Source organism: Lepus europaeus, chromosome 18, assembly GCF_033115175.1.
Source record: "Lepus europaeus isolate LE1 chromosome 18, mLepTim1.pri, whole genome shotgun sequence".
In the NCBI taxonomy this organism is placed as follows: domain Eukaryota; kingdom Metazoa; phylum Chordata; class Mammalia; order Lagomorpha; family Leporidae; genus Lepus; species Lepus europaeus.
The window spans coordinates 58,417,767-58,488,701 of record NC_084844.1 but is presented as its reverse complement, the minus strand read 5'-3'; the positions used below and the strand labels follow the sequence as shown (position 1 = coordinate 58,488,701).

General features: G+C 48.7%; 1 protein-coding gene across 1 annotated transcript; it reads left to right on the top strand.

Annotated features, from left to right (window-relative positions):
* The first annotated feature begins 15,724 nt into the window (after positions 1-15,724).
* Positions 15,725-47,552, top strand: PMP22 (peripheral myelin protein 22). The gene is made up of 5 exons (XM_062215988.1): positions 15,725-15,863; positions 17,535-17,647; positions 18,677-18,776; positions 38,666-38,806; positions 46,283-47,552. The coding sequence occupies exons 2-5, from the start codon at positions 17,570-17,572 to the stop codon at positions 46,444-46,446; spliced, it is 483 nt and encodes a 160-aa protein (XP_062071972.1). The 5' UTR covers positions 15,725-15,863; positions 17,535-17,569; the 3' UTR covers positions 46,447-47,552.
* Positions 47,553-70,935: the final 23,383 nt, after the last annotated feature.

The window sequence follows — 70,935 nt, the reverse complement described above, 5'->3', positions numbered from 1 at the left end:
TTCACAGGAACAGGTTAGCTATTACAGGAGTTCAGCTCCCCTTTCTCTCTTCCCCGCATGCCTGCTTGCCCTCCCCCTTTCCACCATGGGTTGAAACAGCCTGAGTCCCTTACCAGAAACTGAACAGATGCCAGCACCATGCCCTTGGATTTTCCTGCCTCCAGAATGGCAAGCCAAAATAATCACCTGTCTGAGGCATCCTATGATAGGAACAGAAAGAGGACTAAGATACCAACCCTCACCGGACTTTTGAGTGAACAAGAAATAACCTTTTGTTGCATTAAGCCCATGAGATTTGGGATTGTAGTTGCTGTTCTGGCAGCGTAATATATCCTGACTGATACATTGCTTAATTGTGAGTCCTGACTCAGCTCCAAGTGATCACTGCCACGTAATCAGGTAGGCTTGGCATTGCCAAATCTCCCACTTTCTCAGGAGAAGCCAGAAATAAGGATTTTTACATGATTTCAGGCTTAAAATGCTGGCAACAAATTCAGCTTTAAAACACCTTGGCCCTATGCTATGTAGACCGGACATGTCAGTGAGTAGAGTTCAGTTTCCATTCTCTTAGATCCCTCTAGTCTATTTAAGTATTTTGAAAACTGTCAATGTCATATCATGTTTGTGATTTTAGGCATGTGTAATGGTGTCATGGAAACACATGTCTCAGAAAACTCTAGTTAGTGTATGGCCAGGCATGGCCAGTGACAGGTGAGCTACAGGGGAAGGCTTTTCCCTCTGTTTTTGTCTTCTTCCCCTACAGTCCTCCTCATTCCTTTTCTTTCTCACCACCTTTGAGAACAGATGCAAGGGGCTGGTGTTGTATAGTAGGTTAAGCTGCCACCTGCAATGCTGGCATCCCACACAGGCACCTATTCGAGTCCCAGCTGCTTCACTTCTGGTCCAGCTCTTTGCTGTGGCCTGGGAAAGCAGTAGAAGATGGCCCAAGTGCAAGGGCCCCGGCACCCACATGGGAGACCCGGAAGAAGCTCCTGGCTCCTGGCTTCAGATCAGCCCAGCTCTGGCTGTTGTGGCCATCTGGGGAGTGAACCTGTGGATGGAAGACCTCTCTCTCTCTGCCTCTCCTTCTCTCTCTGTGTAACTCTCACTTTCAAATAAATAAATCTTTTTTTAAAAAAAAAAAGCAGGCAATAAACAGGCTTAAATATTTTTCTCCTTTTTTTGTTAACTTTAAAAATGTATTTATTCAAGACATACACATACAGAGAGATAGAGAGATCTTCCATCTGCTGGTTCACTTCCCAAATGGCTACAAGGGTCGGATTTGTGCCGATCTGAAGCCGGGAGCCAGGAGCCTCCTCCAGGTCTCCCATACGAGTGCAGGGGCCCAAGGACTTGGGCCATCTTCCACTGCTTTCCGAGGCCACAACAGAGAGCTGGATCAGAAGTGGAGCAGCTGGTATTCAAACCTGAGTTCATATGGGATGCCGGTGCTGCAGACCAAGGCTTTAACCCACTGTGCCAAGGGATGAGGGCACCTTAAACCAGCATCTTAACTGCCAGAAGCAATAGCCACCCCTGCTTTGTCTTTTTTTTTTTTAACAGTGGGACATCTCACTTCCTTTAGCATTCCTTTGTGTGTCCACTGAGAAATCCTGCAGGGCCTTCTCCCCACCAAATATTTGGTAAGTTCCACGGAACCTTCAGCGGGCGCCGCTGTACTGTTGATCCCACCCTGAGCAGACCTCACCCAGCGGCTGTCGGCTGGCTTCCAGGGTGGAGCTGGCGCCCACCCAGCACCGCCATCAAGGCTGAGGCTCCCTGATGGCGGCGAACAGCGCTGCCTCCTCCAGCTACTTTTCTTAGCCAATGAGCTGCTAAATACCAGGAGTGCTTATTTTTATTATTCAGCGCCCTTCCTAAGTAAGGGTTTTGTGCTTCATAAAAGCTTTCCTGTTATTTGATTTTCCATCGGCCTTGCACTGGCCGATGGAAGCAATACCATTTGGTGCAGTGTTCAAAGAAAAATGTTCACAGTCAAGTTCATGCCACAGATGAGAGTTTCTGGTTCTGGGCCTGGGGGCTGCATGTGTACAGGGCCAGCCTCACTTCTCCCTAGAGCAAAGCTACTAGAAGTATGGTCCACACATGGAATCGTGGAAATCGGTGCCAGTTCACAGTTACTGTGAGAAACTTGTATAGACATGTGACGTTGCCAGAGCATCCAAGTGCATGATCAGTGGATACACCAGTCTCCTGTATCCTGAAGCTTGGTAATTCAGGAGTTAGAAATAAAGAACAAGGAGCCAGCATCTATCCTAGCGGTGTCTATGTCCCATATCAGAGTGCCGGATTTGATTCCTGGCTCCAGCTCCTGATTCCAGCTTCCTGCTATTGCGTGTGTCCTCAGGGAGGAAGCAGTGATGGCTCACGTATTTGGGTCCCTACCACTTACAGGAGAGACCTGGATTGGGTTCCCAGCTCCTGGCTTCAGCCTGGCTCAGCCCAGGTGTTGCAGGCATTTGGGAAACAAACCAGTGGATGGGTACTCTGCCTGTTGTCTCTCCCTTTCTCTCTCTCTCTCTCTAAATATATATATACAGAATTAAAATTAAAAAAAAATAAAGAAGGAGGGCCCAGCATTGTGGCATAGTGGGTAAATCCACTGCCTGCAGCGCTGGCATCCCACATGGGTGCCTGTTTGAGTCCCAGCTGCTCCACTTCCAATCCAGCTTTCTGCTATGGCCTGGGAAAGCAGTAGAGGATGGCCCAAGTGCTTGGGCCCCAGCACCCTCTTGAGAGACCTGGAAGAAGCTCCTGGCTTGGGATCAGTATAGCTCTGGCCATTGTGGCCATCTGGAAATGAACCAGTGCATGGAAGACTCTCTCTCTTTTTGCCTCTCTATAACTCTGCCTTTCTAATAAAATAAATAAATCTTTAAGAAAGAAAGAAAGATGGAAATACATATGGTGCCTCACCACAGCTGCAAAGCAGCTTAGAGCCCCCAAAAATCCACAGAACTCTTCCCAGAACCACAAGCCCCTCAGAGAATGCCCGAGGGTCTCCAGAGCCAAGTGATGGCCACCCAAGGGCAGGAACATTCCCAATCTCTCTGGTCTCACTACTTGCCCCCTGCAGAGATGCAGCTGAAACCAGAGAGGTCAACAACCAGGCCCCAGAGGACCAGCAGCAAGTGGTTCTGCCCCTGTTGGCATAGAGCCCTGTTCCTAAAGAGAACACATGCAGAATCTAACCCCAACTCTAGGACTGTGAATGTATCGGTCAGCTTTTGCTGTGTAACAAACCGCCCAGAAGCTGAATATCTTAAAAGAGCAAATTGTTGTTCTTTCACAATTCTAATGTGTAGATGGGCTCCACTACCATTGGCATAAACTTCTGAGCCAAGCCAGGCTCAGTTCTTCTCCCCTGGGGAGGCTCACATATCTAGGGCTTTATCTCGGATGGCCTGGGTAGCCAGGATCTCTCTCTGTATTGCCTGTCAATATTTGGTAACTTGCCCAGGCTTTTCAGCTGATAATAGAGGGGTCCCCGGGGCACAAGAAGGAAGCAGCAATGTGTGCTAGGGGTCACACTGTTAATGTCCCACAAGGCCAGGTCTAGATAAAAAAGAGTGGAGTCACAGAGGCCACCTTTTGCTAGAGGGGACAGGGGGTATTACAAGGAAGCAGGCACCAAGGGCTGGGAATGGCTACTTTGTGTTCTGATAAGGGCTGAAGGGGTTAAGCTACATTGTTGCTCCTGGTCCATTGTCCCCCTCCATAAATATCTATTGAATGAATATTCTTTTAAAAGGCCTCCAGTGTTCTTTCCCTCTGCGTAATTGAGGTTAAGACGTTCAAAATACACTTATTCCAGAATCTGGTCTTGACCGGGGATGCCAAAAATACTTAGTCACCCTCTGTTTGCGCTCTCTCATCATGGAAGAAGTCGGCAAGGGCCAGTGACCTTGGTAAGAGGAACTGCATGGCTTTTGTTTCCTTTGGGGAAGAAACCACTTGTGTAGATTGGGAACCGATACCTCAGTGTGTGGTTGTGTGGCTGAGACCAGCCAGTTTGGGATCTACCCAGGTCTTCACGCACGGTACCATGTGTCAGTGGTAAGAGTTGATGATCGGGGGCAGCGCTGTGGTGTAGTGGTTTAATCTTCTGCCTGCAGTACTGGCATCCTATATGGGCACCGGTTCAAGTCCCAGCTGCTCCACTTCCAATCCAGCTCTCTGCTATGGCCTGGGAAATCAGTAGAAGATGGCTCAAGTGCTTGGGCCCCTGCATCTGTGTGGAAGACACGGAAGAAGCTCCTGGCTCCTGGTTTCGGATCGGCTCAGCTCTGGCCGTTGAGGCCATTTGGAGAGTGAACCAGCAGATGGAAGACCTTTCTCTCTATCTCTCCCTCTCTGTGTCTGTAACTCTATCACTCAAATAAATAAAGCATTAAAAAAAATTGGTGATCAGATGCTGAACTGTTTGGCGAAGGTTGGCTTCCTCCATCCCTTCAGTGTGGTGCTCTTGTGGAAGCCTGCCAGGCTCATGCACAGGTTTATGGTCCAGAGCCAGGGCTCTGTAGCTGGGTAGCCCAGCCATTCAACCTCCTCCCAGGTCTTCTGATGGTGTGAAGCTTCCTTCTCAGAAGGCTTTCAATTGGTAGTCCATCAACTACCTCTACCTGGAATGCTCTGCAAGAAGCCCTCAGCTGGGTTAGTTGAGGCAGCTGGGGTAACCTGTACATTGCTAGCACCAGGATGTTTTGGCTTCATTGAAGGTGTTCCTGCCACTCTCTGCATGCATGAATCCTGGGCTTATGGCTGGGTTTTTATGCCCCAGCTCCAGGGTTCCCTTGTATCCCCACCTTTCTCTGGTCCATTTGTTGGAGTTTGTGCAAGGGACTTTGGGGGTTGATGGAGGAAGAAGATACAACAACGAGGCTAGGACAACACAACATGCTTTGTTGGCAATGCTTGGACAGGGTTACACGAGGTAGGGGGAGGGAGCTCTCACAATATGAGATTTTCCAGATGCTGCAGTGCAGGAGCCACTATCTGGAGAGGGAGGAGGGCTTCAGAGAGGAGGCTTAACACGTCTGGGTGATGTCAGTGTCACTCAGCAGCACAGCGGGAGTCTCTGGGTCAAGAACTCTAAAGGGCCGGAGCAGCTTGGGGTCTTATCACCTCCCCAAGGCTGTGTCTCATCTCTGCCCTGCAGATGTGGGTTGGGCAAAGCATGCCATTTCGAAATGGCTAAAAAATCTCCTTGTTTGAGCTACTTTTAAAATAACAAGGTCTGGGGGCCAGCGCTATGGTACAGGAGCTCACACTTCTACCTGTGACGCCGGCATCCCCCATGAGTGCCAGTTCGAGTCCCGGTTGCTTCATGTCTGACCCAGCTCCCTGATAATGTGCCTGGGAGAGCAGTGGAAGGTGGCCTGAGTGCTTGGGCCTCTGCCACTCATGTGGGTGACCTGGATGGAGTTCACTGCCCTTGGCTTCAACCTAGCCAGCACTGGCTGTTGCAGCCATTTGGGAAATGAACCAGTGAATAGAAAATCTCGGTCTCTCTTTCCCTCTCTCTCACTATCACTCTGTCTTTCAAATAATAAATAAATATCAATAAGTAAATAAGAAATCATGGACAAATCTGAATTTGACACAAGCGGGCTTTGCACTAAGCAGGTCCCAGCCTACAGTGAAGAACCCCACAATCGAGGGGCCAATGCACAGAGGTCATCTTCATTTATGTAAAACCGTAACTTCTGGGAAGTTTTTCCAAAGATCACGCCAAGGCCAGCCTCTGAGCTGAAACATTCTTTTCCTCCCCAAAAGGAGAATAAACAGGCAACGAGGGAGTGCCTGAGACCCCATGGGGAACGATACGGCTCTGTCTTGGAGCCCATCCACCCCGTTCCTCAACCAGGATCGCAACAGCAAATCTCTCTGGCATTGCTCCTCGATGTTGGCTTCTATGCATGGTTTCTGCTCCCATCTGAAGATAGTTAGCTGGCCCACTGTCCTTAGCCCACCTCTGCCTTCACACTTCCCGAGATGACTGTAGCCCCTTTGCTTCTGCTCATAAAGACCAGAATATGAGGGCTGAAGAGAGTCATGGAGCCCTGTGTTGAGATCCACAGAACCTAGGCTTGGAGATTTCCTGGAAACAAAAGTCTCATGGTGAGAGACACTTAGAAACTGCTGAGTCATCTTCCTGGGGATGGATGGATGAGCCATGACTAGGTAGGATGAAGCCTAAGCACATGTTATGTAAACTGATCCCCCGGGGGGGAAGATCCATGCAAGTGCCTTGTGGGAAACCCCAAAAGGTCTCGAGGTGCTCATGAGATGACAGGATTTTGGTTCTAATGCTTTTGTTATTTCATTAGGGTTGCCCCCTGTGCAGCTGGAGCATGTGGTGTAGAGAGTTTGATTCTAAAAAAGAAGGCACTGTGGTAGGTGATAGGTACAGGAAACCAAGTAGGCTTTCCCCATTGGTCAGATTGACCATAAGTTTCATTTTTACTCATCTACACCATGCATGTCTTGACCATGTTTTTGCTATGGGTTCTGGAGATTCTCATGGTCAAAGTCATGTACGCGAGCCTATGAACTGTGGGCACATCCAGGGTCCCTCAGAGAACAGTCCAGATCCCTTTCGTTTTGCTTTTCAGTCACTTTGATGTCTCTAAACAATTGCAAAATAAGGTTTCAGACTCATGCTCTATCTACAAGTAAATGCTTACATTTTCCCATCAATGTTTAAGGCACACCACATAATCCAGTGCTGTCATCCTACCCCTGTGCCTGGATGTGAGGCTCTGTTGGAAAGTAGTGAGGAAGGAGTGGGGAGCAGGGGCAGATCTGTGGTCCACCTGGCGCCTCCCTGGGATAGACCCCGGGTGCATTTCTTGTACTTCAGTAGAGAGTCACAGTTCATTGTGATACAGCCTGAGGCTGATGCGTGCCATCAGTCATCCCAGGTAGCCCTGCTATGTGTTCAGTGCCCTGCAAAGTGATTTTTCTGTTAGAACTTGGAAACATGGTAGTGTGGAAGTAGCCTGTGCATTGCATTCTCCCAGCTTTTCAGTCTTTTGGGTTCAGCTTGTGTTCTTTCCACAGTGGAACTCTGCGATTACATGTTCCATGGGACTGACTGGTTAGGAACACAGGGTCTTGATCTCAGATGGTCACATTTTGGCGCCACCACTTAACAGCTGCGTGGATGCCTTAGGCATCACCACACTTGTCCTCTTGTGGGACTGCTGCAGGTGTGAAATGGGATCGGCACAACTCCGGCTGTTGTGGCTATCTGGGGAGTAAACCAGTGGATGGAAGATCTCTCTCTCTCTCTCTCTCTCTCTCTCTCTCTCTCTCTCTGCCTCTGCCTCTCTGTAACTCTATCTTTCAAATAAATAAATAAATCTTTAAAAAATACTTAATATAACATTTCATCTTTGGACAGTCCCAGAATTTACCTAACAACTCCCTTATGGTTTGTGTTTTGGGATGTTTACCCTTCCCTTCATTATAAAAAGTGTCACAATACATACCAAGAAAGCTCAATTTCTGAGGCTGGCATTGTGGCTCAGTAGGTTAATCTGCCACTTAGAATGCCGGCATCTCATATTGGAGTGCTGGTTCAAGTCCCAGCTGTTCTGTTTCCCAACCAGCTCCCTGCTAATGCACCTAGGAAGGCAGCTGGAGATGGCCCCAGTGCGTGGTTCCCTGCCACCCACATGGGAAATCCGGATGAAGCTCCAGGCTCCTGGCTTTGGCCAGAGCCAGCCTTGGCTGTTGTGATCATTTGAGGAGTGAACTAGCAGGTGGAAGACTCTCTCCATCTCTCTCTCCCTCTCTTTCTCTTTCTCTCCCTCTCTTCCTCTCTCCTTCTCTCCCTCTCTCTCTGTAACTCAGTCTTTCAAATAAATAAATCTTTTTAAAAGAAGGCTCAATTTTTCCATATCCATGGATATTTTAAGAGACAGTTCTAGAACTTTAACTTCTGGCCCTGCGTTTTGAGGTGACTGCCACTTGAGTGAGGCCCAGGCTGAAGCCCTCTGGATCCAATATTTCCTCGTCTTTAACAATGAAGAGGAAGCATTCTTGAGTCTTTGCCCAGTTTTCCATCGAACCTCTCAGGAGGATCTGACCTTCGTCTGCGACCTTCCCTGGGTTAGCTGCGGTTTCACACTTGCCGAGTGGTTCAGGGACTGGGAGATGAAGGAAGCATCTGCCCTCAAGTTCATCTGAAGTGCAGCTGCCACAGTTCAAGTGCAGAGGTGCACACAGAGCGACGCATGAGCCCTTGCAGGGGACGCCCTGCCCATGGGTTGTCTGCCTGAATCAAGCATTTCCTGACCTAAAGTAGCTTTTTCTCTCCGCCTCCTTCAATGAGGATGACCTCATACCACCAAGCCCAGGCTGCATTGCCTTGCCTGGCCTGCAGGGGTCTTAAAAATCCCCTCACTCCTCTCCATTCCATGGATTCCTGGGAAGCAGACTGGGCTGCCCATCTTGTGAGCCTGTTCCCTCTTAGGAGTCAGAATCTTGGAACACGTTCAGACCTTGCAATGCCAAGTGCAAATCCGCGCTCCTGCTAGAACTCTCCATCCTGCCCCTGCTGGCTGCCCCTCCACTTGCATCTGTGGAATCTAGCTTCCCCAAGCAGCAGCGTGTGGGGGGAACAAAGCCACTTTTGTGTTTTGCGTTGTCCCACTGCCACCACAGAACTCCTCCATCCCCCACAGGTGAAAGATGCACGTTATGCCAAGATCAAGTTGTACATGGTAGATTGGCGACTGGCCCTGTGCCAACCTGAGCTGTGTGTATCTCTTAGGCTGCTTTCTGCCCACATCGGTGTTGTTCATGAAGAACGTCTTCTAAAGACTGACACGCAGGCCCCTGCTCTGCGGCATGGAGGGGTAAACTGCTGCTTGCAACGCCAACATTGCATATAAGCACCGGTTCGAGTCCAGGCTGCTCCACTTCCAATCCAGCTTCCTGCTAATACACCTACAAAAGCAGCAGAAGACGGCGCATGTCCTTGTGCCTGGCAGATGGAAGACCTCTCTTTCTCCTTTTCTCTTTCTGTCTCACTTTCTCCCTTTCTGTAACTCTGCCATTCAAATAAATAAATAAATCTTTCTTTTAAAAAAAAAGACTGAGACATGACATAATTTCAAAGTTGTCTATTTATAGAGAAGTCTGGCATGGAAGTCAAACTGGCTCCTTCTGTTTCCTCCTTTCTGCTCCTCTTCCTCTTCCTTTCTCTCCCCATCTCCATCCCCCCCCCACTTCCTTCCCACCCCTTCCCTCCTCTTCCCTGTCTCCCTCCCTTCCCCTCTGCCTTCTTCCCCGCCTCGGCTTGCTCTTTCAACAGCAGCTCTCACCCAAGATCAGAACAGTCTAGACGTGTCCAGAGAAAGCAGTCACCTCATTTTTGAAGCTCCTTTCTACACAGCTGTATCCAGGCCTGGCCAAGAACTCCCACCCAGGCTGCCGGCTCCAGCAACACCGGAAAAGGCTCCGTCTGTAGCATAAACATGGTGTAGATATTGACCGCGTGCCTGGTGTTACAGATGCTCCAAGGACAACTTCATCACCTGGACCAATGCCAAGTTCAGACTCGCCTCTGCTTTTCTCTCTGGGGAGCCCACAGAGAGTGAAAAAGCGCCAGTGTGGAGATTAGCGGAAGTGCTTTCATGTCCCAGCCCTGGGATTCACGAGCTGGTCCCTGTGGGAAATGTGATCAATCAAGCAAGCAAGCCTCAATTCCTTCACGTGGAAAACCGCCATGCTGACTCCCTGTTGCACAAAGCACCAGAGGCAGCCGCATTTCCCTAGCTACAGAGTGCAGAAAGGGCTTCCTCCCTCTCTAGAATCTGCTCAGATTCCACTCTGCATAGACAACAGTTATGATCTTTGAAATCAACCCCACAGGTGGGATTCTGCCCCAGTGCCCAGATGTGTGGGACACAGACCTCCCTGCAGGAGCACGTGGCTTCCTCAGCAGTGTCCTTGAGAGTGGCACTAACGAGACGGCTGCTACTGGTGGATGCTTCAGAACAGTTTCCTGGGGCCAGTGGGTTAAACTGCCACCTGCGATGTCGGCATCCCTCATGGATGCTGGTTCGAGTCCCGGCTGCTCCACTTCTGATCCAATTCTCTGCTGGTGCACCTGGGAAAGCAGCGGAAGATGACCCATATGCCTGAGCCTCTGCACCCAAGTGGGAGACCCAGATGGAGTTTCTAGCTCCTGGTTTCAGCCTGGCCCAGTCCTGGCCATTGTGGCCATCTGAGGGAGTAAGCCAGTAGATGGAAGGTTCTTTCTTCTTTCTCTCTCTCTCTTTCTCTAACTCTGTCTTTCGAATAAATAAATCTTTAAACAGCACTTTCCTGTCTTTTTAATGGAAAAAAGAAATGTGAATGCCCAAATATGTATAATGCATTGAGTTATCTCATGAACAAAGGAATATTAAATCATAGTGTCTGTGGAGGCACAATGAAAATGATATGGCCTTGCAAGAGATGGACCAGGCACAGTGACAAGCAGGGTAGGCTACAGAAGACCAAAGGACTGTGAATGTGGGAACATGGGCATCTTTTTTTTTTTTTTAAAGATTTTATTTATGTATTTGAGAGGTAGAGTTACAGACAGAGAGAGGGAGAAACAGAGAGAAAGGTCTTCCTTCCGCTGGTTCACTCCTCAGTTGGCTGCAATGGCTGGAGCTGCACCGATCCAAAGCCAGGAGCCAGGAGCTTCTTCCTGGTCTCCCACATAGGTGCAGGGGCCCAAGGACTTGGGCCATCATCTACTGCTTTCCCAGGCCACAGCAGAGAGCTAGATTGGAAGAGGAACAGCTGGGACCAGAACCGGTGCCCATATGGGATGCTGGTGCCGCAGGTGGAGGATTAACCTACTGCGCCACGGTGCTGGCCCCAAGGGACATGGGCATCGTAACTGACATCTTAGCCACTGAGCTAGATGGTTGCCATTATCATTATTGTTGTTGTCGTTATTGTTATTAATTTTAATCAGTGACTGGAGGATGATCTATTGCCGGTGAGCTGATGAAGCATAGTAAAGCAGAAAAGTTCAGGCATTTTATAAAAAGCCTTCTTACTTATTTATCTGAAAAGCAGAGTGACAGAGAGGGAAGGAGAAGGAGAGAAATCTCCTACCCGCAGATTCCATCCCCAAATAGATGCAACAGCCAGGGTTAGGCCAGTTCAAAACCAAGAGCCGGGAACTCCATCCAGGTCTCCCACGTGGGCAGGGGCCCAAGCACCTGGGCCATCATCCGCTGAATTTCCAGGTGCATTAGCAGGGAGCTGGATCAGAAACAGAGTAGCCTGGATTCGAAGCACCATTCCTCTATGGGATGCAGGCATCCCAAGGGGCAGCTTCCCCTGCCCCAAAGCTCATGTATTGCAGTTAACCAGTTGGATGTGACTTCACTGTGTTCCCCAGTGACGGTCTCAATCCTGACTTCCCTGCCTGTAAGGGGGGGGGGGGTGTCATTAATTATCAACCTCGGAGCCGTTGCAGAGAGGAGGGGCTGTTCAGAGAGCCTGAAGGGCTGTGGGTAAGCAGCAAAGGGCCTGCAAACGGCTGTGCCTTCCTCTCCACCATCTTCCAGCGGCTTCTCCTGTGCATCCTGCCTCCCAGCTTGAGAGGTCTCCCAGAGAGCTGTGCTGACTTGAACGGGATGATCTCATAAGGTCAACGCTTAGTCATGGGAGCAGGCGTTTGGCTTAGCAGCTAGGATGCCTGCGTTCGTTATCAGAGCACCTGGGGTTGAGTTCTGGCTCTGCTCCCAACTCCAGCTTACATGCACTCTGGGAGAGCTAAGCGGTTAGGTCCCTGCCACCCATGTAGGAGGCCTGGCTGCAGGTCCTGGCTTCTGGTTTATGGCCTGGGCAAGCACAGGCTGTTATAGGCATTTGGGGAATGAACCAGCAGTTGGAAGATCCTTTCTCTCTCTCTCTCTCTCTCTCTCTCTCTCTCTCTCTTATTCTCACTCAAATAAAAATAAATAAAAAGCAAACTCAAAACCAAAGCCCGCTATGTTAATTTCACTTGCATTATCTTCCTTCTGCTATCCACCTTTTGCACGCATCATCATTCACAGAAGAATCTGGGCTTTCAAAAGGCCTCCCGCTGCCAAGCCCACCACCGCCCACTGACTGTGGTGCAGCCGTGGCCTCAGCCCCAGCCGCAGCTCACCAAGAGAGGCAGGCTGGGGCGGGCCCTGTGGCGTGTTAGATTAAGCCTCCTCCTGTAGCACTGGCATCCCATATGGGCACCAGTTCGAGTCCCGGCTGCTCCTCTTCCAATCCAGCTCTCTGCTGTGGCCTGGGAAAGCCCTGGAAGTATGTGGGTCCCTGCACCCGCATGGGAGACCCTGAGGAAGCTCCTGGCTCCTGGCTTAGGATCAGCCCAGCTCCGGCCATTGTGACCATCTGTGAGGTGAACCAGAGGATGGAAGACCTTTCTCTCTGTCTCTCCCCCTCTCTGTAACCCTACCTCTCAAACAAATAAATAGAGTCTTTAGAGAGAGAGAGAGAGGTCTTGAGGAGACTGCAAAAGGGGAGCTGCCTAGCTGTCTCACCACTTTCCAAATAAGTAAAAAAAAAAAAAAAAGACATTTAATAATGAGTTGATTAAGGGCACATAAAAATAGAGCCGGAAGAATGTACTTCCCTAAGTTTCATTCCGACCTGCTGCCAGGGTGGCTCACCAGGGTGGCGTCCAGGCAGACAGAGTGGGTAGCCGAGCAAAGGGAGCCTGATTTGCTGGCTTGGACACATCTGGTGCCCTCGCGTGAGGCTCTGAGAAGCAAACTGCTCTGGAGCCCCTTGCAAGAACGGTGCTGATGTGAAATGGACTTTAACTGAGCACATATTATACTAAGCAACCCAGACCATTTGCACAGCACACAGGCTTTCCCAAAAGCTCATGGAAAAGGCACATTGTGAAGAAACTATACCGGGATCTCAAAATTTTTTTTTTTTGCACCAAAATAAACATGTCTTAAAGAACTCTTGAATCTTTCCTGGCTGCAAAATTCCCCAGGACAGAGGGGATCTCTGGCTCCTATCTCCCAGGTTTCAGGCACGCCCAGAGCTCTGTTGCCTGTGGATTCCAGGTTTTCGATCCCGGCTGGTCGGCCAGCCTTCTTGGGCTCACTCTCCTCCAGGAGGTCCCACCAAACCGGACACTGTCTCTTTAAATAGCAGAGGCCGGGCACCTCTCAGGCCACCACGACATATGCCAGCATTGGACCAGCTTCTGAATAAACTGCAAAGTCTCCCGTTCGCTCTGCCTTTGGCCACAGGAAGCACCACCGGAAAGCATCCCCGGGAGCCCCGTCTCTGGCTGTCCCGTGGAGCCAGCCTTGCCTTGGCACCACTTGCACTTGAATACGAAGCAATCCGCGTGGAGGAAGGGGTTACGCTGTCTGGGCCGGTGAGTTCCAGTGGCCAGCTGTGCCTCTGGGTGGGTGGTGTGAGCTTTGTTTGGTGGCTAGCGGCATGATTCTCTGCCCTACCCCCCTACCGCCCCCTCCCCCAACTACAGACAGAAAAGGTTGCAGCACAGACTGTGCGTTTGAGTTGGAAGTGGCTGGAGAGTCGGAGGAATGTTTTAGGACTTTGGTTAAAGAGTTGGACGTGTGTTCTGGCTGGGGAGGCAGGAAGCCCAGCCAAGAGCGTCTAGAAACCTCAGTACACCCAGACGGGCAGGGGGAGAGAGGTCTGAGCTGTGTGCACTGCTGGCAGGTGACCCTGGGTAAGCAGGTCGGGGAGAAGAAGCTCTCACCTGTGGCTGGCCAGGCCCTGGGTGTGGCCGCACCTGATGGGCATGGCACTGAGTGGGAGTCAGGCAGGAAATAGGGAGGCGGCGAGGGGACGGGTGGGTTCACCTGCCTGGCAGCAGGTGGTTTGGTGGTTACGGATGAAAATCCCTGGTTCAGAAGACGGGACACCCTGAGCTCTGCATGACAATGGGCGCATGTTCCTAGATGTGTGTTATACTTCATGTCCAAGTTTATTTAAAAAAAAAAAAAGGAAGACAAAGCAAAGCCGGAATTACATATGCTAATATTTGACAAGTGCTAAGAACACGTAGTGACCACATAGATGTTGGTTAAGCAAAGGCTGAATGGTGCAAGACAAAGCAATGGCTTTTAGGGTAAATCTGACCTATTTAACGACCCATGGAGGGAGACAATACTTGCATTTCTTCAGTCATTCCACTGGCCTGTGCACTTTTGCATGACTGTGTATACACATGCAGAACCGTGGGCTACAGCTAGAAACCATCTTCACGCAGGGGTGGGTCAGCTCTGCCATGGAGAATCTGATATGAGGGTTAACCGACTGCAGATGAGAAACCTCAGCTCAGCAGGCTTCAGAGACTCTCCAAGCTCATAACGGAAGTGGAGCGGGCAGCTGTGTCTGAGCCCAGAGCCGGTGCGCCCTAACCATGGGACCGCACTGCCTCTCACAGGCACTGGATTGCCAAGTGCAAGTGGAGTAGCCCAGGCCAGTGAAGAAAATATTTTACGCAAGCATTCTTTTTCATCGAATGTTATCAGAGTTTTTCAAAGATGGTTGTTTGAAAAAGGTTTCAAAGTTATTTTGCCTTAAAGGGTAAGACTATTGGATAAGCCAAAGGTGGCTCCTTTAAACAGAAAAATATAGAATGATTGGAATCATTTGGAGCGATGAGGGTTTATGACGGTAAACAAGCAGGTAGGGAGGTGTGTGTGTGTGTGTGTGTGTGTACAGGTGCATTTGTAAGCAAACAACATTTAACATCCACATCCCTACTCCCTGTGCCGCGTGTGTCCTGGCTGGTCTAAGCCCCGGGGCTGGCCGTCTTGGGTGCACCTGCGCTAAGCTGAGCAGGGCCAGCCTATCTCCCTGTCACTCTGGGCGGACCACATTTAGGCGGCCGATGAATCAGCTGATTCCCTTGGCTGCTCTTCCCCCAACTCAAAGGGCCACCTCCCTCACCGTCCCCCGCCCCCAACCCCGTGGCCAGGACGCCAGCCAAGGCTGGGAGTCCAGCCAAACTGCCGCAGGCAGACTTCGCCTGGACCTTACTCGGCCGTAGCCCGGCTTTGCCTGGGCCAGGAGGGGCCGTATCTCCCCAGGGCGCGCTGTCCGGCAGGCGGTTGGCCTTGCTCGCATTCCCATCCAGGCAGGGCCCGCTAGCCCGAGTCCCTGGAACGTTCGGAACGCTAGGCACAGCCCCTGACGGCAGGCACGGGCTTGGGGCCGGCCAGGTGCACCAGGATCCCAGAGCAACAGGAACCTCTTCCTGCGCTTAAGGTCGCGGGACGGAGAGGAGAGGAATCCGGGCTCAGCCCCCGCGTGGCGGCAGTCGGCGTTGGGGGACCCTCGGGGCGCCGTCTGGCATGGCTCCATTTTATTTTATTTTTTTCCACGTGGGCACAGAGGGGCCAGATTCCCGGTCTACACTCGAGTTTCCCCGAGCTGGGCGGAGCCAGAGGGAGGTGGGAGGGAGGTGAGAAAGCTCAGCGGCTTCCAGTTTCGGAGTCCAAGTCGCCGCGGTTTTGCAGACACTGACTTTTTCCAGGCCCGGCAACCGTCTCCCGCGCCCCCTCCCGCCCTCCTCCGGCCCCCTCTCCTGCCGGAGTCCCGCCCTGGCGCGCACGCCGACCCAGGGACACACCCTGCTGCGGCGACGCAAACAGGGCGGTGTTCCCGTTAAAGGGGAACGCCTGGAGCCTCCCACTGGCCCCTGGCTTCGCGCGCGCGCAGCCCCGCCGCACAGCTGTCCTCGGGGACACCAGCCGCCCAGCGAACGCACCCGAGTTTGAGCTCGAGCCCCCCTCCGAGGATCAGGGGACAGCTACTCCCTCGGGGCTGTAAGTAACTTGGTGGGGCACTTGGACAGGGGATGGAGGAGAAAAACTATGCGCATCCTCCGTCGCTGCGGGGCTGGGAAGCTCCGGGCGGGCGCGGGCTTGGGCCGAGGTCCCCGGCAGCGCCGGCACCCGCCTGCCCCATCGTTCCCACCCGCAGGGATGCAAGCTGTTATAGGGCGAGGCTGGCGCTGCTGGTGTGGGGGCTGCAGGCTCTGGGTGTCCAAGGGAGCCTTGCTGGAGAGGCGCCCGCTCAGGGACGCACGCGGAACGCAGTCCTGGCGGCGGACACCCCGGGGGCCCCGGGTCCCCAGTCCCCCAGCTGCTGGCCACTTGCCCGAGCGCCCTTCTCCCTTGCGCCAGGGGCCATCGGATTGCATTTATCGGCTCTGGAAGACACCAGAAAACTTCTCTCCTTGCCGCTGCTGTGCCTTCCAGAGTTTCTCGTGGACAGAAACGGAGCAAGGGCCTGGGCTTGAGTACTTTTTAAACGGACTTTTGGAAATAGTTACTCTGGCCCAAGCCTCTGTTCCCAAAGATAAGGCTGCGCTTTTACTGTCGCGCATAGCTCCGAACAGGTCGCTTAACCCGCAGTTCCCCAGAGGCTAAACGGAGAGCGCAGGACCTCACGCCTGCCTGTGAGGATGGCCTGCCGGCTCTCTCGGGCTGGACTCCTCCTCCGATTCAACCCTTTGCGGTCCGGTCCACCTCTCGTCCCCGCTGGGCGTCTGCCTCCTCTATAGCCCCTAGACCGTTGCCAAGGCTGGACCAGGTTCGCGCCTAGGCTGCGCATGCCTGGGGCGCACGCTAGACCCCCTTGGCGGACGCGCGAGGGGCTAGCCTGGGAGCACAGCGCTCCCCGCCTCCCCCAGGGGCCGCCGGGGAGGGGGGGTACGCACGGTGGGCGGGAAGCGCAGGGTCCAGGCAGCCTTCCCGGGCCATTCTTTCCTTTCCACACTCACCGCTCCCCCCACTTCCCTCCTCCTCCCGGCTCTGCTCCGTCTCTCCAGAGTCGCCAGTGTCCATGCCAGGCCGAGCTGGGGCCAGGGCGCTGGCAGAAGTGGGTGGAAACTCGGGAGACTAACGGAATCGGAGCGCACCGGGGTCTGGGAAAGCAGCGTCGCAGCCAGCCACACTGTCCCCGCCAAGCGCAGGCACTGGCGGTGTGTGTGTGTGTGTCCCAAGAGCTCTGGCGGGAATCTAGGTGCCCACCCGCCGCACCTCTGCCTCCACCCCGCAGAAGACTTCGCCGTCTGCACAGGGGTTCGGGAGAAAGCGGGCCTGTCCCTTTCGCTTCTCCAAGGCAGGCTGTCCCCCGAGAGGTGCCCGGGGGGAGAGGGGACGGATGAAGGGGATTCTGCTCCGCATTCTGGAAAACTTCCTGCGGGCCGATTTCGACGTGCGCACCGCCGGTTGGCCTCCTTCGCAGGCTGCGGGGCGGGGATCCCGCGATCGGCTGCTGCCCCCTCTTGGCCGCCGGGCGGCTCCAGGAGGGCGCGCTCGCCCGGGTGGGCGGGCACCGGGCCAGGCCCAGGCATTCCGCTAGCGCCAGGATCCTCCCCTCCGCGCGCTCCTCCCCGGCGCGCCCGGCCCGCGCAGCCTGCTGGCCGCCCCGCCCTGCCCTGCTCCCGGGCCTCGCTTGGGCACAGCTCTCGCTCTCTCTCCCCCGGGTAGGCAGGAACCTCCGCCGAGCAGAACTCGCCGCCAGGATGCTGCTGTTGTTGCTGGGGATCATCGTGCTCCATGTCGCCGTACTGGTGCTGCTCTTCGTCTCCACCATCGTCAGCGTGAGTGCCCGGCGCGCCAGCTCTGGGCGCGCTCTCTCGGTTTCGGGACTGGGTGGCTGTGTTTTTAGACAGACAACCGTCAAGTGTTAGATGTCCAGGGGGCGTTTGTGCGAGGTTTCGCAATCTTCCCCCTTCTGGATCGCTCTGAGAGCGCGCAAGGAAGCGAGCGCTGGACTAGGCACGCCTGGAAGGTCAATAAACTTGAGTGTAGATCTAGGATCCCGTGCCCTCAAGGGATCAAATGGTTTAGATTTTTCCCACTCTTGATGGCAACTATGTTGGAATTCGAATATTGGTATCCATCAATCTTCCTCCGATGGGTGGATTAGCTTCATAAAACCCCCTCGTAGGAATTGAATTTGGAAAGTTAACGATTCCAGAGCGTTCACAGCCCCAGGTCAGTTTCATGATGCGACTCCTGGACCTTGTCCATGGCACTGTCACTCCGTGGCATCCGTTTTGTGACGAACCCGTGAAAGTAGCTTGGTGTTAGAGTCCCTTTCTTGGCCACCACCAGGGTGAGCACAAAATTCAGGCAATTCTGTGACCGGGGCTTTAGCTTAACTCCTGTAAGGCAGATTGTCAGCATGATGTTCCGGTCTGTTAGAGGAATGGGACTCGGTGCAGCTGGGTTATCACTGGCCAGCTCTTAATTGCACCTGATGATAATCTTGTCGGATGAGAATTCTCTTACGGAGATCGGTGGGTTCAGAGAGATGTGGCTTTGGGGAGTGATAACCCAGGAAGACAAGGGAGGAGAGAAAGCTTGGATGCTGAGGGAGCCTATGGATGGCTTGAGCGTAGCTCTGTGTGTGTGTGTGAGAGAGAGAGTTTCTATGTGTATGTGTGAGTCTGTGTGTGTGTGTGCGCGCTTTTCACTCATGCAACCCTGGCTGTCCCCTCCGTCTGATGTGTGCTTTCTGGGACATGAACTTCACAGGGCAGGGACAGGGCTGGCCAGGTGGCCCAGTGGCTGGGGCCTCTCTCAGCCGTCTCTCTGCTGACTTGGGGCCGTGTGGTTCTTTCTAGCATTGGCTCGTGGGCAATGGACACTCCACCGACCTCTGGCAGAACTGCAGCACATCCTCATCAGGAAACGTCCACCACTGTTTCTCGTCGTCGGCGAACGGTGAGGCGGGCCTTCTGCTCCGTGCCCTTGCCTTCTGGGTGTCCCTCACGGGCTTCTCACCCCTGGAAATGCTGCTTCCTGGAGACTTGTTGCGGGGGGAGGGGTGGAATGTGACCCAAGATGAAAGCAAAGGCCGTGGCCATCACCCCGGGGGCCATCACGAGTAGGGAAGAAAGGCAGCATGCTGGCTAGACCCCTGCAGACCATGTGGGGACGCTGGCTCCAGCAGGCGCCTGTCATTCAGTGACTGCCTGTGTCTGCCCACGGCTTGTGCCTCCTCCTGCATATGGGGCCGTCTCCAACAGCTTTGGGTCCTGCCTTCTCCTGGGTTGGGCTTCAGTGACGTCACTTAGCTTCACCGTCTTTGAGTGTTTCCTTGGAGCAAAAGGGGCGACTTGAAGCTCTTTGTAAAACACTAAGCCGAGCCTGGAGTCCTTCATCTGGGATACTCAATTTCTCCTTGTCCTCCTCATGTGTAATAGCAGAAACCAGGCTTCATCCGGGTTTTAAGTGAAGGGGGCAGTGGGTGGCAACAGCACCTGTCAGGTCACCCACAAGCACCCGGTGGGACAGGAGTGCTGAGCAGGGGCCCCTGGGTCTTTGCAGGCAGAGAGACCAAGGCAGAGGCTGTGTTGTGTTGGTAACTGGGTGTGCCTGGGTTAGCACGGGCTTTCGTTCCAAAGCCCAAGCCATTAGCCCAGAGAGGGAAGAAACTATGCAAAGCTTCCCTAGCATCGTAGATTTAAAAGGCCAATAAAGTGCAGCTTGCAATATTACTGCAGCTATTCATAGATGCAATATTTATGTGGAAGGTGCCACACCCAGGGAGAGGAACCAGCTTATACCCAGCACAGCAAAGCAGGCAGTGGCGCAGCCCTTGGCTCTGGCTTTGCCCCCTGCAGTTTCTCTGCTGGACTTGTCCTCCTGGGGCTTTCTGCTCCCAGGGGCACCCAAGGATGTCTCTGGAACTTTGCTAACCAGGTACTTTGAACCTCAGTATAACCAGGAACTGCTAAAATGCTTGCTTGGTAATAGATATGGGGAGCACAGGCAAGGAAGAGAACACCTGTTCTGCGATGCCTCCTTCCCGAGTTCGGGGTTGGGGGGAGGCAGAAAGACCCCACTCCCAGTGAAATGAGCGTTGCTGAATTTTTGATCCAAGCCTAGGAGAGACACAGAATGAAAATCACCCTAAATGCGTGGGCTTTTGGCCTAGCAGTGGAGATAGTCATTAAGACACCTGCATCTCATATCAGAGTTCAGTTCCCAGCTCCAGCTTCTAACTCCAGCTTCCTGCTAATGTGATGATGGCTCAAGGAACTGGGTTCCTGCCACCAACACGGGAAACCTGGAGTGAGCTCCCGGCTCCCAGCTATGGCCCAGGCTCAGCTCTGGTCATTGCAGGCATTTGGGGGAGGTGAACCAGTAAATGAGATCTCTCTCTCTCTCTCTCTCTCTTTCACTCTTTCACTCTTTCACTCTCTCTCTCAAATAAGTAAGGTAATTTTAGAAATAAATAAATGAAACCATCCTGAAGGTTGCATTTGGGGCAGATTGCATGGAACTACCAGGAGTGCCTGAGAATGTGATGGTAACACCGCTGTCCCCAAAGCTGCAGACAGCACCCCGAGCCTCCCCTGCAAGAAGTGACTGGGGCTGGGATTCGCCCTACTCCGTACTCGCTACTGACACCTGGTGGTCACAAGTGGCGACTCAGCCCGAGGAGGGCGAGCTGTCCCTGAGACTCCGGTCTCCGTGTCCACAGGCGCCATCCCCGAGTGGCATCTGGCCACGCGGGGCCGGCACAGAATCCGGCGCTCTGTTGGGAGTAGCTGCCGCTCGCGCTCCAAGCCCCGATCTGGGAGGGACCAGCGCTATTTTAAACGGGGAAAATTCTTAGCCCTCAACTTGCCCTCGTGGGCCTGGCCCATCTTCCTGGGTGAAGGTGTCCTGGCTTCGAGGAGGGCTGCCTGTCCGCCTGGTGGCGTTCCATGGCTGGGGGAGCGGAGGGCCCCAGAGTGTCCCTTCTCCTCCAGGCGCGCCTTCTCCGCTCCCACACGTGGAGCACATCTGGACACACCCTAGGCAGGCTGGGTTTGCTTCCAGTTGTGCTTATGCTAAGTGGGAAATGACCGGTGCTGACAGCCTCCTGCTGGGTCGCGGTGTGGTGCAGCGGCAGCTTGGAGTAGCGCCCCCTGCTGGGCCTCCTTGGCCCTTTCTATATATATATATATTTAAATTTTTTATTCCTATACAGAAAAGAGATTTTGTGGGTTTTTAAGAGGCCCATACTTTCATCCCTCTATGGGGTTTTACAGTCGCTGTGGCAAACAGTAAGGCAAAAAATAAAGTCCAGTTTTTGCCAAAGTCCCCTTGGCAAGTGAACTGTTAGTGGCAAATCCCTTCTCGTGTGTGTGTGTGTGTGTGTGTTTGCCCCTAGACTGTTGGAAATGTACTTGTGAAGCCATCATATTCGTTTCTGAGCATCTCTGTGTGCAGAATCTGTTGCAAGTGTGTTAGGGGAGAGCCGGGTGGCTTGTGTCACTGGAAGTTTGTTTTCCCAAGGGGGTTTGCTTCTCTCTGGGGGTCACCATTCAAGTTGTTTTCTGTGTGAACGGAGCCTCCAAGCACTGTGCCACATCTCAATCTCTCACCGAGCTTATAGGGGTTTGAAGAGCACGGCTGTTTCCCCCCAAGCCACCTCTTGCTGCTGGAAGTGGTTTGAGATGCCTTCTTGTTTTTAGAAATTCATTCACACACCTTCTGGCCATCTCCTCCTCCACCTGGCTGTAGGCAGAGGTCGAAGCGTGTTTATTGTGACCTTGGGTCAGACAGACGTTCTCCTTGGCCCAGGGAATACCAGGAGCTGGACGTGATGGGCCTTGACCTTGAGTGATCCCGAGCATCCCTGAGGAGTCAGCACACAAGTATGGAGGGATGAATCACCCACTCTGAGGGCAGTGTAGGGCAGATGGTGAGTGGGAGCTGGTGGACAGTGCCAGGGGCCAGGGAGGAAGTGGATGGGAAATCTCTGGTGGGAGGTGGAACTTGATCCAGCCCCCAGGACGTAAGTACATTCAGGCTGGGGTGGGGGGAGAGGAGGGGATGTTCCCTGTGTGAGCAGTAGCAACTCAAGGCCAGGGGAAAGCAATGCATGGGGCGTGGTAGACCAGTTGGCTGGTGTTCTGGTTAAGCGTGAACCCCAATGCATGTACTAGATCATCTTCCCATGAGAGTTGCAAATAGGGTGGTTCCTTTGTCTTTCTTTTAAAAGAAGTCTGGCAGCAAGCAGGCTGGGAGAGGAGTGGCAGATCCATCGACAGAAGGCCAGGCATTTTCTAGTTCATTTCTTTGCTGTCTCTTGTGTTTGGCCCTCGTCGTCATAGATTAAGAGGTTGCCATAGCTCCAGCCATCTCATCCATACACTAGGGTGGAGACAGAAGGGGAGGAAGAATGTGTTCCTTGCTCTTTTAGTGACATATCCCTGGATAGACCACATGGTTTTCTACCTTTCCCTGCTAAGTTACTCACAGGGTCACACCTACAATTGTTAATGAGCGAGGTTGAGGACTGTCACATGGACGTTGGGAAGCACGGCTTCTCCACTCATAGAAGTGTAATAGCAGGTGCCTCCCTGTGACCCTGGAACGAGGTGCTTCCCTCGGGGGCTCCGACCGTGCCCCCCATATCCAGGGGCATGCATGCTCCTATGATAGTTGCACTGGCTCCGTCCAGGGCTAAATTCCTTTAGCATTCTTTAGATTCTCCTAGCTGCTGTCCCCAGCTACAGAGCTGCCCAGGCAGCCCCTGGGCTCGCTAGCCTGCACCTTCTCTTGCTTCCTTGTCATTCATTTCTTGTATTGAATCCAACCCTGATCGTATCACTCCTCCTTTTAAAACAGAGCCCCTGCCTTTGTGTGAACCTCAGGTGGAGCTGTCACAGGCCTTGGTACCCTACCCGATGCACCTGCTCCTGCTTCCACAAAACCTCCTCCCCCACCTCCCCCGACCCTCCCACCCTGCCCTTCATCCTGGAATTTCACCATCTCTAGGGGCAGGATCTCTCCTCATCCCTCCTCTCCCATCCTCCATCTCCTTCCCTTCTGATCTCTCGTTTGGAACTATTTGTTGGATGTCTCCACTATCGGGGCATTGAGGACCTAAGAGTGAACGAGAGCTTTCATTTTTATTGGACAAAACTGTCGATGAAGGGCTTGGGGGACAAGTGATGGAAACTATAGCAAGAAGACGGGGTGATGGGGTCTTGGGGGATCGCAGTGGGGCAGGGAGGCCTCTTGGAGGGGTGACCCCTGGGGTGTCATCAAGTTCAAGGTTGCCGAAGAGTGCATGAGGTGGGCATAGGTGAGGACAAGTGGGAGCAGAGAGCAAGGGGTAAGAGCTCAACTTCCTTCTAGGTGCTCGGACGGCTCTCTGCTGTTTATGATGTCATTCAGACCTGCTGTGGCTTACATGTGTTTCTCAGTGGCCTGGTCTGTCCCAGGTGCTCCCGAATGCATAGAAAGCAGGTGTGCCCCCCATACAGTCCCAGGGACGGTCCTGGGTGATGAAATGGTTTTCTTTCCTTTTGCTGCCTCACACGTTTTCCTCGTGGAGACCTTTGATTGGCACGATCTGGGAAACACTTGAGGGATTTTTGTTGTTGTTGTTGTAAGAGGAGAAGATTCTCTCTGCCTTTATTAAGAAAGTAGAATCTTAGGGCATGGAAAACAGGACCCACGGGGGTGGCATCTGCATAAGCAAACAGGGGCACAGAACCATGGAGCCGGTTCCTAGACCTGGGACTTCTCAAACTGTTAAGATCTGGACAGCAGCTCAGGCTCAGGGCAGGGGTGTACCAAGCCCCATCCCCACGTCCCTGCAGACCCAGAGGTTTCAAGCAAAACATGTGCCTTGCAGTTGCAGAACTACAGCATTTTTTTTTTTTTTGGTTGTTGTTCTGAGCTTTCCAGAAGATGCAAATACCAAATCCCAATGCGCAGACGCATTCTCCCCTGTCCCCTCTGTGTGCACCTGCTGTGGAGCAGAATGGTCCATTCACGGGTACCAGGCTGTTTGGAGGCTGGAGGGGCCCAGCCTTGGCCTGGCCCTGCTGCTTGGCCTGGTTCCCATGAGCTTCATATGGAGGCAGGGTCCAGGCAGAACTTGTCTTCAGCAGGTACCATACCCCATCTCTGCTGCAGAGTCCTGTCTTGCCTTAGAAGAACTAAGAGGTTGACAGACTTTTCTCAATGGAGATGTTAGATGCCCACCATGTGTACACTCCTGTGTCATTTTCCTTCTTAAAGGGGAAATCCGTGCTTAACTCCCACTCACAATGAGAATAATTGGGCCCGCCTCTACTCTGTCCCCAGAGCATCCTTTGCTACCCCCAGTCTCCAGCTGTCCCTCATTTCTTGGTGAGGACAAACAGGGGCCAATGTCTGCTGTGCCAAATTGTGGGCTGGAGCAAGGACCAGAAGCTGGGATGATGGCCACTCCTTGCCTTCCTTTTTTTTTTTTAAGTTTAAAGGTAGAGAGATGGTGTTTGCTTCAGCAGCACATATACTAAAGGCAAAGAGAGGGAGAGGTAGAGAAAGAGAGGAGACAGATAATTTGTTTTGTCTGCTCATTCACTCCCCAAATAGCCTCAACAGCCAGGGCTGGGCCAGGCTGAAGTCAGGAGCCAGGATCTCTAACCAGGTGTCTCACTTGGGTGGCAGGAGACCAAGCACTTGGACCATTTTCCACTGTTTTCCCAGGCACATTAGCAGGGAGCTGGATCAGAAGCGGAGCAGCCAGGAGTTGAACCAGTGCTCTGACATGGGATGCCAGTGTTGCGAGCTGTGGCTTAACCAACTGTGCCACAATGCTGGCCCCCTCCTTACCTTTCTCTTCCATTTCCAGCAAAAGCAGGAATGAACTCATGTATGTAAATAGGTTGCGGGCAGCATTAAGTCAGTGCTATGGATTAAAAAGGAGGAAAAAAAAAAACTCTTGCCAGTGTCAGCCTTCCCTGACATGAGCCCTTGGTGGTCTCCAGTGGTCTCTGTCTTCAGATTGATTGCAGATTTTCCCTTGTGGATCCATTTGGTGGCATTGCCATTTTGGCCGGGATGCCAGATTCCCTCCTCCTCTGTGGCTCAGCTTTTGGTCAGACTGTAGAAAACACAAGAGACTCTCTGCACTTACGGGTTCATATTTTATAATTTACCATCTTTGTGGCTTTCTGAGCCAACCCATAATCTCTCCCCCAAGTAATGGTTCTTGATTTTACAGGCACTTGTGGGATGCCCGGACCCAGTGGGTGAAGGAAGTACAGTGGATAGGATGTGGTGTTCAAATGATGGTCTTTCCTTCTTTTTTTTTTTTTTTGTTTGCTTTTAAGATTTATTTATTTGAGAGGCATAGTTACAGACAGAAAGGTCTTCCATCCACTGGTTCACTCTCCAAATGGCTGCAATGGCCAGAGCTGGGCCAATCCAAAGCCAGGAGCCAGGAGCTTTTTCTGGGTCTCCACATGGGTGCAGGGGCCCAAACACCTAGGGCATCTTCCACTGCTTTCCCCCAGCACATTAGCAGGGAGCTGGATTGGAAGTCGAGCAACCAGGACTTGAACATATGCCCATATGGGAAGGCGGCACCACAGGCAAAGGCTTAACCTGCTATGCCACAGCATTGGCCCCCAAAGGATGGTCTCTCGATCCTTCAGGTATCTTGTCTGATACCAGGACCCAGGAGTTCATGTGGAATGCTGGTCCCAGCCTGCTTCTGAACCATGTGAATCTTGGCGTTCAGAATCTTTGCTTCTGAAGCACGTGAACTTCATCCCTAGACTTTTCCCAGGGCAGAGAAAGCATCTGTACTGTTCCGGGAAAAGAGATGGATGCCTCCAGGGCCTGAGGCTGTGGGTGTTGGCCTCTGGCTCCTGAGAGAGGGGTGGCAGGGGTAAAGCCTGCTGACTGAGCAGTCACTGCCCCCCATACAGGGCCTGGTGGTCATCTGCTCCCCACCGCGTGTAGCAGTAGAGCCCTCTGCGGTAGGTCTACCATGCATCCATCCTGCTGGCGATGAGGAACTTACCTTTCAAGAGAGACCTTTTCATTTTTGAAGAGGTCACAGTGAGGTCCATCCTGTGGACGAGGCCCCGTTCCAGAAAGCAGGTACACAGAGGAAAATCAGGTGCCTGCCTTGTGGAGCTCAGCCATCTTGGGCACAACCAGTAGCACGCAGCCCATGAATGATCCAGGAAGTGCTCACCGGTTGGAGCAGAAAATCCTTGCTGGGGAGGATGGCGGGGGCTTATGGAGGTCCCCTCCTTCCACACTGATGGGGAGGGACCAGTCATGGAAAGGACCATGGAAGAAAATTCTAGAAGGTCTTTGCCAAGGCCGAAGGCAAGGAAGAGTTTGGTGTGTCTGGTTGCATTAGCTGCAGGAAGGGGACTGGAGGGTTGGGTCACTAGGTCCTCAATGGCCATGGTACTCAAGACAGAAGGGATACCAGAGAAAGGGGCTAAGAGAGTGGCATGATTTTAACTTGGGTTGGAAAGCTCGTTTTCACTGTTCTGTTGAGAGTGATTTTGGGGAGAGATGCAAGAGTGGAAAATGGTCCAGGCTGGGGATGATGAAGATGATGATGATGGTGCAAACAGCTCATGTAGGTGCCAGACATTCTTCTAAGAGCACTGCATTTAATCCTTGCAAGAATTGTAGGAGGCAGGCGGTGCCTTAACTGTGGAAATGGAGTGGAGGAGGAGCTGGGGCTAGTGATAGGATTTGTAGATGGGTTAGATGTAAGGGCTTAGGGAAAGAGTGATGGAGATGATTTCTAGGCTTGGGGCTTGTGCAGCTGGTATGTAATGGGATCTTGGACTGCACTAGAGGAGACTGGAGGAGGAACAGGGTGTTTGGGGGAGGAGTGGATGTCAGTATTTGTTATGACTGAGATGTCAGCTAAGCAAGTTTGTAGCTCAAGGGAGAAGCCTGGGCTGGAAGTCCAAGTTCAAGAGGTGTTAGTGTGCATAGAAGGGTACTCAGTGTCATGGTGCTGGATGGAGCTACTTGAGGAGCGCAGAGAAGGGATCAGGGTGCAGAGCTGGGTCTTGGACGCCCCCCTGGTTAACGAGGGCCCAAGAACAAGTGGCCATATTGCCATGAAAACACACTATGTGATACATTACTTTGCTAAACACACGTCTGCCCCCTCTTTCATTCAATCACTTCTGGTTGCTTTTGTTCCTCCTGATGTACCAGGCTGGGCTCTCCCAAGTCACATGGCTCAATGTCAAGGCTTTCAGACTCCCTAGTGCCCCCTGGACCAGCAGGTGGCCAGTCTCCTCCATAGGCTCACTCTGCAGATACATGAAACCCTCAGTTTATCTTCTCTTCTCTGGGCAGTGCCTCCTGCTTCTCTCAGTGACTTCCCTGGTGCTAGTTAGCTCTGCTGGAGCCCAACCATGTCCATGGTTATTTGTAGACAGCAGGCATGGGCCAGTTCTCACCCCTCTCTGAAGTTGGGTCAGAGGCTTGGTGTGGCAGGCTTCTGAGCAGAGAGCAAGGGGAAAAAGAGTCCCTCCACTTCTTCCATGCCATTCTCTCTCCTCCCTTTCTGCCTTTTGTGTATTCTAAATCTTAAAACCGGTGGTTGGATCATTTCATTCGTAAGAGTACCCAGTAGACTGGGCACCAAGGAGTCTGTTTTCTGCACGAACTTTTGAAGGCCCCTTGTATGGATTTTAAACTTCTTTTTATTTTTATTTTTTGCACCAAAAACATCTTGATATTCCATTTCCCACAAACTTCTGGAAGCACCTTCACAGTTGTGGTATGAAGTGATCCTAAAAGCAGGTGACCTTGGAACTGCACCTTGGAATTTGGGCAGAATTTCAGGGGCCATAGGGAGCAAAGGAGATCTTTGTGCATGGGGCAGGATGGGTGGTTGGTTCAGTGTGCTGGGTGAGGGTGGAGTGTGTGTTGTCTCTTGCTCTTAATCTCCATGCTTGGCCTATTTGCCTCTTTGGGGGAAATGTAACCCCTTTGGGGAAGAGGTCTCTGGTTATTCTTACATGGAGAATTCCTTTTAATCCCAACACTGGGGCCCTGTCCCTTCTCTGTTTGCACTGCTCACAATTGCAGTGTGGAAGCTAAACTGCCTTGAGTTTGGCCTCTGTGGCCAAACTCAACATTTTCAAGTAAGCTGTTCTTAAAAAAAAAAAAAGTTCCCTGATAAATACATTCGAAATGTACTAAATTTAATAAAATTCATCAGGCTTTTAAACTAATTAATAAAGCCAGGACCTCTCATTTCCCTTATTTTATTTATTTAAGATTTATTTTGTTTATTTGAAAAAGAGTTAGAGAGAGGTAGAGCCAGAGAGAGAGAGAGAGAGAGAGAGAGAGAGAGAGAGATATCTTCCATCTGCTGGTTCACCCTGCAAAGTACCGTAATGGCCAGAGCTGAGCTGATCTGAAGTCAGGATCCAGGAGCTTCTTCTGAGTCTCCCATGCGGGTGCAGGGGCCCAAGGACTTGGGCCATCCTCCACTGCCTTCCCAGGCCATAGCAGAGAGCTGGATTGGAAGTGGAGCAGCTGGGACTTGAACCTGGCCCATATGGAAGGTCAGGGCTTTAACCTGCTGCGCCACAGTGCTGGCCCCATCCCCTCATTGCCTTTAATAAGTGATTGTTCATTGTGAACATCCAAGGAGAGAGGTCAAAATACTGGACCATGCAACCCATGCCCCCTTTGGTATCTGTTTCTCACCGAGTCTCCCAAGACTGTTCTTTGGGAAATCCAGCCTCCCTTGATCTTTCTGTTTCTAGAGTCTTCCAACAAGGCTATAAATGAAACCTTAAACAACGTACTGTTCTCAGGTAACCTTAGGTTGCTCAGTGACTGCCTGGAATTCCCTTTTCAAGTTCAAAGACCAATTAGCAAATCCAGACAAAACCGAGAAAGTAGCCTCCTTGCCTTGCCTGCATGGAGTCTTTTTTTTTTTTGACAGGCAGAGTGGACAGTGAGAGAGAGAGGGAGACAGAGAGAAAGGTCTTCCTTTTTCTGTTGATTCACCCCACAATGGCCGCTGCCACCTGCACTCTGCGCCAATCCGAAGCCAGGGGCCAGGTACTTTTCTGGTCTCCCATGCGGGTGCAGGGCCCAAGGACCTGGGCCATCCTCCACTGCACTCCTGGGCCACAGCAGAGAGCTGGACTGGAAGAGGAGCAACTGGGACAGAATCCAGTGCCCCACCAGGACTAGAACCTGGGGTCCTGGCACCACAGATGGAGGATTAGCCAAGTGAGCCACGGTGCCAGCCCGCCATGAAGTCTTAGTCAGGAGCGAGTAAAATGAATGATACTCCAAGTTGAGGGTCCCTTAGCTCAAATGCTTGGGACTGGAAGTGTTTAGGATTTCAGATGATTTTGGATTTTGGCATACTTACATAATGAGAGATCTTGGGGAGGGGCCCTGAGTCTAGAATGAGAATCATTGATATCTAATTTACACGGTATACAAAGGCGTTTTCAAAAACTCTATGGGAAACTCATATTATGAATCCACCAAGCCTGGATTTCAAGAACTTTTGCAGTAGTGTAGATTTATCTTGTTAACTGTATTTTCCCATGAGTTTTTTGAAGTTCTCCTTGTACAGATAGCCGAGAAGTAATGTTTTATATGTTTTCTTTAGTTCACCTGTGTTGTCAATGTGGCTCATCACGTGAGGTCAGGTGTGGAATTTTCCATATGTGACATCATGTCGTCACGCAAAAGGTTTTGGGGCTTAGAGCCTTTTGGATTTTCAGATTAGGGACACATAGCCTGTAATCAGGTTCAGACACAATCCCTTGTCTTAAAAGGTTCTTCCCACCCTGTGAGCAGTTTGTTGTCACTGTCACCAGCTAAAGATTTTGCTCAAGTTAAAACGCCCAGCACCAACCTGTGCCGACAGCCTCCCCTTGTGACCTGAGCCCCATTCCTAAGCTCCCAGCTGGTCTGTGTGGGTGAAGAAGTGGATGCCAGGGACCTGGGAAGGCTCCAGCTGGTGGGCACCGCCTGGAGGCAAAGGCCACATTGTTTTGATGGGGACCTCTTGGAAATTCAGCTATTTCTGGAATGTTATTCTTGCAGAGAAAGAAGAAAAATGGCGATCTGTGCGATGGTGGTGGGTTGGAGGTTTGGGGGTGGGGATCCTGGTCTCGGGGAGTCATGTGTTCTGGAAGACAGCCCAGCCTTGTGCAGAGAGGGCTTCTTGTCTCTCGCCTTTGTGACTCATCCCTCTGATGGTCTGCTTCCTCCTGGCTTTTTCTCTCCTGGCCTTTGCAGTGTATCTTCCGACTCTTGTAACTTTCTGTCCCTCCTTTGACATTCAACAAAAGGCCGTTCTGTTAAGTTAGGAAACTTTTATGAATGGCCCAGAGGCGAGGCAGAGGTGCAGAGGGGGCCGGGTGGCTCCGCGCTGCTGATGAAAGCTACAGATCTGCAGATGAGCTGTTATATTTAACGGTGCTTCTTCCTTTCTGGGCCCTTCTCTGTCTGTGCTGTGGGCTCAGGGCTAAGAATACAGCTGAGGGGGCAGTTGCACTTCCTTCACCGCTCAGCTGATCCTGCAGTGTGTATCTGACCTTGAAGTGAGCCCTGGTTGATGTGCAGCCCAAACTTCAAGATTCCCCTTCTCTGCTGGGGAAGCCGTGGCCGTGTCACAAAGCTGTCCCTCTCCTTTGACCGCTGGGTCTTTCAAGAGTGGTTTAAATGAAGAATGTTTAATTGAGATTGTGTTTAAAAGAGATTAGAACGCCGCCATTGGGAATTCTACAAATGTTTACCAGTTTGAAAGGGGCTTTGCTCATCCTGGTGCACTTGTACTTGGAAGGGGAAAGAGTATGGCCACACTGGGACGTCCCCAGGTTCGCCACTTGGGATGGTGGCCTTATATTAGGTTTGATCCATGTCAGACAAGTCAGCTGTGGGCAGTCTTCTCCCCTGGCATCAATATTTCTTACAGCCCTGATCATTGTTTTGTGCCCATCTGACTTGTTCTGCTGTTGCAAAAATTGCCAAGGACGGCTGACAACACCCTGTGATTTTAAAAGGGAGGTTTTTATTAGATAAATGGGCATTGGCTGACTGGGCCACACCACGTATGTACATATTGACTGTGGCTGTGCTACAGTGGCAGGGTTCAGTGGTTGCTATGGAGACCATGTCTGCTGCGTGGTGTTTGCTGTCCGACTGTTCGCAGTCAGCGAGGTGTGCACATCTTTACTGCCTGGTTCTCTTTAGCACCCGGTGCTGGAGAGTGGCTATGAGCTGATAGAAAAGTTGGGTCAAATGCTTAGTAGAATCCTGGTAATCTGGCTTCTGTGGACACCATGCGGTCCCCATCAGAACATGCTTGGTGTGGCTCAGATGGAGACACCCTGGCAGGTGTACCCTTTTAACAGTCAGTCAATGTTTGTTTACCCTGATCCTCAACCTCACCCTTAAAAAAAAAACAAAAACTTTTCATTTATTTGAAAGAGAGAGAGAGAGAGAGAGAGAGAGAGAGAGAGAGAGAGACTTTCTATGCACTGGCTGCATCCCTAAATGCTTGCAACACACAAGGCTGGAGCCAGCCCAGAATTCAATCTAAATCTCCCACGTGGTTTGCAGGGACCCAAATAACTTGAGCTATCACCGCTGTCTCCCCAGGGTCCGCGCTAACAGGGAGCTGGAATGAGGAGCAGAGGCAGGACTCGAACCCAGGCCCTCTGATAAGGGACACAGACATCCTAAACAGCATCTTAATCGCTGTGCCCGACACCCGTCCTGACCTCAGCCTTTAAATGAGGTTGTTTGCACTCTGTTCCTTCCAAGAGCCTTTGTACCATCCCTGTAGTCTGATCATCACCACGGCCCTTTGAGAGATGTTAGTGCTCAAGTTAGAGAAGTGGGATTCAAGGTCAAAGCTTTGGTAAGCAGGTGGTTAGGCGGCAGAGCCAGGTGACAGCTGTTCTGTCGGTAGCACCAAGCTGCCAGCAGGGTCAGGCCTGGGATCCTCCCCTTGTCACCTGTCATTTCTGTAGTGTGTGATATGGACTGTCCATATCTGTCCACTGTGCCACTTCTGATGACTGATTCTGGCCAGGGACCAATGTCCAATGAGCTTGGGGTTCTCCCCTGGGTGTGGTGGACCTCCCTGTGGTCAGGGTGCTGAGGGCTGTTGAGCCAGCCTGCTGGGGGCTGGGCTGGAGGCTGCTGCCTCCTGGGCTCTGCTCGCTCTCTCTCTCTCTCTCTCTTTCTCTCTCCCCCCCCCCCACTAGCTTCTGCTGGGTGGCATTGGAAAAGTCTCTTTTCTCTTTGGCACATGGGGCTCCCATCCTGCTCAGGAGCCCCACAGGTCTCTGTGTTCTGGAAGCCTGAGTCTGAACTGGTTGTTGACTGCAGCATCTTCCTTACCAGCGATCTTTTCAATGGATTTTTAATCATCTCAGTAGTCCAGATACAGTCATTCCTGGTTCCAGTGCCTCTGCAGAGACTTTGCATCATATCTAGATTACTTATAATAGCTAACACAGTGTTAACGCTGTGTCAATAGTTAGAGAATAATGGCAAGGAGGAAAAAAAGTCTGTACATGCTCAATACAGGCAATCTTTTTAAAAAAATAATTTTACTTTAGAAACCTTTTTGCTGATTTATTTGAGAGATGCAACAGAGAGAGTTCCCATCTGCAGGTTCACTCCCCAAATAGCCACAGTGCCTGGCTGAAGTGTGGAGCCAGAAACTGAATACAGGCTTCCCACACTTGAGCCATCACCTGGGGCTTCCCAGGGTGTGCATTCACAGGGAGCTGGGGTTGGGAGCAGAGCCCGGGCTCAGCCCTGGGCACTGATACGGGATGCAGCAACCCAACTAGCAGCTTAACTGTTAAATCGAATGCACGCCCCAGTTCAGTTCATCTCTGTTTTCTCCAGGAACACGTGCGTGCATACCCGTGTGTACACACCTATCTAGGTTTTAGTGTACGTTTACGTAATGACGTCAAGCTATGCACGCCCCTTGTTTTTTCATTGCCTTGGAAATGATTTCCAAAGCTATTTGCCTTCTAACTCACGCCTTTTTAAGTGCTGCAGGTTCCTCCATTGCAGAGGTATATGCCAATTTATTTTCCCCTTGTGGAAATGTTACTAAAATGAACGTCCTGATTGGTTTCTCTTTGGGTATATGTTCAAGTATTTATCCAGCTTAGAGTTACGTTGTTGAGTCATTAAGTTACAGGCATGGGCAATTATAAGTGCATTTGGCCCAAATGCTGGCCACAGAGGGTTACTATGTTGCCATTATTATTGACCATGTGATACCTGTAGACATGTAGACAGCTGCCTATCAGGGATTTAAAAAGAAAATGCTTTTGACAATTTGGTGAGTAAAAACTGGCGTCTCATTCCTCATAGATTTCACTATCATTCCTTTGCTACTAGTGAGGATGAGCACTTTTTAATATGTTTATTGGCTGTTCATATTTCTCCTTTGTGAATTGTGTATCTGGGTGGGTTTTTTTTTTAAAGGTTTATTTTATTTATTTGAAAGATAGAGTTACAGAGAGAGGTAGAGACAGAGAGAGGTCTTCCATCTGCTGGTTCACTCCCTAGATGGCGGCAATGGCTGGAGCTGCACCAATCCAAAGCCAGGAGCCAGGAGCTTCTCCCGGGGCTCCCATGTGGGTGTAGGCCCAAGGACATGGGCCTTCTTGTACTGCTTTCCCAGGCCATAGCAGTGAGCTAGATTGGAAGAGGAGCAGCCAGATCTCGAACTGGCGCCCATATGGGATGCTGGCGCTTCAGGCCAGTGCTTTAACCTTCTGCACCACAGCGCCAGCCCCTGGATGGGTTCTAATTTTACATTCAGTTCTTTCTTTTTTCTGGAATTTAATTTTGTGAATGATGTGAGCTGGAGATCTGATTTTATTTTTTATCACCTGAATAACCAACACCACTTATCTGGTACATCTTTTCGCTATAGGTTTGTATGCTATATGTGTTATATACTTAATTTCTATGTCAATTTCCAATCTTGAGTCTGTCCTATTCTGTTTCCTTTATGACAAATACCACATTGTTGGTATTGCTAAAACTTAGTATTATAGGCCGGCGCTGCAGCTCAATAGGCCAATCCTCCGCCTGCGGCACTGGCACACCGGGTTCTAGTCCCGGTCAGGGTGCCGGTCCTGTCCCGGTTGCCCCTCTTCCAGTCCAGCTCTCTGCTGTGGCCCAGGAGTGCAGTGGAGGATGGCCCAAGTCCTTGGGCCCTGCACCCCATGGGAGACCAGGAGGAAGCACCTGGCTCCTGGCTTCGGATTGGCGCGACGCACCGGCTGCAGCACGCCAACTGCAGCGGCCATTGGAGGGTGAACCAACGGTAAAGGAAGACCTTTCTCCCTGTCTCTCTCTCTCACTGTCCACTCTGGCTGTCAAAAAAATAAAATAAAATAAAATAAAAATACTAAATTAAATGTTCTTTAAAAAAAAAACCTCAGTATTATAAAAATAAGCTGTGTATATCTACAAATAAAATATATTTCTATAAGTTCATATTACATATATATAATTTATGTATTTAATAAATAGAATATATATGTAATACATGGCATATGATACAATAACAAGGACATAGATATGTGTTTGATATCTGGTAGGTGGTATCTTCTCTCACTGGTTTCATCTATTTTGTAAAGTTTTTTGTTGGTTATGTTTTTGCTCTTATTGTATTATCATGTTTTTGTTCTCATCTGCTTGTATTGTGCTTGGTTCACAATTTTTCTATAGTCTATAGCCTATAGTCTATTAGATGACTTTTTGAGTCATTTTCTCAAGTTCCATTTGGTGGTTGAATTTGTAGATTATTTTGTATCTTCACAATCTGGAACATTTCTATCCAGTAGTTTGCTATGTTTCTGTTTCTTTAGTGCTTCTTTGATGTAGTTTAATAAAAGTCATTCACATTATCTATTTTGCTCTCAAAGAGCCAGATGTTTTTATTAAATGTATTTTATCAAAGTTTTTTGTTTGACTAATCTCCGGTTTCATCTAAAGAGTCAATTAGTTTTGTATTTATTTCATTTTTTTTCTAGCTTCTTGAGTTGAAAGTTTGGCTCATCCTTTTTTGGCATTTTTCCAGTAAATGCATGTAGGAATATGCATTGTCCTCTGAGAACAGCTTTGACTGCAGCTCACCACAGAACTCTCAATAGCATTCCTTGTTGAAGAAGCTATTACTTTTCATCTTCCTTTCTTTATCCAGGGGATTATTTGGAATGTTTTTGAACTGATGGATTTATTTAGTCCAGTGTCTTCTGATTCATTTGTCCGTAGTTGTATGTTGTGCTTATTTCCACTTTCTTTAAGAGTTGAGGATTTTTTGTTGTTGTTTACTACATAGTCAATTTGTAAGACTGTCCTGTTTATGACTGAAAATAATTTGTAGACTTTGTCATTTGGACACAAATTTCATATATATATATATATATATACATATATATATATATATGACTAATTTGCTAACCCCCTTCTGTAAATAACCTATATTCTTCCTGATTTATCTGTTCAGAGAAGGAAGCTAAAGTTTATCTGATAATTGGGGCTTTGTCCATTTCCTCTCCTATTTTGACTGTTTTTTGCTTCATACTTTTTTCTGGGCCATGTTATTATTTGCATAAAGGTTTATGACTGTCATTCCTTGATTCTTCAGTCATAGATCAAGTAAACATCAACAAACCAAGTTTTTCCTCTGTGAAATTTCCCTCTTTGGCTACTTGCATTCTTTTAATTTAAATTGTTTCTTTGGATGCCACCATAACTTTAACTGCTTTCTCTTTGTGATTGTTTGCCTGGAGGTTTTTCTTAGTCTTTTTGTTTTCAATGCTATTTGTTTTAGGTCAATCTCTTTTATCAAAATAAAGCTAGGATGATTTAATCCAAGTAAAACTCTGAGTATTATAGTGAATGACTTGTCAATCAACATCGTGATTAACAGTACATAGCTGGATGCATTTTTTTTTAAAAAGAGATTTATTTATTTATGTGAAAAGCAGAGTTAGAGAGAGAGAGAGAAAAGAGAGAGAGAGAGAGAGAGAGATCGATCATCTACCTGCTGGTTCACTCTCCAAATGGCTAAACAGCCAGGGCCGGGCCAGACCATAGCCAGGAGCTTCATCAGGGTCATCCACATGAGTGCAGGGGCCCAAGCATTTGGGCCATCCTCCACTGTTTTCCTAGGTGCATTAGCAGGGTGCTGGATTGGAAGTGGAGCAGTCGGGACTCGAACCAGCGCCCATACATGATGTCGGCACTGCAGGTGACAGCTTAACCTGCTGCACCACAGCATCAGCCCCTGAGGACGCACTATCTTCATGTGTGTGTCTTAGTTATGGCGTTTAGGGTTGAAAACCTTCACCTTCATCTTCCCTAGAGCCAATCAGAGGATTTAGCTCAGAACAGCTGGGGCTCACCCAGCGCTCTCTGGATGAAAACTTCTTTGGGCCCCTATTGCCTTCTGTTTTAGGGGCATCTCTTGTATCTCTCAATCTGATTTGAAAAAGTCTTTATGGCACATAACTGTTGTAATTGGGTTGGGACTAGAGTTCACATGATTGATAAGACAAGTTTCAGGCACGATTTAGGTAACAAAAATTTGAAGTTTTCTCTACCTGTGATGTTGAATAGTGGTTCCTGCTGCTAGTGATAGTGGGCATGAAAGTGAGGGCAAAGATCTCAGGGTTGGAGAAGGAAACCCAGGGTATCACCTCCGGCAGCCGGGCCTCTCGCAGGAGTGCATGTTGAGGGCGTTTCTTGGCCAAGGTGAAGCACTCCACTTGCTCTAGTTTCATATTTGGATCTCAGATTTCTTTGTGTCTTCAGCTGCATCTACCAGAGTGCTAGATAATTAGTTTTTTTTTCCAATTATATTATGTCAGCATAGCATTATTGCACAGTGCTCCACTGAAGGGACCCCCCCACCCCCCACCCCCCCGTGCTGAGTGCAGACAAAGAGATTCAGTTCAGCATCTGTGAAAATTCAATCAGGATGGCTCACAGCCCACGAAGCATCCGTTTCCTACTTAAATTGCCAAAGAAGTTGAAAAACAATTAAAGAAACGTATATGGTGTTATAGTGGAAAGAGAACGGGGCTGGAATCAGGGGCTAGCCTGTGCCGCTTGGGCTTCTCCAGACATCTCTGGAAATCTCTTTCAGTGCAGGGGAGCTGTGTTAGTGGATTTCTCAGGTTTCTTCCAACTTGCAAGTGCTTCCAGTCTCTGTCTGGAAAAATCTTGTACGAAAGGCAAAGAACAGTTTCCCTACTCAGCACCCTAAACATTCTGCTGTGAGCTGCTCGCGACTCTACACAGGTTTGTCTTCGTCAGCTTTTCATTGTAAACCATCCAGATTGCACAGCCTTGAATAGTGTGCCAAGCCCCGATGTGTGCTTTTTAAAACCATCACACTGGGGTGGGTTTTTATTAGTTCAGATGGTGGTGAAGGTGCCCAGGTCTATTTGCAGTGGAAGCCGAACTGGAGATGCTACAGGGCTGCTTCCTTCCTTGCCTTTCAATTGAAAGATGGCAGGGTTTGTCTAAGACAATTAAGAGAGATGTGACTGAGCACAAACTGCTGTGGGCTGGGGACGAAGGCCAGGAGTAGGACTCCGTGAGACAGAGACACGGCCTGGCAGAACCAGTGGGTTTCCACACCTGCACAGAGCACCCATGTTGCCGCGCGCGTTTCCTTCCAGCTTTCTGCAAAGCCAGTTTGGACTCCCCAGGATCTCTGTCTCTCCTTGAGGATATTTTGAATGATATTTTGAATGGTGGTTTTAAACTTTTCTTTTTGGAATACAGGGGTTCCGTAAGCCCTTTGAGACACCCTGAGGGCACAAAGAAGAAAGGCAATGGGTGGGCTCAACCTTATTAACACATACAGATCTTGACTTAGTGTAGGGTTCCATCTTGCTAAACCCAGTGTAAATTGAAAATATCATATGTGGAAAAGGCACCGATCCATCTAACCTGCTGCACCTCCCAGCTCAGCAACAGCGTGAGCTGTGGGCCCGACTGGGGGCTGTGCTCACTGCTGCTGCCCGGAGAAAGTCAGCCCACATAAGCGCCAGCCCAAGAAATCATCAAAATTCAAATTTTTAATTACAGTTCCTATTGCATGTAGATTGCATTCATACCATTGTAGAGTCAAAAAAAAAAAAAAATCCTACACCCCATCATTGTAAGTCAGGGATCGTCCGTGTATGTATGTAACACATTTGGGAAGGGAAGCCAATATATGAATTTGAGTTTAACACTTTTTTAAAAAGATTTTATTTATTTGAGAGGTAAAGTTATAGACAAGAGAGACGGTCTTCCATCTGATGGTTCACTCCCACGATGACCACAATGACTGGAGCAATGCCCATCCAAAACCAGGAGCCAGGAGCTTCTTCTGGGTCTCCCACATGGGTGCAGGGGCTCAAGGACTTGGGCCATCTTCTGCTGCTTTCCCAGGCCATAACAGAGAGCTGGATCAGAAGTGGAGCAGCCAGGACTCGAACTGGCGCCCATATGGGATGCTGGCACTGCAGGCAGCAGCTTTACCCACTAGGCCACAATGCTGGCCCCTCAAGTTTAACTCTTAGTGGTGGAATCATAGGCGTTTTCTTAGCGCCTTTCCCTAAAATGTCCACAGTTAAATGTGTATTATATAGGTATTTTTTTTTTTTGCTTTCCAAAAGGAACTGTTAAATAAAGAGTGCCTTTTTAGGGTGCGCAAATGAACTGGGTGAGTTCTGCTAGGAAAAGAATCTGTCAGCCTCGTGGCTGAGCCCTCCAGACCAGGGTGCACTTTCCTAACCAAGCGTCTCTCCCCACAGAGTGGCTGCAGTCGGTCCAGGCCACCATGATCTTGTCCATCATCTTCAGCGTCCTCTCCCTGTTCCTGTTCTTCTGCCAGCTCTTCACCCTCACCAAGGGCGGCCGCTTTTACATCACGGGAGTCTTCCAGATCCTGGCTGGTAAGTTGCGGGATGGCGAGGCTCCCAGGGATGCCGGGCCGATCCATGGCGACTGCGGAGGGATTGCTTTAATAGAAGACTGTGGCCCCAGAAAGATTGATGTTGGGAATCTGCCTGGCGGATGCCTTGCATAAAGTGTAGGTCAGGGTGTGTGTGTGTGTGTGCCCATGACCTAGACCTTGGGGGCGCTCCACGTCTGCACGGAATAAGTGCATAGGAAAGAGATTCTCTGCAGAGAAGCTTCCCACCCACCCTAGCCAGATGGATCATTGGGAATGGAGCTGCAGTGTAGACACAGAATTGGAGCGCAACACTGAGGATGTCAGAGAGCAGGCAGGTCTTGAGGGCTGGCTCTTTGTAGATTCCGTTACCCCTCCCAAGAGACATCTCTGCTTCAGGTGAGAAGCTGGCCCTGCTGTGCCAGTGGCTGGCAGGCTCACAGCCAAGTGTGTGTCTTCCTCTTGTGAGTGGTGGTGAAGCCACACCGACAGCTCTTACCCTCCTCCTGTCCAGGTCCTGGAGTCCACTGGCTTTGATTTACTGCCTCTTCGTTCTGGCACCCTTGTGTAATGCCATCATTTCCAAAGAGGGGGACCAGGACAGCTCATGAAAACCTATGAGAGGCTCCCTTGATTTCCTCCCTAATATATCCTCACGTTTCTTCATTAGACTGGTTATTCAAAGGCCCAGTGTGCAGAATTCTAGAAGCTTCCATCACAGAGGGTGACATCTTTCAACCTCGCCTCTAGATTCTGGCTAGCATATTGCTTTGTTGGCTCTGGTCCTTCTGTCTGTTGGCTTCCAGCTGTCTAATTCTGCAGGGCATTGGTGAGAAGTAAGGGGTAGAAGTAGTGTGGGATTCTATCGGTGGTCTGAGTTTGTGGATCAGAACCTCCACGTGTGCCCAAGTACATCTGAACTAGAACTTGCCAAACAAAATCTCGGCCTGAGGAGGATGAAGTTACGTGAAGGGGCTTCCCAAAATAGGTAGCTCCTCCAACTGAGAGTTCAACTTTAAATTCTGTAACCATGTCCTTTTAGCAAAGTCCAGAGCTAAGAGCCAAGGGATCACACAAGTGGTCAGTGCAGCCAAACACCCCTGGGGACTGAGCTGTTCTCCTCCCCCAAGAGTGTTTACGAATCCACACTTGCCTCGCTCTTTGGCTTCTCCTCTGAACTCAATACCAGCATTTTAGAACTCTGCCCGAGGAACCCCTAAATCTAAAAGCCCATGGTTTGTTCTTTCTTTGTCTCACTTATCCCCTTCAAATCTAGCTACGTGTCTTTCACAAGACCCAGTTTTTCAGTGATCGGCTTGTGGTCTGTATTTGAATAGGACGCATTCTCGAATTAAGCTAAAATAACAACTGACATTTGTAAGTCCTAGACTATACAGCTTTCGGTGGTTAAAACTCCAGTCCCAGTGATCTGGAAGCTGATTGCCTGGGTGGCCTCGGATAGCTAGAATATCGCATCTGCTGGCTGTAGGGTCTTTTCCACGCAAGCTGAGAGCCGAGAGGGGTAAGGATTCCACTTCTGATTCCTTCTGCCTGCGACAATTCCAAAGCAGGTTGGTCATGGTGTGTCCCAACTCATGGTCAGCTAAGAAGCAGTTCGCCAGGGAGATGAGAACTACGGGAAACCCAGGAATATTAACATTAAGGAAGAAGACAGAAGAGCTAAAGCAATCAGCAAACACAACTAGAGAGAAGGAAGGAAAGAAGAGGGAGACAAGAGGAAAGCAGTATCCAGTCGTGGGATGCTGTGTCCAAGGAGGCACCTACCAGGAAGGCATGGTTACTAGTAGCTGGCTGCCAGCAGGGCAAATATCTCTTCAAAGCACTGAAGCCTTTTTAGTGGAAACCATTGGAATCTCGACTGAGTCTCCTGAGTGGCTGTCACAGGCTGGGTTATCTCTGCACAGGGTCCCTCTGGAGGGTCCGGTTGTGGTCTTTATAGCTCGTACCCAGGAGCTTGCAGCCAAAGCAGATGAGAGGTACCTTGGGCTCTCGGGGCTGAGTTTAGGCTTAGGAGCTGTCTCCTCAGCCTCTCTCTACCTGACAGCTTTCTGTACAGTGAGAGGACTCCTGGTTCACCACATCATCCTCTCTCCAGTTCATGAAAAGCCACAGGCTTCCCATTTCACAATCCTCTCTCCTCAATTACCTACATGTTAGGTTGGCCACTTCCTGAACTCTAACTCTGCACTGGAAACCCAGCTGGAGGGCTTTCAAGAAAAAAACAGTGCTGCCAAGTCCTCATCCATAGAGCATCTCATTTACTGCACATCCCTCAGTAACTCTGCTGTGCCTCTCGGACTGGGAACAACTGGTGCAGCCAGTTCCCTGGTGCCTCAGCCCACTGTGAGATCCTCTAGGCTATGCCTCCATAGATAAGCTGGGTCCCCTTCATGGGCTGTAGATTCTTCCGGACCCTCTTCTGGGGAAAGAACAAACTGACTCTGGATTTTGGAGCCCCTCTTATTGTCAGAACCCATTGCCTTCAGTGGTCATCCTTGCCTCCACTCTGTCGGGTTGAGTTTGGCAAGATGGGGATGCATCAAGATTCTCTTACGGCCGGCGCCGTGGCTCAATAGGCTAATCCTCCACCTTGCGGCGCCGGCACACCGGGTTCTAGTCCCGGTAGGGGCTCCGGATTCTGTCCCGGTTGCCCCTCTTCCAGTCCAGCTCTCTGCTGTGGCCCGGGAGTGCAGTGGAGGATGGCCTAAGTGCTTGGGCCCTGCACCCCATGGGAGACCAGGAGAAGCACCTGGCTCCTGCCTTTGGATCAGCGCGGTGTGCTGGTCGCAGCGCGCCAGCCGTGGCGGCCATTGGAGGGTGAACCAACGGCAAAGGAAGACCTTTCTCTCTGTCTCTCTCTCACTGTCCACTCTGCCTGTCAAAAATTTAAAAAAAAAAAGAAAAGAAAAAAAAAAGATTCTCTTACAGATACAGATCTGGAAAGAAAGACTTTGCAGATCTTGGTGTATTTGCTCCTTACAGGAAAGATGATTGAAGGACACTCCTGAGTGCATCCCACTTATTTGTTTATTTGTTGTACATAAATCAATACGGGCAATTAGAATAAAAGAGTTTGGCAGGAAGTGAAGGCAAACACAGCGGCCCTCCTTGCTGGAAGTGATTCAAAGACCCCTGAAATCAAGTAGCTCCCTTAGAAACTCTCGTAAGGAACCCGGGGTTCTGAGTGTCTCTCTCTGCTCTTGCCCACATCAGCACCCAGTGATGCCATGGTAGCCTTCTAGACAGTGATGGTCATTTGGATGCTGGAAATGGAAACCGGGCTGGAAGCACAGTCACAGGCCTCCCAGCTTCCTCCCGCCCTCCCCCCTCATTGCCCTGAAGAGGAGGGGGTGCCCAGCCATCAAAGCAGCACTTGGCTGCATCTTCCGCCACCCAGCCGACCTGGGGTCTCCAGCCATTTGCACTCTGGCTTCCACCCTGGGCTCTGAAATCAAAGTGCTTGTGCAAGGTGCAGTGTGAAGTCTTCAATTAGCCGGAACCACTTCCTCCTTCTGCCCCATTCTTTGGTGTTGGCCACTTATCCCTTGAAGTTTGATCCCCTTGCCTGCCAAGGCGTCCTTGTTCCCAGTCACCCACTGTGGTGGTGACACTCTGCCCTCCTCCCACCCTCACCCCAGCCCCCGGCTCCTCCTGAGTCTTGCCACTGTGTGGTGCCCTCCATGGGTGTCTACCTGTCTCTTCTCCCCACCTTTACCCATAGTATGGCAGCTGTGTGCAAGCCTCCTCCTGCAGCTTTGGGTCACCTGCCTTGTCCTAGCTCCCAAATCTGCTTCTTACACTGGCGGTCAGATCAATCTTTCCAGAACCTGCCACTGATGACGATTCTCTTCTCAGAGGCTGCCCTTCAAACGTATCTTCAAGCTCCCCCTTCCTGGCCCTCAGTGAGCTGCCCGGCCTCTTGGGCAGGAAGCCTGGCTCAGGGATTCCAGCTGTGACCCCCTATCTACCAAGAGCTCTTGGCCTTTCTCACCTCACATCTGCTCTTCCATCCACCTGGAATCCTCACCTCTGCTCACCTCCTACCTCTTATACATCCTGTAGTCTCAGCTCAAGCCCCTGTGTTCCATGAAGGCTTTTCCAGTCTCTGAGTTTGGACCCAGTGCCCATCTATGACCTCAGGGCATCTGTTGTGTTTCTCCTCCCTTATCGAATTCTATCGCACTGTGTTCAAAGTGTCCAGGGGTGTCTCTTCTGGACAGGTAACTCCTTGAACATAGGAGCTGTGTCTCATTTACTTTGCTGCCTCTACTCAGCTGGGGAGAGCAGAGCCTGTAGGCAGTAGGCACTCATTGCACCAAGGGCAATGGGGATGATAAAGAAGTGTCAAGACTTCCTTGTTTGCTGGCCTTGACCTGTGATCGCCCCCTTCCAAAGGTTCTGGGTGATGGCTCATCAGAGATTGCCCTCTGTATTAATGGCACTTCAGACCTTCTAACCCAAAGGACCATGGGGAGAACTGGCAGGGGTATGTGGCAGAGCCAGCCACCCTGAGACAGGTGTGCAGTCTTGCACTTGAACACTCAGCACCTTGATGTCTGTGTGAGATCCATGCTTTTCCATTTAAAGCTGACCTTTGCTGCCAGGCCGAGGCCCCTCCCAGAAGGTCCCAGTCCCTGCCAACCCTCAGCTTGCTCATCTGTAGTTACACCTGTCTGTGTGCTGGGACCTCATTTACTTGTGGAGATCCTGATGCGTCTCCACCTAGTTGGTGCTGAGAAGGCAAGGCACAGTCCTTTAGGAGAAATGTTCGACTTTGAGGGATGGCAGGGTGAGTATCCCTCATCCAAAACTCCTAGATGTTTCCAAATTCAAAACTTTTTGAGCACCAACCTGATGCCACAAATGGAAAATTCCATACCATGATCCCATGTTTGATGCACACAATTATTAAAAAATATTCCATAAAATTATGTGTTCGCAACAGAAATGAGTTTTGTGATGGGATTCGAGTTGTCTCCCCAAAATCACTCATTCTATATGTGCAAATAGTTGAAGATCTGAAGACATCTGACATCTGAAACACCTCTGGTCCCAAGAATGTTGGATAAGGGATCCTCAAGGTCCAGACAGATGGCCCTTAGCCAAAGAGCCTTTCTTTTCTATATTTCCGGGTGTACAGGCAACCTTGTAATACTACCACTCACATCTTCCTTGAAACAGCAGCCTCGCAAGAGCAGTAGAGAAAGCAGGTGTTTTCCTCTGAATTCGTGGGCATCTAAACTTATTGCTGATGGCAGTTAAGCTTGGGTTCCTTCGTTTGGGAGTCTGTGAGGATGAAAGCTGTGCAGATGTGGCCATCTGGTTAGTCACTGTGCTTGTGTATCCTGCCACTCCTGGCCCCTCGGGGCCAAGCACAGAACCCAATGCTTTCTCTCTGCCCATGACATCAGGGCACAGCTGCTTTCCACGTGGCTGCCAGGGCATTTTCACACTGGCACTGGTCAGACACCGCCCCTTGGAGGCTTTACACACACGATAAGCATTGTCTTGCCTTGTAAGCCTTTTGTAACACCTGGCTGTCTTCCATGGCCGAGCTTCCCTTTTTTTTCTGTTGTGGGTCAGGCAGAGCTCAAGACACAACTCTAAAATTTTTTCTGGGGCTGGCATTGCAGTGTATATAGTTGCTGCCTGCAGCGCCGGCATCCCATATGGGCACTGGTTTGTGTCCCGGCTGCTCCACTTCCGAAGCAGCTCCCTGCTAATGGCCTGGGAAAGCATCGGAGAATGGTCCAAGTGCTTAGACACCTGCCACCCACATGGGAGACTGGGATGAAGTTCCTGGCTCCTGGCTCCCGGCTTTGGCCTGGCTCAGTTCTGGCTGTTGTGGCCACTTGGGGAATGAACTAGCAGATGGAAGATATTCTCTCTCTCTATTTGCTGATTCAATTCCCAAATGGCTGCAACAGTCTAGGCCAGTCTGAATGTCAGGAGCCAGGAACTCCATCCTGGTGTCCCACATGGGTGGCGGTGATGCACTATTTGAGCCATCATCCACTGCCTTCTCAGGTGCATTAGCAGGGAGCTTGATCGAAAGTGGAGCAGCCAGGACTTGAACCTGTGCTCTGATTGGGGATGCTGGCATCACAAGTCCCACAATGTAGTCCCCTCTGATATTTCTTCAAGACAAGAATGAGCCTGTTGGAGAGAGGCAAGAGATACTGAGAAACTCCAAAGGCAAAGAAAGTGTGTTCCAAGAAATCAGAAATGCATGCTTGTGACACAGATGTCTTTGCTGTCTCCTGGACTTCCTGTAGGTAGCAGGTCCTGGGCCCCCTACCCCTGTTGTTCCAAGACCACGGTGTGGCCTTCTTGCCAGTGGCCCACTGAGTGGGCATTTTCTCCTCCGAGCTGCCTCAGGCCAGTCTTATCAGTGGACACAGTTCCATTTCTGCGTTTTGTTCAAACAAAGTTGCAGTGTCCTGAGAAATAGCCCAAATAGCAGTGAGGTTAGATGTAGGTGGTCCCAGCCATGGGGAGCGTTGGAACCACATGAATCCTACGTGGTGTGCTGGATTCATAATAGAGTCACTCACAGCTTCTCAAAGACCCTGTTTTCAGGAGGGAACAGACTGGGCTTTGTGCGACTCCTCACTGGGCTTCTGACATCACCAATCCCTGTTCCTCCCCCGCCCCACCAGGGCACACTGACTGTCACATGGGCTTGGGCCACTGGGCTTGGCTGCTGCCTGGGGCTCAAGGTGGAGGCCTTTCTTCTCCCTCTCGCATCACTGGTGTTTAGGGAGGGTGGCCAGATCTACCTGTGCCTCTGATGGGCTTCAAGCCCAATCCCGGGGGACCCCAGGTGGGATGGAGCTGGGTGGCGAGAGTCTCCTTCCTCTACAGCTTTGCTCCCACACCTATCAACCCCTTCCTCCTGTGCCGTCCTCACCTTTGGCTGCTGCCCAACAGTGCCTGTGGGCATTGTTTGCTGCACCTCCCACAGGGCAGCCCTGCTGAGGGCACTGGAGGCCCCTGTTGTCTGCACAGGGCCCACAGCACAAATCCAATCATGGTCATTTCACCCGCTGATCATTTTGGACTGTGCCATTGCCCATTTGTAGAGTGGGTCACGGGTTACCAGGGCTCTCCAAGGCCAACCACGCAGGGAACGAGATGGGTTGGTTGATCTTGCAGCCTGAATGCTCACTCACTCACTGCCCACACCTCGCGTGACGTGGGAACTGGGGCCAGTTAGAGAGAAGTGTGTTGGAGACCCTGGGCCGGAAATGGCCAAGACAGCCCAAGTGGGCAGTGGACAACAGGTCCTTTTCCATCCTCCCACCCCTAGGTGCTTCCTCTGAGTTCTGCACCTGACAGTAGGTGCCTCCCAAATTAGAATTGTGCTTCCCGGGCGGTGCTGGGGGTGACTGGGGTGCATGCGAGGGCGCCCCCTACTGTGAGCTCTCGGTCACGCAGCGTGTGCCTTCCTTGGCAGGTTTGTGCGTGATGAGCGCAGCGGCCATCTACACGGTGCGGCACACGGAGTGGCATCTCAACTCGGACTACTCCTACGGCTTCGCCTACATCCTGGCTTGGGTGGCCTTCCCCCTGGCCCTCCTCAGCGGCGTAGTCTACGTGATCTTGCGGAAACGCGAATGAGGCACCCTGACCCCGTGCGCGCGCGCGTGTGTGTGTGCGTCCGAGGCTCCGAGCTTACCCAGGCAAGGGAGGAAGAAAACCAGAAACTAAGAAAAAAGTTAAAAGCGCTAGCCCCAACAGCCCCAAGTGAATCCAAACCAAACAGAAAGCAGTTGCTGTCGATCGAAGATGTATATAATATCTATGGTTTATAAAACCTATTTATAACACTTTTTACATATATGTACATAGTAGTATTCGGCTTCTCTGTTGACATTCAGGCTCGTGTTGAACCTTAAAGAAGTAGCTAAGGAACCTGACATCCTAACAGTATAATCAAGCTCAGTACTTTTGTTTTTGATTTTTTTTTTTTTAAATTTGTTTTGCCCCCAAAGAAAGTAGAACATCATCTGGTCCCCTCCCTTTCATCTGAAAGAAGATACCTCCCTCCTAGAAAACCAAAGTGTGGGAAAGAAAAAAAAAAAGAGAGAAACGAAACAATGGCCCCAAAGCCCTTGATGATGGGTGTCCCTGCGCGTTGAACAGCAACCGTGGCGAAGACGCCGCCCTGGCCCTGGGACACCTGCCCTTGCGCGTGGAGTCTTCTCCATGTCAGTGAGCAGGCAGTGACAACAAATCCATGACATGGTGCTATGTATCTACCATTCCTTATTCTCACTAATCCTCTAAACGACTCACTGGAAATTCAATTAACAATTTTACGCCCTAAAGGAGGCCTGAATAATTCCGTGTAATATAAATGGTTTAAGACCGCTTCTGTACCTAGCTAGGCTGCCGCTATTCCTATAATGAATAAATTCTAATGCTCTCATCACTCGCTCTTTCCTCTTACGGGCGGAGCTGCAGGACTGGCATCTAGACCCCTCCCTTCTTCCCCCCGGGATGGTGCGTTCCTGGGGCTTGGCCAGGTCTAGAATGTTCTGTGCCTCCAAGGACTGTCTGGCAATGACTTGTACCGGCCACCAACTGTACGTGTAAATACGGTGCCCTCCGATGCTAAGACTCCAGACCCTTATTATTATTATTATTTTGCTTTGCTTTTTCTGATTTTATACCAATTGTGTGGACTAAGATGCATTAAAATAAACATCAGAGTAACTCACTGATCTCTCGTGCTGGGTTTTTTTGTGGGACCCTGGTGTGGGGGGTTAAGGACGAGGAAGTGCTTGTGTGGGAGGCAGGGCTGAGCTGGGGATTTTTGGCGGGATGCAGTGTGGTGCAAACAGGCCTAATTCTTAGCTGCTTTACAGGTTCCGGGGAGTACACTTTGCGTTCCGTGCAGGTGTGTGCTGGCTGGGGACTGTGGCTGAAACAGAGGCTGGATAAGACTGAGAGGGACATGCGTGTTCTGTTAGCTCCAGCTTCTCGCCCACGCCCTGGTCTCTGAAAACGAACAGACATGCCGTGAGCTGCTCTGCTGCCCCGGGGATGTTGGCACAGACAGCTCAGACCATGACCTGGAGACAGGATATGGTGCAAGGTCAGGCTTGAGGCCAGGCTTTCACGTAAAACAAGAGGTGGCACCTGCTGCCCTCCTTACCCCATCCTAGGGAGGGAAAAGCTGACCTTGTCATCTGGCTCCGGCTTTTTCTGACCTATGTCTCGTGCTTACATATTTTTACCCATCAACCTTTTGTTGTGCATGGGTCTAGCTAACAATGCCCTTCACTTTATACAATATTTATGGAGCTCCTGTTTTGAACTGGGCACTGAAGATCAAGGAAGAATTACAGGGGTCGACACTGTGGCGTAGCGGGTAAAGACGCTACCTGTAATTCTACAAGTCCCGCTTCTCCACTTCTGATTTAGCTCTCTGCTATGGCCTGAGAAAGCATTAGAAGGTGGTCCAAGTCCTTGGGCCCCTGCACCTGTGTGGGAGACTCGGAAGAAGCTCTTGGCTCCTGGCTTCAGATGGGCACAGCTCCAGTCATTGTGGCCAATTGGAGAGTGAACCAGAGGAATGCAAGACTGACTCTCTCTCTCTCTCTCTCTCTCTCTCTCTGCCTTTCCTTCTCTCTCTGTGTAACTTTGACTTTCAAATAAATAAATAAAATCTTAAAAAATGAATTACGGGTTTTTAAAAACATGTTTGTTTATTTAAAAGGCAGAGTTACAGAGAGGAAGAGACAGAGAGAGACAGATTTTTCCATGTGCTGGTTCATTCCCAAATGGCTGCAATGGCCAGGGCTGGGCCATAGGAGCCAGGAACTCTATCTGGGTCTCCCATGTGGGTGACAGGTGCTCAAGCACATAGGCCACCTTCCACTACTTCCCCAGGCACATTAGCAGGAAGCTGGATCAGAAGTGGAGCAGCTGGGACAGAACCAGTGCCCAAATGGGATGCTGGTATTGCAACAGCTCTACTGCTCTGCCACAATACTGGCCCCAGACTGGCAGCTCTTACCACAGAAAGGTCATATGGTAATGAGAGAATTAGGTAAAACAAATGACTATATCATAGCAGTGTTGAGAGTTTAAGCAGCTGTTGGCAGCTGGAAAGGTATTTAAGTCTTAAGATTTGGTCTTCTCATCTGTTAGACAGGATGGGAAAGCCAAGGTTCACCATACTCTGTCGGGTGTGGTCAGGGAAAGACAGGAGTAGAGACCTATCAATACCTGCTGGCATCCTGGGTGACTGTAGACCCGCCCAAGCTGTGGAACGAGAGGCTGACCATCATGGGGGATGAAACTGACTTTAAAATAATTGAATCTGTCACTAAATAAATAAGAAACAACAAGTACAAGCCCCTGGGGGCTGGTGCTGTGGGTTCAGCTACTGCCTGCAGTGCCAGCATCCTATATGGGCCCTGGTTCAAGTCCAGACTGCTCCACTTCTGATACAGCTCCCTGTGAGTGCGCCTGGGAACGCAGTGGAGGATGGCCCAAGTGCTTGGGCCCCTGAACCCATGTGGTCCAGCCTGGGCTGTTGGCAGCCATCTAGAGGGTGAACTAGCAGATGGAAGATTGATCTCTTGCTCTCTCTCTGTAATGCTGCCTTTCAAATAAACATACTTTTTAAAAATAAATATTACCAATGATAAAAAGATTATAATAAAATGAGAAAGAAGTAGCATCCAAGGGCAAGCCCCTAATGACCCAGGAATCTCCCACTAGACCCAGCCCTGAATGCTGTAACTAGACCAAGTCTCCATCCTTAATCCATCCATTGTTAACATTAATCATGAACTGTTTTCCTAAGACTTTGTTTTCATTTTATTTGAAGGGCAGAAAGAGAGAGAGAGAGCTCTCCCATCTGCTGGTTCACTCTCCAAATGCCTGCAACAGCCAAGGCTGGGCCATGATGAAGCCAGGAGCCAGGTGCTCCATCCAGGTCTCCCGCGTGGGTGGCAGGGACCTGAGTACTTGAGCCATCGTCTGCTGCCTCCCAGAGTGTGCATTAGCAGGAAGCTGGATAAAGAGCAGAGCAGTCAGGACTTTAACCAAGCGCTGTGATACGGGATGCAAGGTCTCTTGCAGCAGCTTAACTGTTGCAACCAAATGCTCGCCAAACTTTGAGGTATACATTTACGCCTGAGTGTGGGGAGCCAAATCCTATTCAAACCACAACACAGGGTGATTGGTATCTGGTACCTGGCCTATGAATTTGAGTGGTTATTTGAGACGTTGTCTTTGAGGGAGCAGGAAGGAGGGGATATGGTTTGTTGTGCGGGATTCTCAGTTGCAGGCATACACACCTTGGCGTCTCCCATGCAGGAGGCTTACCCTGCAGAGTGCAGATTCTGGTTCAATCAGCCTGCTGGGTGCCCGGCAGTGTGCATTTCCAGGGAGTGTCTGAGTGACAGCGGTGCTGCTGGCCCCAGAGCTGCGCTCTAAGTAGCAAAAGCCCTGAATGGAGCCCCTCCAGGCTCCTGTCAGTCTTCACAGCCTTCCAGCAACTCAGAGAGAAGAACTGCTGCCTTCTAAGACTTCCAGGAGTGCCCCACTACAACAGTAATTGTGGTAGCCTGCTTTTCATGGGTGAGCCACTACAGCAGTAATTGTGGTAGTCTGCCTTCCAGGCAATGCAGATTGGCAAAAGGGGGTGCCAGGTGGCACCAGGTGAAACTGGGCATTTCACTTCACAAGCTTGTGCTTCAAAAACGTGCACATTTTAGGGGTGTGGGGGTTGCAGTGGGGGTGGGCGCTGGAGCACAGAAAGTTAAGCTGCAGCTAGAGGTGCCTGCCTCCCCTCTTGGGAGTGTCAGTTTGAATCCTGAGAAGGCAGCAGAATGATGGCCCAAGTGCTTGGGCCCCTGCCACCCATCTAAGAGACCCAAATGCAGTTCCAGGCTCCTGGGTTCAGTCTGGTCCAGCCCCCACCATTGCAGCCATCTGGGGCTTGAGCCAGCAGATGGAAGATGTCTATCATCATTTTTTTTTTTTTTTTAAACAGGCAGAGTGGACAGTGAGAGAGAGAGACAGAGAGAAAGGTCTTCCTTTTGCCATTGGTTCACCCTCTAATGGCCGCCGAGGCCGGCGCACCGCGCTGATCCGAAGCCAGGAGCCAGGTGCTTCTCCTGGTCTCCCATGGGGTGCAGGACCCAAGCACTTGGGCCATCCTCCACTGCACTCCCTGGCCACAGCAGAGAGCTGGCCTGGAAGAGGGGCAACCGGGACAGAATCCGGCTCCCCGACCGGGACTAGAACCCGGTGTGCTGGCGCCACTAGGTGGAGGATTAGCCTATTGAGCCGCGGCGCCGGCCTCATCAATTTTTTATTTATTTATTTATTTATTTTTTTATTTTACTTGAAGGTCAGAGTTACACAGAGAGAGAGGAGAAGCAAAGAGAGAGAAAGGTCTTCCATCTGCTGGTTCACTCCCCAAGTGGTTGCAACAGCCAGAGCTGGACTGATCTGAAGCCAGGAGCCAGGAGCTTCTTCCGGGTCTCCCAAGTGGATGCAGGGGCCCAAGGACTCGGGCCATCTTCACTGCTTTCCCAGGCCACAGCAGAGAGCCAGATCGGAAGTGGAGCATCTGGGACTCGAACCGGCACCCATATGGGATACCAGTGCTACACCACAGGCCGGCCTCCAGACTTCATGCATTTCAGCAATTCAACTTCAGGAGCACACAGCACTTTAGTATGTGGCCATACACCTGATGGAGCAGCCTCCTATGGATGGGCACCGTGACCACGTCCTAGGTTTTGTAATTGCCCCAAATGTTTCTGTGGATGTCTTCATATATGAACATGGGTGAATTTTTTTAAGGGTACCCGAGTATGAAACCCCAGGACAGATGCTGCTGGAGCCAAAAACACACTTATGAGAGTACTTCCAGAGGGTCATGGAAGGGGCGGGAGTTGTGACGCAGCAGGTTAAGCTGCTGCTTGGAACGGAGTGCTGGGTTTGAGTCCTGGCTACTCTGATTCTGATCCAGCTTCCTGCCATTGTGTCTGGTGGCCCAAGTACTTGAGTTCCCACCACCAATGTGGGAAACCCGGATGGAGTAACTGGCTTCCAGCTTTAGCCTGGCCTGCTTTAGCTCTGCAGCCAGTTTGGGAGTGATTAGTAATGGGAAATCTCTCTCTCTCTCTCTCTCTCTCTCTCTCTCTCTCTCTGTTACTGCCTTTCAAATAAATTTAAAAAATACATTTTTTTGAATTCATGGAAAATATAATTAAAAGATAATTTCCTTTGGGTGCCAAAACAAATTCATGCATAGTTTTTCCATAATGTATATTTTTAATGAACTTTCTGAAGATTCTTCATAGATTTCAAAAAAGAGGGGCCTGCACTGTGGTGTAAAGCTGGTGCCTGCAGTGCCAGCATCCCACACGGGCGCTGGTTCAAGTTCTATCTGTTCCACTTCCGATCCAGCTCTGCTGTGGCCTGGGAAAGCAGTAGAAGATGGCCCAAGTCCTTGGGCCCCTGCACCCGCGTGGGAGATCCAGAAGAAGCTCCTGGCTCCTGGCTTCTGATTGGCCCAGCTCTGGTCATTGTGGCCATTTGGGGAGTGAAGCACAGATGGAAGATCTCTCTCTCTCTCTCTCTCTGCTTCTGCCTCTCTATAACTGTCTTTTAAATAAATAAATAAATATTAAAAAAATATTTTGACAGGCAGAGTTAGACAGTGAGAGAGAGAGAGAGACAGAAAGAAAGGTCTTCCTTTTCCGTTGGTTCACCCCCCAAATGGCCACTATGGCCAGCGCGTTGTGCTGATCCAAAGCCAAGAGCCAGGTGCATCCTCCTGGTCTCCATGCGGGTGCAGGGCCCAAGCACTTGGGCCATCCTTCACGGCCTTCCCGGGCCACAGCAGAGAGCTGGCCTGGAAGAGGAGCAACCGGGACAGAACCAGTGCCCGGGATGCCGGTGCTGCAGGTGGAGGATTAGCCTAGTGAGCTGCGGCACTGGCCTAAAAATTTTTATTTTTTTAAATTTTTTTTTTTTTTTATTTTTGACAGGCAGAGTGGGCAGTGAGAGAGAGACAGAGAGAAAGGTCTTCCTTTTGCCATTGGTTCACCTTCCAATGGCCACCGCAGTAGGCGCGCTGTGGCCGGCTCACCGCGCTGATCCGATGGCAGGAGCCAGGTGCTTCTCCTGGTCTCCCATGGGGTGCAGGGCCCAAGCACTTGGGCCATCCTCCACTGCACTCCCTGGCCACAGCAGAGAGCTGGTCTGGAAGAGGGGCAACCGGGACAGGATCGGTGCCCCGACCGGGACTAGAACCCAGTGTGCCGGCGCCGCAAGGCAGAGGATTAGCCTAGTGAGCCGCGGCACTGGCTTGGCCTAAAATTTTTTTAAAAAGAATTTTGCATCCATGAAAACTTGCCTTTTTATTCCATTTTCCACAAACACTTTGAAGTACTCTTGTGTTTTTAAATATTGAAGAACTATTGCTAACTTTGTTTCTAAAAATTTGCCCCAAATTCTAGCTCACTGTTGAGCCTTTCTACCTATAACTCAGGGAGCCCACCAAGAACAAAATGTTAAAATAAAAACACATGGGGCCGGCGCTGTGGCGCGTTAGGTTAAGCTGCCACCTGCAACATCAGCATCCCACATGGGCGCCAGTTCATGTCCCTGCTGCTCCACTTCCAATCCAGCTCTCTGCTATGGCCTGGGAAAGCAGTAGAAGATGGCCCAGGTCCTTGGGCCCCTGCACCCATGTGGGAGACGAGGAAGAAGCTCCTGGCTCCTGGCCCAGCCCTGCCCATTGAGACCATCTGGGAAGTGAACCAGTGGATGAAAGATCTCTCTCTCTCTCTCTCTCTCTGTCTCTCTCTGTAACTCTGCCTTTCAAATAAATAAAAATAAATTAATTTTAAAAACAAACCTCATGACTGGAAACAGCTCATCTGCCTACCACTTCCTTTAGCCCAGCTGTTACCCGTCTCCCGTCCACTGCCCTAGGAGTCTGTCTGCTGTGCTGTGGTTTATTTTAAGCATGGTCTGGCATCTGAGATGCGGCAGACACTCTGCTGGTCTCCATGACTCCCACACCCACCCCAAATGCTTTGCATCTTTTGTGCCTCTCGAGTTTTCTCAGCTGCTTCTCAGGCCGCACAGCACATGCGTGTTCAGCGTTCGTCCTGAGCTGACTCTGCGCCCTGCGTGGTCATCCAGGATTGCTCTCTCCTGCCCTGGAGGAATTGCTACAGGTCTGGGCAGGCAGCTCGTTAGGTCTGGTGCCCTAACCTCATGTGTTATTCTATCCTCTCACTTGTCAATCAAAATGCTCCCTTTCCTGAGATACACCTGCTTCATCTAGACCTATGAGAAAAGGTGCTGTGAAGAACATGGAGATTGAACTCCATGTGGAATTGATGGAGGTGTCATAAAATTCCCAGGGGGCTTCATGCCCAGAGAGGTACCACCCACCACCTCATAAATAGGCCAGTTCCTGCTGCCTGCTGTGCCGGCATCCCATATGGGCCCTGGTTCAAGTCCCGGCTGCTCCACATCCCATCCAGTTCCCTGATAATGAGCCTGGGAAAACAGCAGAGGATGGCCCAAGTCCTTGAGCCCCTGTACCCACACGGGAGGCCCAGAAGAAACTCCTGGCTCCTGGCTTCAGCTTGGCCCAGCTCTGTCCACTGGAGCCATCTGGGAAGTGAACCAGCAGATAGAAGATCTCCCCCCCCCACCTCTTAACTCTGACTTTCAAAAAAAAAATAGATAAATCATTAAATATATATATATATATATATGTATATATATATATGTATATATATATATATATATATGGGAGGTTTTGTTGAAAGGTAATTGTTAGATGATCCAAGATACAGGCTAAACTCAAGTCCTGCCCTTTTGCAGGAGAAAATCAGGGAATAACACAGGGAGAAACCCTCCTGGGATCTCACCACAGAAACTTCCTTCAAAGGAGTGTTGCTGGCAGGTCCTCCTTACAAGAAATCCTGGAGAAGCTCTTCAGGGTGAAAGCAAGTGATCCCAGGTGTTACTGTGCATCCATATCTCCCCCTACCCTGAAAAAAAAAACCATATCAGTAAAGGTAATTACATAATTACAAAAGATAGTACAATACAGATACATCAATTTCTTCTTTCTTCTCTTAATTGATTTAGAAACTCAGTTGTATAAACTAATGGGCATCTTATGAGACGCTGGTTGGAAAACATACAAAGTAATAAATGTAGAATATGAGAGGTTCCTGGAAAGTTCATGGAAAATGCATGTTATGAAAAAAAATCATGGATTTCAAAAATGTTTTGCATTTTAAACTTATCTTTTGATTTCATTTTCTGCAAATTTGTTTTGAAGTACCCTTGTATAATTATCAATAGCAACAGAAAGGAAGTGGGTGGGTGCAGAGCTGTGTTGGGCTAAGGAAATGAGTGCAGATGGCAAATTAATTGCAACAATGTATTATTGAGTTTGGAACATTAATAGATGCAATATGTGTAGCAGTAACAGCACAGAAAGGGGAAGAGAGAATAGAATTATATGTCACTCTTATATGCATAGATTCCAGACTTCTTTGAACCAAAATAAATTTATCTTTTTAAAAAATGTTTATTTATTTTCATTACCTGAAAGGCATGGAGAGAGAGAGAGAGCTTTCATCTTCTGGTTCTCTCCCCAAATGCCTGCAACAGACAGGTCTGGGCCAGGCCAAAGCCAAGAGCCTGGAACTCCACCTGGGTCTCCCATGTAGGTGGCAGGAACCTAAGCATAGGAGCCATCCTCCAGTTCCCAGGATGCACTAGCAGCTGGTTTGGAAGTGGAGCAGCTGGGACTCTCACTGGCACTCCAGTGTGGCCTGTGAGCATCCCAAGTGGCACTTTAGCCACTGAGCCACAATGCCTGCCCCTCCAACTGTTGCACAGTTTCACCAAAATCCCCATTAGAATCCCAGCTGACTTTTTCATGGAAACTGGTGAGCTGATCCCAAGGGACCCAGAATAACCAAAGTGATCTTGAAATAGAAGAATAAAATACTAGGGCTCAAACTTCTTGGTTTCAAAACTTACTAATCATGTGGCGATGAGACCGTGTGTTACCGGCACAACAGTAAATATACACTTCAATGAAATGGGATTGAAAATGCAGAAATAAATGCATTATTTATGGCCATGTGATTTTTGACAGGGGTGATGATTTTTGATTATCTAATATCCACATGCAAAAATTATGGAAGTGGGCCCTTCCCTAACACCATATGCAAAAGTGAACTCGAAGCAAAGCAAAGACCTAAATATAAGAGCTGAAATTGTAAGACTCTTAGAAGAAAATATAGTGGTTACTCATGACCCTGAATTTGGCAAAATATTCTTAGAACACCAAAAGCATGAGCAACAAAATAAAACAATTGATAAAGTGAATGCCATCAAAATAAAAATAAAAACTATTGTGCTTCAAAGGACGTCATTAAGAAAATGAAGACAAGCCACATAGACAACATGTTGTAAACCATATAGCCAATAAGGGACTTGTATCTAGAGTATATAATCAACTGTTACAATTCCATCATAAAAAGTCAAATAACCCTGGGACCAGCGCTGTGGTGCATATGGGCTCCAGTTAAAGTTTCAGCTACTCTACTTCCGATCCAGCTCTCTGCTATGGCCTGGGAAAGCAGTAGAAGATGGCCCAAGTCCTTGGGTCCCTGCACCTGCATGGGAGACCTGTAAGAAGCTCCTGGCTCCTGGCTTCAGATCAGCGCAACTGCAGCCTTTGCAATCATCTGGGGAGTGAGCCAGCAGATTGAAGACCTCTCTCTCTGCTTCTGTCTCTCTGTAACTCAGCCTTTCAAATAAATAAATAAATCTTAAAAAAAAAAAAAGACAAATAACCCAGTTTTAAAATGGGCAAAGACTTGAATAGACATTTTTCCAAGGAAGATCTACCAACACCTGATAAACCCAAGAAAAGATGCTCCTGTATCATTAGTCGTCAGGGAAACGCAAATTACAACCACAATGAGGTCCCGTTTCACATCCCTGGGGGTAGTTAGGGTCAGAAGTCAGATAATAATGTGTATTCATGGGTGTCTACAAGGTGCGTCCACTTCGGGAGCCATTTGTCAGCTCCTCCAAGAATTAAACAGAGTTACTGGATTATCCCACAGTCCCTCTCCAAGGTATACAGCATGAGAAATGAAAACATGTCTTCAGGCCCACACACATGAATGTTTATAGTGTTATTCTTCATAAGAGCTGAAAGGTTAAGCCCAAATGGCCATCAGAAGATGCATAACCACATGTGGTATAGTCAGACACTCGGATAATATTTGTCTGACTACATGCTACGTGGGTGAAGCTCATCGCCAAAGACTACCTATTAAATGATTCCATGCACTGAAACGTGCAGAACTGGGAAATCCATAGACAGAGAGATCAGTAGTTGTTTAGCTGAGGAGTGGGGAGGGGAGCATAGGTTATGGTAGCTAAAGGGTATGATGTTTCCTTTTTCCTTTTGAGGTGTGAAAGTGTTCTCAAGCCCACTCTAGTGAGCCTTAACAGATCCTTTTACATATGTAAATTGACTAGAACCCAGTGAATTTTGTATTTGAAAGGGGTCACTTAGACACTATGGGAATTATAGCGCAATAAGGCTGTTACAAAAAAAGAGTGGTGGGCATTTATTTCATCAAATGATGAAGACTCTGAGGAGGACACCACATCACACATCAGAGTGCCCGGGGGGCAGACTCCAGCATCCCTGCTGACACGCACTGTGGGGAGCAGCACGTGATGCTCTGTGTGACCTGGTCTCTGCTACCCACGTAGAAGTGGATTGGATGGCATTCCCAGCTCGATGTTTCAGTGTGCCCAGCCCCCGCCGTTGTGGGCATTTGGAGAGTGAATCCGTGGATACGATGTTCTCTCTCCAGTGGATAGGATCTCTCTCCCTCTCCCTCTCTCTCTCTCTCTCTCTTCCTCCTTCCTTCTCCCTCAAATAACTAAATACAAAAATTTAAAAAGCAAACCAAAGCACACAAAAAGAAGAGACAGCAGGGGCCGGCGCTGTGGCATAGCAGGTAAAGCTTGTATCTGCTGTGCCGGCATCCCATATGAGCACTGGTTCCAGTCCCGGCTGCTCACTTCTGATCCAGCTCTCAACTATGGCCTGGGAAAGCAATAGAAGATGACCCAAGCGCTTGGGCCCCTGTACCTGTGTAGGAGACCTGGAAGAAGCTCTTGGCTTCTGGCTTCAGATCGGCGCAGCTCTGGCCATTGTGGCCATTTGGGGAGTGAACCAGTGGATGGAAGATCTCTCTCTCTCTCTCTCTCTCTCTCTCTCTGCCTCTCCTTCTCTCTCTATGTAACTCTTTCAAATAAACAAATAAATCTTAAAAAAAAAAAAAGACAGCTGTCTGCTCCTAATTCTCCCGTTAAGGCTATAGTTTCTGTTTGAAAGGTAACACACCTTTTATCTGCATGGTTGAGGTTAATTTTTTAAGGGGTGAGATTTTTATTCCCTTTTAGTAGCGGGAAGCCATACAGGATACAGGAGCAGCATGGTTAACAGATTTCTTCACTAAGAAAACCTTGGCTTTCCCCAGGGGATTGTCCTGATGACACTAACTTTCCATCCTTGAGCACTTCTGAGAAATATTTCAGTTTGGGAATTGACAGAAATGGAGTTTTGATTAAAAGCCACCCTCTTAGCGGCTGCTCTCGGAGTTGCTTTACCAAGTGGCAATTGTACTGACGAACCGCGGCTCCGGATGTCCGACCTCAGCATCTCTCCATTCCAGTTTGTGTCTCCCTTGCCTCACTGTAACTTCTAGCTTAATTTTTCTGTAATAGCGTCGTCTTTCTGGGCACCTTTTCAACTTCTGGCTCTGCTGTTTATTAATTGGCACATTCCTTCAAGGGAAATTCAGGGAAGGGGTTTGGACCCATTTCAACGAGTTTCCTTCTCTCTGATCTCCTGACTTCTCAACTCCTGGTGGCCTTGGCCTTGGTCTATCTCAGTATCTTCAAACATAGTTGTTTTTTTTTTTTTTTAAACCAGGTTTTTGTGGTAGTGCTCAACCAGGAGATAATATCTGCTATAAGCCATTGTGAAAGAAAACCCTTTCATTTTGGAAGCAAAAGTTTTATTTTTGTCTTGAAAGTTATATTCAATTTATAAATTAATTGGTGGAAAGCAGAGGCCTTTCCAAGCAAGCACACAGTGTGAATACACGCTGTTCCATTCTTTCTTCATTCACACATCAGGAAGGTTTTCTCGTTCCTTAATAGAGATCTTATAATTTTGTGCAAGAGATCTCCAAAAAGCTCATGGACATGTGTATCGAAAAATTGTATTGAAAAAAATTATGCAAAGATTCCAGAAATATTTTGCAACAAAATGAATTTTTCTTTTAATTGCATTTTCCACTACTTTTTTTTTTTTCAATTTAGTATTCAACCCTCTATCTTTGATGGAATTGGGACACCTTTATGGGGCATGACTCTTTTGAAGGACTGTTGGAAAACTTTTGCTCGTATTTTATTATGTTTTTGGTGTTCCCTCATATTAACTTTGTATGTAGGTTTTTACACGGCTTATGGCTTTTCTGAATTGATTTTATCCCATTGTATTTTACTGTTGATTACTGTGGGTATGTTGGAAATCAATTGATTTTTTTCTAAATGAGCTTAATACTTCACTCCCTTACTGATCTATCTTGTTTTTCCAGTTTTTCTCCTATTGAGTATTCTGTCTTCACATAGATCATCATAGCACAGGCAAAAACAAAAAGCAAAAAGGTAAATGCCTCTTCTTCCTCTCCCCGTTGTATAGCTCTTAATTTTTAAAAAAGTTTTATTGGGCCGGCACTGTGGCGCAGCGGGTAAAGATGCTATCTTCAGTGCCAGAATCCCATATGGGTGCCGGGTCAAGTCCCGGCTGCTCCACTTCCTATCCAGCTCTCTGCTGTGGCCTGGGAAAGCAGTAGAAGATGGCCCAAGTCCTTGGGGCCCTGCACCAGCATAAGAGACCTGAAAGAAGCTCCTGGCTCCTGGCTTTGGATTGACACAGTTCCAGCTGTTGTGGCCATTTGGGGAGTGAACCAGTGGATGGAAGACCTTTCTCTGTCTCTGCCTCTGCCTCTCTGTAACTCTGCTGCTCAAATAAATAAATAAATCTTAAAAAAAGTTTTATTATTTTTTAGTTGAAAGGCAGTCTTACAGAAAGAGAGAGAGAGAGAGAGAGAGAGAGAGAGAGAGAGAGAGAATCTGCCATCTGCTAGTTCATCCCTCAAATGGCCACAATGGCCAAATTTGGGACAGACCAAAGCCAGGAGCCAGGAGCTTTTCCAGGACTTCTACATTGGTGCAGGGGCCCAAGGACTTGGGCCATCTTCTACTGCTTTCCCAGGCCACAGCAGAGAGCTGGATCGGAAGTGGAGCAGCTGGGACTCAGATGGAATGCCGGCATTGCAGGTGTCGGCTTCACCTGTGGTAGAGGCCTTTGTCTTTTAATTAAACTTGTCTCAAACTAACGTGATTAAAGTGGTGGTAGAGGTCTTTCCAAGGTCAGAAGAAAGAAAAGGGAGGCATCTGTCCTGGGAATGAATTGTGTTTGTTACCTGCTTGCCTATGAATGCTCCATCTGTGGTTCCTATCTACTTATATGTAACCATTTGGTTATATGTAACCATTTCAGATTCTGCTTGGTAGTACAGAGCAATGGTGTTAACCCTTGCCAGGCTCAGAGGGCTCAGTTCGTGCATGGAAAGATAAAATCGTCAGTAACTATGTAGCACGTGCAGTATTATTGTATCAGTTTCTGTGGTCACCGTGTTATATTGGATATCCAATCAAATGTATGCATGTAGCCATGTAAGGGAGACAAAGAGGCTAAAACCATATATAAAGAAATCCCCCTCTTTGTTCTGGGCTCAGGCGTTTGGGTAAGAAATTCTACCTGGGCCTTATGCTGGCATAAATAAAAAAAGACTACTTCCAGTTAAAAGGCCTTGGTGTCTTGTCTCTGTCCACCTATCCTGCTACAAACCCGCTACACCACAGTGCTGGCTCCAAGTTCTTAATTTTTTAATTGCTATATTGGCTTAGTATAACTTCTGGAATATGCCAAATAATAGCTGTAACTATAGGTATTCTTTTCTTTTTCTTTTTTTTCCTGAATTTGCTGGGAAGGACAGCGCTTTTAATTAACTTTCTTAAAAATTATTTCAATAAGCACATTTTTTATTCTTAAGAGGAATTTTAATCACTGAATTATATGAAATGTTGCCAATACTTTTCCAGGCTTTACCAAGAAGACTAATGCTTCTACCTTTCACAAATTATTATGGTGAATCCTTTCAATAGCTTTTTTAGTATTGGGTCATCTGTCTTGGATGGAACCAGTGCACCTTTCACATCAAGCTCTATTTACGGCTCCCTTATGTGTGAATTATGCATTTTTTAGTATGAGCTCTTCCTTGGTCTTTTTGGAGGACATTTATTTTGTTGATTATTGTTGTCAGTGATTGCATCTTGATTTTTAGAAGTTCTTCAACCTACATATTTCACACTTCTCCTCCTTTCCCTCTCTCTATATTTAATTTCCCAATTTTTAAGACGCATTAAGATGCAGGCTTTCAAAATTCATATTATTGCTTTTTCTCCCACATGTAAGAGAGAATAAATAATATCTTTGCCCAACCCATTGCAAGGTGGATCAAGGACACTTCTGTATCAAAGACAGACTCACAAGAGAAAAGCGCAACAGATTAAGCCAAAGTGTTACCTAACACAGGAGCCTTCAGAGACCCAGGGAAAACTGGATTTTTATTCGTAGAGTAGGTGAGGGGTAAAGAGCTTTGTAGAAGAATGATGTGATAAAGTGAGAGGAGCTAAGGGTAATGAAGTGGGGATTAGGGAGCCCAGTCTCAGATTGGCAGGTGCACGGGAGCCACGCTTCCTGGCTGAGCTGGGGATCCTGTGATCACAAAAATAAATGAGTGTTCTCTAGGAGCTGTAGGGATTGGCAATGGCGAGGGAGGAGGAGTCCTAAGACCTGGGGCCAGCGGAATGCACCCAGCTGTTCCCCAAATGCCACTGGCCGTCTCTTTCTAAAAATGGAGTGTTAAGACACAGAGAGGAGAAAAGACATGACTGCCTCCCTTTCGGCTGCTATGTATGGAAGCTTCAGTCATCCCTTGTAGGTGGGTTGTGAGTATCTGGAGGAATCGGTTGCCCTTTGTCTTTTGCAGAAATACTGATCACAGAGAAATCTTGTAGCCTTCTCAGATGGTCTAGATTTGCACGCTTCCATGGGGTAGCCACATGTGGCTGTTGTGGAATGTGGCTCTCGTGACTGAGGAGTGGAATAGCTGACTTCATTTAGTTCTAAGTAATTTATATGAATTCAAATACTGTATGTTTGTGTGCTACATGTAAAGGCAGGTATTTGACAGAGTATACTATTTTACATAGCATATTGGGTTAAATAAAATATATTCCTGTAATTAGTGTCTTGGCTCATGGTATATTTAAAAATATTTGCAAATAAATCCGCTGAGAGTATCAGTGGATCACTCTTTTAAATCGCTGAGTAGTCTTCCATTGCGTGAATAACACACTACGTACGCTTATCCATTCATCCCCTAATGGGCAGTGTGCTTGTTTCCAGTTTGGGGCTATTACAAATAAAGGTGCTATGAACATCTGTGTGTAAGTCTTCCCAGAGGTGCGCATTTCCTTTTCTCTTAGGTAAACACTTAGAAATAATACATCTGGATTCTATGGCAGGTGGACTTTCTTTTTTTTTTTTTTTTTTTTTTTTTTTTTTTTTTTGAGCAACTGCCACACTGTTTTTCACCATAAAGCATATAAAGCATCCCTACCAGAAGTGTAGAAGCATCTACACTCGTGCCATCTAGTGGAATGCCTTTGATTTTAGCCATTCTAAAAGCATATAGTAGTAGCTCACTGAAATTTTCAATTTACATTCCTGAATGGCTAATGATATTACACATTTTTTAATTTTTGGATATGCTTACCGACAATGAGGATATTTTTGATGAACTTTCTGTTCAAGTAGTTTGCTCATTTCCAGTGGTTTATTTCCTTGTATTTAGATATCCCATATTCAAGCTCTTTGCTGGATACACAATCTACAAATATTTTTTCCCAGCCTGTAGTTTGTCTTTCTCATCTCTCAAAAGCATTTTTTTAAAGATATATTTATTTATTTATTTGAAAGTCAGAGTTACACAGAGAAAGGAGAGGCAGAGAGAGAGAGGTCTTCCATCTGCTGGTTCACTCCCCAAATGGCCGCAACAACCAGAACAGCGCCGATCTGCAGCCAGGAGCTTCTTCCCAGTCCCCCATGTGGGTGCAGGATTTGGGCCATCTTCTACTGCTTTCCAGGCCATAGCAGAGAGCTGGATCAGAAGTGGAGCAGCCAGATCTCGAACTGGCACCAATATGGGATGCTGGCACTTCAGGCCAGGGCATTAACCCACTGCGCATTTTTCAGGGAGCAGAAGTTTTTAATTTCGATGAAGATCAGTTTCTCAATTAAAAAAAATTATGGGTTAATCTTTTGTGTGTTTTATCTAAAAAATCTTTGCCTATCCCAAATCCCTTGTGGCCATTCTAGAGTTTTATATTTTGCTTTTTTCCCCTAGGTCTATGACCCATTTTGAGTTAAGTTTTGCATATGGTGTGAGGTATGGATCAAATATTCATTGTTCCAGCACCATTTGCTAAAACAGACATCTTTTCTTCACTGAAATTTCTTTTGTGTCTTTGTAAGAAAGTCAGTTGTCCATACATGCTTGGGTCAACTTCTTGTCTCTCTATTCTGTTCTTTTGACCTATTTGTCTATCTTGATGCCAAAACACACAGTTGTTATAGCATAGCTTTATAATGTTTTGAAATCAGTTAATGACAACCTGTCCAACTCTGTTCTTGTGTTTCGAAGTTCTTTTTGACTATTCTTTGTCCTTTGCTGTGTCATATGACATCAACTTGGCAATTTTTATAAAATTTGTTGGAATTTTGCTATGGATTGACTTGAATTTGTGAATCAATTTGGGGATAATTGGTGTCCTAATAAAATTGAGTATCCGGACTCACCAACCAGGTACATGAGGGTTCATGGAAAATGGAATTAAAAGCTAAGTTTATTTTGGTGCACATAGTTTGAAAGTCCATACATAATTTTTTTAATATTATGCATTTCCATGAACTTTTGAATAACCCTGTGTGCATGAGTTTCGAAAACTTTTGCAACAAAATAAACTTATCTTTTAATTGCATTTTTCGTGAATTTTTGAAGTGCCCTTAAGTTTCTTTTATTTACTGTCTGTGATATTTTGCATTTCTGTTGTTCAAATCTTTTATATCTTTTATCAGATTTCTCTATAAGTATTTTAAGTTTTTTTATGCTATTATGCTAGTGGTTTTTTATTTTATTTCTAAGTATTTATTAGTAGCATATGAAAATACATACTTACACGTAATGCATGGTTCTCTCTGACTACTTTTAAGATTGTTTTTAGTTTTCAGAAGCTCCACTGTAACATGTCATGGCAAGATTTCTTTTGGGGGCTGGTGCTGTGGCGTAGTGGGTTAACGCCCTGGCTTGCAGCACCAGGATCCCAGATGGGCGCCGGTTCGAGACCCGGTTGCTCCACTTCTGATTCAGCTCTCTGCTGTGGCCTGGGAAAGCAGTAGAAGATGGCCCAAGTCCTTGGGCCCTTGAACCCACGTGGGAGATCCGGAAGAAGCTCCTGGCTCCTGGTTTCGGATCGGCACAGCTCCAGCCATTGCGGCCAATTGGGGAGTGAACCATCAGATGGAAGACCTCTCTCTCTCTCTCTCTCTCTCTCTCTCTCTGCCTCTCCTCTCTCTATGTAACTCTGGCTTTCAAATAAATAAATACATATTTTTTAAGATTTTATTTATTTATTTGAGATGTAGTGTTACAGACAGTGAGAGGGAGAGACAGAGAGAAAGGTCTTCCTTCTGTTGGTTCACTCCCCAGATGGCTGCAATAGCCAGAACTGCACCCATCTAAAGCCAGGAACCAGGTGCTTCCTCCCAGTCTCCCATGCGGGTGCATCTTCTACTGCTTTCCCAGGCCACAGCAGAGAGCTGGATTGGAAGAAGGGTAGCCGGGACTTGAACTGGCAGCCATATGGGATGCTGGCGCTGCAGGTGGAGGATTAACCTACTGCGTCATGGTGCCAGCCCCAATAAATATTTTTTTTTAAATATTTCTTTTGTTTTTATTCTATTTGTGGTGTGCTTAGTTTCTGAGATCTATGGGCTCATGTCTTTGGCCAAATTTGGGATTTTTTGCCCAATATTTCTTCAAATCACTTTTTAGTCCCTTATTTCCTCTGCAGACAGTTTACTCATGTTTTAGGAAGGATTTTTCCTGAATGTTCACCGGAGATATTGGCCCAGGATTTTCTGGATTTAACAGACACATCAAAATGTTGCTACCCACTGACCAGGTGGCAGCATACAGTGTTCCTAAATCATTGTGTTACAAGGAACAAATGATGGGTTTTGCTTCTCACTTAAATGGTTTTGGCAGCATCCTGAGGTATAGGATTCAGGTGAAGATAACTATAGAAATAGCAACAGGAAATATATGCTTCTACATAAGCATCGAGGCTCTTAATAGTATAGACTGAAGGAGTTCAACGTGAGGGGTATAGGGGGATGGCTGTATCTCCATGCTTACAATTTGACCCAAGTTCAAAATAACGTGTGTGCCTCCCAAATTGAGTTACAATAGGCTCCCCTACTAATTATTTAGTGCTCCACCACATACACACCAGAGGGCCTTGCATTGTTGCTTTGATGAGGTAGAAGAAAACTGACAAACACACAGGGAACTAACCAAACACATCAATTAAAGGGCGGCTGTTTGTATCACAAAAGAATTCTTTGTGGGACAAAGGGATTACCAGCAGGGGTCCTGGAGATGGCTGCTCTCTTCAGGCATTGCAGTGTGTATTTGTAGATCATTAAGGACCTGACCAAGGTGTCGGAAGGGTAGAGCATAGAGGGGCTTAAAGACAACTGGCCGGGAGGCCCTAGCCGTGGAAGATCAGTGAACCTGAAAGGCAAAAAGTCTTGGAAATGATAGGGCAAGTGAAGGGCAAAGAGGATTCAAGCACCCAAATTTGTTTTATCCCAGTAGGGGGCGCTCTTATTGGGTCAATAGCACACCTGTATGTTCTCATTCATGATGAACCAAGGAGGATGCGTCTCTCCCCCTCTCCCCTCACCTCCGACCCCGGCCACGTGGCTGAACTCTGATATGTCCAGGGTCACGGCTATGTTTGGCCTCCTTTTGGTGGCGCTTTAATTAAGAGGTAAAATGATCAAAGCGGCAGATGCTTCTCGCCTGAGGACCTGCGTCCGGTTCCATCAAGCAGATGGTCCCAAGCAAGAGGGAGACCTTTAATGAAGAAGCATTTGCAATTCATGAGCATTCCTGATGTCCGTGTCTCTCTCTCTCCAATGTTCTGTGTGTCAGGGGTCCCATTGTGCGGCCTGGGAGCATTGATGAATTGGACAAGCCCCTTCTGGTTCGGGACACAGCCTCATGCTGATGACAATTAAAAGTATTATCTCCCAGGAGATCAAGCAAGTCAGCTGCGCAGAGTGGAGGCGACTTCCGCCCTCTCTCTTATCAGCCCGGTGACCTGGCCGAGAGGCACCGTCTGTGTCGCCGGCGCTACCCAGCACGTGCTGTGGCCCAAATCTTTCACTTTGGGTTCATTTTGATCCTTTGTCAGGAGGACAGGCAGGTGCAAGCTCAGGGAAAGCTATTATCTGCAGGCGAAAATATTCTGGCCAGAGAGCTGAGAAGTTGAATTCTGCTCTTAACGCCCAATGTGATGCAGGGGAAAAAAAAAAATCACTCATTACACACACATACACACACACTCGCAGAGTCACAGCCTTCATCTTTGTCTATTCAGTAGTTATTGGGAGTCTATTCTGGACAGTTAACAGAGAAAGAGGAGTAGTAGCATATGCCCTCGTTATCTCACAACAGAACACCGGTAGTCACATGAGAGAGATAAAAAGACATTATGTACGGCAGTATTTATGATCGTGGAAGAGCCATTAGGATACAAGGCCAGGATATTATGTCGTGCCCTATGCCCAAAGACAAAATAACACCCTGGGTATAGACATCTCATGGATCAGAACTACAGAGCAACAAGAATGCTGGACGTGACTTTACTTTGTTCAGTTTAATGTGCTATCCCTTTAAAAATTCCTGAACCTGTGACAATCAACATTTCCTAGGAGAAAAGTTTGAAGAGCTGCAAGTCTAAATTCTTGTGCCTTTTCTCGATTGGAACATCAAGGAGAAGGCAGAAAAGGAAGTAGCGTGCAGAGTTGGTCCGGCTGAAGTAACAGGTGCACTGCCTGCTTTTTTCCCTCTGTCTGAAACTCTTCTAGCACCTTCGTCCCCACCTGCGGGAGCCCTCAGCCTCCCACCGTGTCTGAGTTCTCAGTATCCTGGCACTTGGAAAAGCATCCTTTGGGCCAGGGTTGATGGGAACTGAAGACCCTGAGAAACCATCTGGAAAACGAATTCACTCTAAGGAATAAATAAGCAGCCTGGCTTAGGTACAGCAGGTTCTGTATCTTGTTTCCTTAGTGCCCACGTGGCTCTAACACAGATGCACCATTGACTATAGAAACACTTCTCAAGAACAATACATCTTCCCATTAAATGTACGAGGGTCTTTTAAAAAATTCATGAATATCGTTTCTCTATCTGGATTATTTTGTTTATTTGAGAGGAAGGGGGAGAGATCCCATTTGCTGGTTTACTTCTCAAATGCCTGAAACAGCTGGGGCTGAACCAGGCTGCAGATGGGAGCCAGGAACTCAGTCTAGGTCTCTCATGTACTGGAGACATTGCCTGCTGCCTCTTATATGTTCTGCCTTGGCAGGAAGCTGGGGTCGGGAATTAGAAGAAGGATGCAAACCCAGGCTCTCTGATGGGATGTGTGAGTGTCTTACCTGCGAAGCTCTCACTGGACAATAAAAAACCATGCATGGGTTGAAAAATTCTTTTGCACCAAAGTAAACTTTACATTTAATTTCATTTTCTCACAAACTTTTTGAAGGGCTCTTGTATCATCACTTGAAGACACAGCCTGATTTTAAAAGGGCTAACATGCAAAACCATGTGTATTTTTGAAAAGGAAAAGGTTTTAAAAAAATCAAGGATTTTCATAAATCCTTTGCACTGTTATATTGATCTGATGTCATTGCATTCTCACTTCTGTGGGGCAAATTAAAAGACATGGAGAGGTGCTGGTGTTGTGGCGTAGTAGGTAAAGCTGCTGCCTGCAGTGCTGGCATCCCATATGGGCGCTGGTTCTAGTCCCAGCTGCTCCACTTTCGATCCAGCTCTCTGCTGTGGCCTGGGAAAGCAGTGGAGGATGGCCCAAGTCCTAGGGCCTCTGCATTCACATGGAAGACCTGGAAGAAGCTCCTGGCTCCTGGCTTCCAACCAGCATAGCTCTGTCTGTTGCAACCAACCAGGAGTGAACCAGTGGATGGAAGACCTCTCTCTCGCTCTCTCTGCCTCTGTGTAACTCTGACTTTCAAATAAATCAATCAACCTTAAAAAAAAAAAAAAAGACAGGGAGAAGAGAGCAAGGGGTTATTTATAAAGCAGTACAAATAATGTCATCTTTAAGGCTGGCTGTGAGAATTGGATAGAAAATTAAACAAGGTAAATTGATATAAATAGGCCAGCCTGGATACTGACTCACAATCTGTGCTCAGTAAGCATCAATTGCAATTCTTCTAATTATTTTATGACTATTAATTCAATTAAAATAATATTGTTTGTCAATTAATATTATTAATATCAACAACTCAGTATATTATTAAAATAGACACTGGATATTAATGTATTAATAGAGTTTACATGATTAATATTAATATTATTAATTAATTAAAGATGGGTGAATATGAACTTTTATTACCTTGTGCAGTGTTTGGCAGCTAGAATATAGGAAATGTGGAATAGAATATGTATTCATGTAAATCAGGTAGACTATAGAAAGATTCTTAAAAATCCTTCATGATTTTGATACAAGAGAAAGCAGAGGTAAGTTGGCCAAAGTTGTATAGCAGTCGGAACTATTTTGGGTGCACCTGACAGATGCCTAGGTCACAGTAGTGTCAACGAGATAGGGAATTTAATATAGGCATTTGTAAGTGGAAATCCGCAAGGCAGCTCTGGCATCAGGCACATGTGGGCACATAAGATGTCGCATCATTGTCTGGACTCGCCGTCTCCTCTCACCTACTGGAAATTGCCGTCATTGCTGGACAGCTTTCTGAGAGAGGTTCCCTCCACAGGGCAGCCAGTCGGCTCCAGCAGCTCCCAGCCCATGAGGGCGTGAGAGCCCAGGACTCTAGAGTAGAGCAATAGTTGTTTCTGACAGCTCCCACAGAGCAAGTCCTGGGCGGGGCTCTGATTGGCTACATCCAAAACACATGGTCATCTGGACCAGAGTGAGCGAGAACTGGAAAGCTGATGGGCCAGGCCTGGGTCATGTGTTCTCTTCTGTGGCAGTGACAATGGGTTGAGCTGCACTGAACCCCAGCAATGAAGAGTGAAGGAGCGGCTCCCTAAGAAAGGGGTGCTAAGCACGCAAATCCTACTCACAAATGAGTTACATTTGAGTAAACTTGGCAGCTTAAGCTCACACACTTGACTTTATGTAGGCACTCTTAGATGTGGAAATTTTTAAATGTTTCAAATTATTTAAAAGTAAAGAAAACTTTGTTTCCCTATAGTACGCCATCACATACTAAAAACTGGAAGGGCGTGTTTGCTCAATATTTAAATGCTCCAAGAGAATGTCCAACTAATACATATTTCACACATGCAAAAGAACAGCTCATTAAGACATAAATGCAATCGTCTTGTAATATATTCTGATTCAGATCAAAAGAGGCTAATGGCATGGGTGGATATTAGGCCCCATGGCTCTGGGAGCGTCCATTGGGATGCAAATATTCCTCTAAGAAAAGCAGGAGGTATTTGAGATCACACACCAGGGTTGCTCTGCAGTTCCCACCCCTGGCATGGTCCTGGCTACTTGGGATACCCAGTGCAGTTCCTACCAGTCAAGTGTGAAATTCCTTCCAGAAGTTCCTCCCTGTTTGGGGTCACTTTCCAATGCCTTCAAGTAGCTGGAAGATTTTTTTTTCTAAATTTTACTTTTTATAATTGTGTCCAGAGTGTATGGTAGTCATCTGCAGGGAGTTGGTACTGTGGGAACTTATCAAATTGGAAGGTGGGGATAATGCCCCAGATGGTTCCTAGCAAAGACAGGTGAGTTAGCGGGGGATCAGGATCAGTGGCTGGGTACCTCTCAACCGCCCTAGCAAACATGAGGGTGGAACTCTCTGACTAGGGGACAGAAATCCTCTAATTCTTCATGTTGCTGGGTCTTGAATCTGGCAGAATTACACCAGGATAAGTGTAAACAGTTACTTTCTCCCAGAATAATGAAATATTATAGGTCACTGGAATCCCTAAGAAAACTCCATCTCTACTCCAAATTACTCATCCAACCTCCTTTGAAAGGTTGGAAAAATACTATAAATCATAGTCATTGCAAAAGATATAGCCGTTGAAGAGAGGAACCCACGTGAGGGTCGGACAGTGCTCTTTCTTCCACTTGGTATTGCTAGGTGAGAATCTAGGTATGGAACAGCTGCAGCACAATGTTTAGTAGCCGCTGATCTAGTGCCCTGGGAAAATGGGACACTTGGGTTCTAACTTGGGCTGGAGGCACTGCAGCTGTTCCATACCCAGATTCTCACCTAGCAATAAACTTATTTGTGTTTCTCATTGGTTTCTAGGGCTCTGAGCTACCCTGGAACATAAGGGTGAAGTCACCGACTGGGAGTGTCTTTAGCTCCATTCCTGCAATCATACCTACGTTCTTCCCAGCCTATAGGGAAGAAGGTTTAGGAGGTTGGGTCTTTCTTCTGGAGCTGTCTCAGTTAATTCACCATTTTTTTTTTCTTTTCTTTTTAAAAAATATTTATTTAGGGCTGGCACT

Bases quoted from the DNA above. Each gene is read 5' to 3' on its own strand.
- PMP22 (XM_062215988.1), top strand. From the start codon at position 17,570: ATGCTGCTGTTGTTGCTGGGGATCATCGTGCTCCATGTCGCCGTACTG. The intron at 17,648-18,676 runs GTGAGTGCCCGG...GGTTCTTTCTAG, and splicing joins TCGTCTCCACCATCGTCAGC to CATTGGCTCGTGGGCAATGG. The intron at 38,807-46,282 runs GTAAGTTGCGGG...CTTCCTTGGCAG, and splicing joins AGTCTTCCAGATCCTGGCTG to GTTTGTGCGTGATGAGCGCA.